Raw genomic sequence first — 72,089 nt, 5'->3', positions numbered from 1 at the left:
TAACATTCTAGAAAATAAAATAAATATTCATTTAATTTATATCTTATTTTATGAACATTTTTTAATATAATATATTTAGTGTTATTCAATAAACTAAAGTGTATTCTATTACTAGAATATGCTACTTGCCACTAGGAAGTAAGAATCATAAAATCAAAAATTACTTGAAAGAATAATTAATAATAAATAATATTTTATTTCAGTTTATTCGGCATCAAACATTAATCAAATGTTAAAAAATCAAAACACATTTCTAATTATCATATGGAGGGACATACTTTTAGCACTGACAAGAGCTTTCATTGTAAAACTGTGATTATTTAAGGTATTCTGGCAGTTGGTTCAATGAACAAATATTGAATAATATGGTTTAGAAATATTATTAATGATAAAAATATTAGTTAAAAATTATAACCAAGTTATACTATTTTCATCATGAAAACCATTTTTGTATAGGTTTTAGTGTTAAATTTATCAGAAAACAAATTTTAAAAAATGCTGCATAAATATATTTTAAAATATTTGGTTAATGTAATTTTAATTAATTTTTACTGTGCTAAATCACACTGCATTATATTTTGAAATGCTAATGAAATAAATCACAAATGTAGACATCTATAATTCTATTATAAGCTCAGATAAAATATATATCTTATACTTAAATGGATTAATCATACATAGCATCTAATATCTATATAATTTGAAATGTTTTAAAACCTTTTATCCCACAATATAAGCAAATAGTGTAGGCTAAAAAAAATAATGAAATTTGTCATAATATTATATTCAATACCTGAGATAAAATTTATATTTGCATTGAATAAAATATTTAAACACTAAATAATTAACATAGACATTTTCACAAAATTATTATGAATTATATTGAAAATAAATAAATTATGTACCGGTCTTATGTCATTAAACTGATTCAAAGGTTCATGAACTTCACCGCTATACTTCGACAAAAATTCTGGAATATTTTGATCTGCCTAAAATCATAAATATTATAATTATTGTAAGCTGTGTTATTACATAAGCTATGAAATAAAAATTAAGAGTTAAAATAAATTTAGTTTACCCGTTTAAGAGTGTTAACTAGGTATGGTGCCATGGCAGAATCGTTATCAGGATCATAAAATGAAACCGCACGTCCTGAATTTCCTAATCTACCAGTACGTCCAATTCTGTGCACATATTCTTCGATTGTTTTTGGTAAATCAAAATTTACTACCGTTGTAACACCCATTATATCTGTAAAAATAAAAACATGGTTTTATATAAATAAATGTTTAATTGCATATTGAGTGTTATTGTTATACATATCCATGATGTTCTAATAACTAAAATTATTTAAACAAGATATGTAAATATATTCTATTCTCCGAAAGTTGTTTCCAGATATTTAAAATCAATTAAACAAAAATAGCTATTCTATGAGCATTATTAAATTATTTGCACATATAAAATACAAATGAATGCCGTGTCATAAAAACTGAAACTAATATAGTATAATATTTTATATTTCATTAATGTAGGTATATCCGTCTTTGATTGTAATTTATAGTAAATCTAAACAATGTTTTGGAATATTACATAAAAATTGTAAATGTATAAATGTTCAGCATGTAATTGTTATTTATTTGTGCTTTTAAATAATTTCAATAACATTATTAAAAGCCTAAAGAGTCTAATTTAATACACATAAATATACCTAGTCCTCTAGCAGCTACAGCAGTGGCTACCAAGACCTTCATTTTTTTGGTCTTAAAATCTCTTAATGCTTTTTCTCGTTCTGGCTGTTCACGATCTCCGTGTATGCTTGTGGTGGGGTAGTTCAGTTCACTTAGAAAGGCTGCTATGAAATCAGCTTGTCTTTTTTGTTCAACAAATACAATTGTACCTTGGCAATCATCTGTAACAAATATAATGTATAATATTAATAAATTACTAATTTAAAGTTTAATGAAAAATATTAGGTATATTAAAAAAAAAAAAAACAATAGTTTTAAATATGCACTGATTAAAAAGTTTACTTACTTGTTTCATTTAGCAAAGCAACTAACTCATTTTTTTTACTAAACTTATTAACTTCTACAAATGTTTGTGTAACATCTTTACAGGCCCCTCCAACTTCTCCAACAGCTACTGATATATAATCTGGTTTTAAATAAGACTTTGCTATTTGTTGAACATCTATGGGCAAAGTTGCTGAAAACATGAGTGTTGATCTTTCTGCCTAAAATTGAATACAATTTGTTTATAAACATATCAACATATAAATGTGTGTAGATAAATAATAGTTTATAACAGTTATGTCAAAGTAAAAAAATAAGCAAGATTAAAATTCTTAAAACTTTGTAGTATATTGGAATACATACAATTTATTTAAAAGAAGTTAATATTAGAGCCGTTCTTACAATGTCCGGTTAAAGTTAACCGCCACTTAACCGGCCGAATTCTGCCGGTAATAAAATCTGTTATCAGTCGGTTAGCATTAACCGACACTTTACCGGACATTGTAAGAACAGCCTTAAGTCTAGTATCATTAGGTATACTCTAATAAAAATTAAAATTTTTACCGACGACACCATAGTATTATCACTAAATATGCATTGAATTGCAGGTGTGAAACCCATGTCCAACATTCGATCAGCCTCATCAAGTACAATGAATCGCAAAGATGAAAAAGTAATTAAACCTCGATTCACAAAATCAATTAAACGTCCCGGAGTAGCCACAATTATATGAACACCACTCTAAAAAAACAAACTATATAATTATATATTTCTTGATAAAATGGCTATCTATTTTACCAGAATTTTTTCTCTTTGGTGATAAACTGCTGTTCCACCATACAGAGCTCTACATCGAATTGAAGTACCATTGCTCAATTTAAATGCAAAACTAGATATCTGTGAAGCAAGTTCTCTGGTAGGAGATAGGATTAAACATTGTGGCTCGCAATGATTGTAATCAAAAACTAGTTCAGATGGTTCACTGATTAAACTGTTTAAAATTGGTAAAACAAAAGCTGCCTGAAAATCAAAAATAAATTAAAATTCTGTCTCCAATAATAAAAGCATTTGAATAACTTTTTTTGCTTACAGTTTTTCCGGAACCAGTTTGAGCACTAGCTATCATATCTTTTCCATTCATAATGATTGGTATAGCATATTTCTGTATTGGAGTTGGATTACCATAATTACATTCGGTCAAGTTGCTTAATAATACTTCACATAGCCCAGATTCTTTAAATGATGTTATGTTTTTGGGTACATCCATTCCACTTACTGTTACTTCAATTTTTTCGTATTCTTTAAAGTTTAATCCTGCTTTCATTGTTAAGTCATCATTTTCCTCAAACTCTGGAGGAATATAAGTTGATTTTTGCACGATGGGCTTTTCAAATTTACCATTGCCTTTATCATTATTACCATTTGTATTTGAATTTTTGGCAAACCGTGTACCTGGCTGGTAACCACTACCTCTTCTATTATATCCGTTACTTTGATAGTTATGGCTATTTTGCTCGATGCGATCATTGTATTCTGAATAATATCCAGTATCTGTACTATTGGTTACTTGCTCACTTGAAATTTGATTTCCCCAAGATTCAAGATCAGTTGTATCAGTTTGATAATCAGCTTCAGATTTTGTTTGATTCCAGTCGGCACAACCATCAATTTGAATAGTATCACAATGTTTATCGATTATTTTATCATCATCAGTATGACCATTGTCATTAGTTGGTTCCCAATTTGTATAATTTTTGCACGCATTAGATTTATCTGTGTCGCTCTTAGTTAAATCCCAATCGTCATGATCATCAGCATCCCAACGAGTATATGTATCTTTAACTATATGACCAGTTTCATTTCCACATGTTGTATTTACTCCAGGTATATTATTCCAATCTTCTTCCATATTGATGATTTCTAGAACAAAATAATTAACTGTATTTAAAATAATGCAAAATAATAATACAAGATGTCACAGATAAGTAAAAATGTTAAAGAAAATTATGTAATTAATAGGAAGTGGGTACTACCTATTTTTAATTTTACTTTTTAGAACTGAAATAAGTCATGTAAGTATATAAATTGTATATTTGTAAAATATAGTTTAAAATATATAATCAATATTTAATTACTTAATAGGTAGGTATAATAGGTATAATAGGCTTTAAATGAGTGATAGAATTTAGATGTATACGGAATTCCTATCCTCATAAAACATACATTTTTAGACCAAAATTGAGGAGATTAAATTAAAAAATTTATAAAAAATAAAGTAGATGTTTAAAGTAATAAATTAAAATTTCAGAAGTTTTGTACAATTAATCAATCTGTATGGTGGACAATAAATAGGTATATTATACTTTTATCAGAAAAATACATTCTCACATTCATCTCGACATGCGCTTGTAGAAGTTAGCTTTTTGCCTTTATATTATAATTTATAATTGATGTTCTCAATTAATATGCACACTGATTATAATTTACTATATGCACAACCACAACACAAGTACACTTTATATTGCCTATACTAAACTCCTTAAAAACAGACTTAATATTAAAAACCTTAATCCTCTTTGCAATCGAATTTAAAATAATAATACATTAATACACAACTATCCTACACCAAGGGAATGGATAATTGGGGGGGGGGGGGGTGGAATGGTTTGATACGTTATGGTAAGCAATAATATGATATAAAAATAAATATTTACAATCACATAATAATATTATATATTATATTAAGGGGATTGAAAGTGGTAGGTATTGAAATATATGCTGTGCATCATGTTTTATAATACATTTTGTTCACCACAACGCTGAAGACAAATGTCTACCACCAGATGTATTTTCCGTTAATTTTTCATAAGTACATCAAACAATACAAAAAATATTTATATGCCGATAAAGGCCAGCAAAAGATATTCCAAGAAAAAATCGGTTTTTATGAGATTACTAATCATTATAAGTGTCGGTTAGCGCTAACCGGCTAATAACAGATTTTATAACTGGCAGAATTCCGCCTGTAAAGTGTCCGTTAACTTTAACTGGCGGTGGTAAGAATAGCCCTTAAACGTTTATAATATTTGTGATCATAATACAGTCAACGGTAGGTATAGCGTAAAAATTTGATCAGATCGCAAGAGCGCCGACGATAAAAAAAAAATCAACAAGGTACCTTGCACATACTACCTGTTGCCTATATCTGCCTAACAATAATCACACGGAAGTAAAATTAATGTTAATAGTTGAAAATTAGTATTAATTAATAATTGGGTGATGAATAATTACACGTGTGTAAAATGAGGTGATCGAGAAAAATGTAGCATACTAGATTTGTACAGACGCATTATAATAATATACTATAATCAGTCGCTCACCTGAATCCCGTCCTCGTGACGTGGGTTTCTGTTATGATATGATTATTCTTGTTGTTGTCGTCGATAATAATAACAATTGTTGTAGTGTGTCGACAGGATGCAGAAAAGTCCGCAAAACTCCGGAACGAAATAGATAGGCTAGGAATTGGCGGAACAGTTGCAATATGTGTGCGACAGCGATGTGTGAACTGTGAATTGCCGTGTTACACTAGACGCCGGTCGTCATCGTGGTCTTGTCGCGCGCGGTTACACCGGTTGGAGTTTAAACAGTGAGGGAGAGAGAGAGAGAGAGAGAGAGAGAGAGAGAGAGGAGCGTGAGAGAGCGAGCAAGAGAGTCGGTGTTAGTGAGTGAGTGTGAGTGAGCGAGAGAACACACAATGGAGAAAACGGTCGTGTGGGACAAAGAGGGAGCGAAGCGGCGAACGATCGTGTGGGAGAGAGGCGTATACGGTATACGACGGCAGCGGCGCGCGACGGGAACACACCGAAGCGATAACAACACTGTACAGTGTACACCGAAGTGACGGGGTGGTGGCGAGGGAGAGAGATTTTTGGAAAGACGAAATAATATTATAAAAACTATTGTTCGAACGACCCTAGACGATTCCACGAACTGTATCCATTAACGGTAGGTCTGTTGTAGGTGACTCGGGAAAACGAGGGAGGATGATTCTTTACGTCTCACGCAGGGACATAAAATAAACGTAAAGAAAGAACGAAAAGAAAAAAACAAATAATATTTCGAAAAACACGTGTGTGGTTCAACACATCGCATATATTATGTATACACACACGAAAACCGGTTGAAGAACCCTGCATTCTGGCTTTGTAATAAATGTTGTTGTATTTTCTATAGTAGTAGGTACTTATATAGTATATTATCCACTATCCAGGCTTAGCATTTCCTTAGTTTTTCGGCGGTTCGGCGCCGGCTTGACGGTACCCACTATGATATTATAGTGCCCTATCGCACACGGTATTCTTACCAAATGTGCGTATGCATATGTGTGTATAGTGTGTGTGTGTGTGTGTATGTGTCAAAGCTACACGCATTCGCCTCTCTTCTTATTAGCCACTCCACAACCACAGTTACACCGCACTGCCACAATCTCGAAAAGTCGGATAATTTTCAATAGTTTATAATATATTATATTGATAATTTACCCAAAATATATACAATATTGTAAAGGTGGGCATTAACCAGTTAAAAAGTTAATTTTTTTTAACTTTTTTACATAACTAGTTAGTTTATTTTCTAATCAACTTATGAACTTAACTAGTTTAATTTACAGTTGAAATAACTTAGCTTTTCTCAGTTGATTTTAAAAAAATCCATCAAGTTAAAAACATTTTGAAATTTTTCGTTTATACGTAAATATTACTATAACAGTATAAAATAAAAATAATCCAATACAAAAACACAAACATTTCTATTTTATTTCTTTATAACATAATTTTGTGTACCTATATTAAATATTAATATATTTTATTAAGTTGTAAATTATATATTATGCGAGTTGCAATTAAAAATGTATTTAATAAAATTAATAATTTTAAATTACAAATTACCTAACAATTTTTATGTTTTAATGTTATATAACTTATAATATATTATATGAAGGTCATGTACTCATCTTCACCTATTATAACATTCAATTGCTATACGATAAAAAAAATATATTTGTTAAATTATTAATTTGAGATGAGTATAGTTTATATTATTAAATAATAGTGAAGTAAAAGTAAAATGGTATACGGTGTACATTATGATAAAAGTTCAATAAAATTATTTTTTAAAATTTATAAATTGGAAACTATAAAGACACAATCACTCTTTATGTGATTTACATACCAATTAAAAAAAAAATAGATTAGCTTTTTTTAAACTGAGTTAAGTTAATATTTTTTTCTATATTAACTTTTAACTTATCGAGTTAAATTTATAATTTGTTAACTGTTAACTTTTAATTTATTGATCTTGTGTCCCCTTAACTTAACTTAACTTGAGTTAATTATTTTCATTAACTTGCCCACCTTTGCTGAATATTGTAATAAATAGGTACCCAACAAATTCGTTATCGTCGTTGCCCTCCCGTGGTCCATTCAGTGATTTCAACAACAATAGTAATATTATCGAACATCGAGTTAATTAAAATATCATCCGTCTGTCGATTATTACTGATCACTGATCAGTCATCTGAGTTATCACTTATTACTTATTATTACTAATCATTATGGATTTATGCAAGCCATGACTCACGAGAGTGCACTCGCAGTAATTACCTACTCATTAGTAAATGAAAAATGAATGATAAAGTTGTCTTCGAACTCCGAGTACGAGACTTTTTCGTACAGCTGCAACGGTCGAAAAATGAATAATAATTATTATCATGGACAGGTCACGGGTAGTGTACGGCATATGCGTAACTAGGATTTAGTAGTTATTGGGACAAGGAGCATATATATAGTCCTAGAAAAACAAAGTTCAAAATAATCTATTTAATCTCGTTTTGTCGTTTAAAATTTTAATGTCAAAAAATCAAAATCGATAAATGACTTAAATGGAACATCGTTCTACCCACAAATATATCGTTGAGTTACCTTACAGTGCAATACGTTTTAATTAATTTACCAAATTATTCAAAGTGCGGATTTATATAATTTTAAATAGGTAACAAAAATAAATTTAATGATAATAGCAAGTGTGAGTGTGTGGAAAATTACTATAGTACATTATAGACTAGGTAGGTACAGATTAGTATAGTAAACTAGTATAGTTAAAAATACAAAAATAAATTCAAGTTCAAAAATAATGCAAAGTAACGTAAAACTTTCTAAGTAAAAAATACAATTTTTAATTAGCCTAGCGTGAAAGCGTTCAGAGCTAAGTGTTTATAGGCTTATAGTACATCTGAACTCAATGAATTATCGAAAAATATTTGTGTAAAAAATATCTGATTATAATTTTGAACAGAAAATATATCTGCTGAAAAAAAGATCCACGTATATGCGTATTGTAATGCATGTTACTTATAGTATATTTTATTCTTGCCATATCATTGAAACCTCAAAGTCTTTTTTAGTGATAGAATGAAACTTTAACTTTAGAATGAATTAACAATTAGTTAAAAAAATACTGCATGAATTATTTCAACAGTTCCGCAACAGGAAATTAAATATTATTAATGATAAAATGTTTAAAAGAATACAATATTATTGTTTAAAAAAAATAAATTTTAATAATATTCGTATATATTTGTATGTGTAATTTTTAAAAGAAATAAGTTGTTTTTAAAAAAAAATAGTTTTAATAATAATTGTCCTATTTACTTTTTGATTCTGAGCAGCAATAATTTGGACCTATACATTATATAGGTACATTTCAGTATACATATTTTGCTTGTTTAAAATCCAATAATATTGTGGTTTGGGAATTTGGGCAACTTCTTAAATCGGTTTGCTTGGAAAATAGATAAATTCCAGACAGGGTTATGGAAATATACAAATTACGTGAAATGACACTACTGCTAAGCAGAGCAATGTATGTATTGATTTTACAACAGTGTAAGTACCTATGTATTTTATTTTTGCGTCTGAGTCGACGTCACCTTTATATATAGGAATTTGGTCGATTTTTGCGCTATGATAATAGGTAGGTAATAATAATTTCAGTATATTCAAAAAGTATTTCTAAAATTACTGTATTATACAAGTTATATTCGAATTGTATTGAGTAATGGTATACGAGAAGTAAATGTTAATATTTGCTAATTTGTCATACCTATCTATACCTAATAGTATTCCTGATTATTTTTGCGCCACTTAACACGAGAACAGATGATGAGGTAGGCACCTACATAGTTTTGAGTTGTGAAAAGCAAGTAAAACTGATAAATATAAATAGGTATAATGGTATATTATATATTATAATTCTAACTAAGCCTGCATGACTATGTAATTAAAAATACAAAAACAATTTTCTAATGTTACATTTATTTTTAAATTTTACAAATAATGTAAACTGTAGGTTTCTCACGAGTCTAAGATGATAACAATTTACCTATATGATTGATTGCCTAAGCAACATTCAGAAAGAAAATTAAATTAATATATTAAAATTATATAATATTCTTAAAATAAAAAATAATTTCGTGTTTGCTCTGATGATTTTTTTTAACTGTAGAATATGAATAATATGTTATAAATTTCTAATTTAACAATTTTAACATCCCGAAGTGTCATACTCTACATTATAAGGTAAGGCTTATAAGTTAAAAATTACCGAATCTCTAAATAAAGTAATGATATGTTTAATTAATAATTATTAAATTATATTATTATTTAATTAACATTTTAATTAATAATTATCTACGAAGCCACTAAATTAATTTGGTATTTATCCAGTGATCACGCTGTATCTTGGACGTCGATTGCACCTTCATGATTGAGAATTAATACCTATGTATAAATGTATAATATAGGGTGTTTTTGAAAAAATAAAACAAAAGTGTGAAGGTGTTAAGTTGCTATATAATTTGTAACTTAAATCATAATAGTAGCAGTATCACAGAATTTCAGAAATAGCAAATTAAATAATTGTATAATTGAAATGGCCACAAAGGTCAATGGTCAACAATCACAAAATATAATGAATTAGCCTTAGTTGGCTGACTAGTGACCATATAGTATCTAATGCATTTTGAGTCTACAATGTCTTAATATTAATGCAACTATTGCCAATATAATAGTTGGCCATAGGTACAGTGACGCAATACTATATTAAACTATATTAGGGTGTACAATGTAGTATGTACCTACGGCCAATCTATAGATGCATACTAGGTTTTTACATAAATATATTTTATACGTACCCGTACCCGTATCATTAATTATAAATACAGTATTGATTACAAAATTATAATCAATGGTAGTTGCATTTATACGTATCTATAATCGGTCCGTCCCTACAATTTGCGAAACTCTTTTGAACCTATGACAAAAATGTGATAATTTACCAAGCCCGGATTAAGAATAAATAATAATAAAATTGACTTTATTTTTCAAATGGTAACCACTATATTTTTTGATGGATTCTGGTCCTCTAAAGTTTAGTTTAATATCCATTATGCATTAATACTTTTAACTGAAATGCCTAATTTACAAAGCTAAATATTATTTTCTTATAACTACCTTTTTGTATACTTAAATAGTTAAATCGGTAATCTATAAAATGCCCAAAAAACAAAAAACACAAATAAAATTGTTGGCAAACATTTTTAGGTAATTTTTTGTGGTATAAAACGGAGAACAATTTTATTTTATAATTATTAATAATAATATCTACCTACTATACCTACCTACTTAAATAATTATTTTTTTTTCAAAAACTGTATTGGACGCGTTAAAAAATATATTTTGGGGATAAAGATGGGCCCCCAAAATCAATGGGCCCCGGGATCTTGCCCTCCCCCATAATCCGAGCTTGTCATTTACGCTCAGAGGCAATTCCATTCCCGTAACCTCGTATGTATTTTTAATATTTTTCAACTGCTATTGTAGCAATATATCAGGAGCCTTGTATTAAATTAAAAAAAATTGTGAGCATGTATTACCAATATTTTTCAACTGTCACTGTAACAATATATTAGGAGCTTTGTATTAAATTTTCAAGCTTTTTGACTCAACGAATAACATTTTATTGGCATTTATAGAAAAAAAACTAAAAAAATTGGAAACCGAAAATGTCTGTAAACAGCCATTAACAAGCCAAAATAATTTTAAAATGCGTACACATTCCCGTTTATCCTTAATTTTTTTTTTCCCGGTGCTTTTGTAAACTACTGGGAATTATTTACTTTTGACTCCCCCCCTCAAGTATCAATTAGATTCACTTTCCTATCAGAAAATATTCTGTTGACGAAAATTTAAGCATTTTTACTGTCCTCAAAGATGATGACAGACACAAATAAAAAAAAACACACACCACCGTAAAACCAATATCGCTCCGCTCAGAATCTAAAACTGTGTCGTCCAAACGAGGAATCCAAGGCGGATCTAGGACAATATTGGTCCCGGCGAAAAAAACCACGTATGTGGATAATTAGCCCCCGTCATAATTGTATACACAATTGGTCCCCAGTTTAAAATACAAAATACAAAATATTTTCTTAGCGTAGTTATTATTGTAATGCGTGTAGTGTCATACTTTATAATCCATTAAAATTCGTATATCTATTGTGATATCTATTGCGACTATCATGATGAGTGATAACTATTCGTATACCTATTGAAAATTGAAAAGTGTAATTTAATTTAGGGTTGAAATATATTTCAACAATGATTAAACTAAAACTAATATACGTGTTTGTAAGTAATATTCAGTAAAATACTAAAATGTTACTAAAAATGATTAATTGTCTCAAGGAAAAATATTGGCCGGGGATAAAATTACGACGAGGACCGATTGTTCGCACACTGCATTTTTAAGCGGGGATCAATAGTCCGTATACCGTTCAAGGCATGGGGGTGTTGGCCCTACTAGCTCTGGCCTTTGGACGGTCCAGTCTATAATCTATAACTACGATCTATTTTATGCATAATGTTTGCTTTGAATTTATCTGTAGAAAGCTAAATAGAATTTCAATTGAAAATAAACAAGTACAATTTACGTTTTTATATGACGAATAGACCTAATAATTTCAAATATTTTCGCATAATAATCGTTAAATGCAGTAAAAGACCAGTCTTTTGGTCTTTTGTTTTGAAATGGTAGTATACAATATAGCTACAATAAGACTAAACAATAATGAAAATTAATAAACAAAATACAAACGTGTATAATAATTTATATTGTATTATTAATTGTATTGTGGTGTACCATATTCAATATTCATATAAGTTTAAATATCATATATACTATACGTTTAATACTTGAATATTTGTTTACTACAGGTATGAGCAGTAAAAATGCTTAAATTCTCAATAATTTCATATTTTCATGTCATAATTCACTGGACAGTTTTATCAACTTTTTAATGGGTTTTCCAGATATTTATTTTTAATGGTTGAATATGTTATGATTAAATTGTCATTTTACCTCACAAATATATTGTTTTAATTGTGTAATATTTATACCCCTATTGTTTTGGAAAAAATGTTTACCAAGACATGTAAATAACGGATAAGTAAATATAATATGACTAAAAAAAAAAAAAAATTTAAACTTTCAAATAATAGATAGTTATTATTAGTCAATAATAAAAATTATGAAAACGACATTAAATCAATAATCTACTTTGTGATTTGAGATTCCAAGAAGTGCAATGCATGTGAAGGTTTTATGATGATAATTTATTTTTATTTTTATAATTTTTATTTGTCCTTCATCAACTTTTACTATTGGAGCAGTAAAAATGCTTCGACAAATTTGAGGACCTACTTTTAGGAATGGTAGCAAATTTAATCTAGTTGGTACTTATTAGATCTTCAAAAGAAAAGATTCTCATTACTTTTTAAAATAATCTGGAAAAACAAAAATCAATGTCATTTAGGGAAAACAAGAATTTTACGCATAACTAGTTTTTTATAAAGTAAATTTTTTTTATAATTCAACAATAAATAATCATAGATACTTAAAATGTTCACCAAAGTATTCAAGGAATGGACAGAAAATGTACAAGTGCTGGTTTATCTGTGTTTTGAATTGAGAAACCTAAACCTGAGACGATAATACAAATTGAAATAATATGTTTTCATCTATATATATAAGAATCTAACTTGATTTTGGAGACGAAGGAAACCGGTTTGTTTGTTTATTTATTATTGTTATTATCATTATTAATTATTTATTTATTTGTTTGCACTTCCATTTTTCCATTTGAAATATATATTATTCATTGAACAAATAATTTATTGTTACATTTTTTTCTACCTTATCTCTATTCTATAATAAAAATAATAAAATTTACCACTCCAGTGGTTGAATTCAAAATGTAGAGTATATAATTTTCAGAAATTAGTAATAACAGTAACTACAATATGTAATTATATTATATTATTTGTATAGCCAAAAAATAGTCATATGTTTTTAAATTAAATTATAAAAAAATAATTTCTTTCGGAGGAAGGTCGGGCAGCTAGTATATAATAAACTTGCTCTGACATATAGAAAAGTATATTATTCTTATTTATCTCAGTGTACACATAATTCTGTAGCTCATTATCTACCCAAATCGTCGTCTCATGACTCATAGTTCAAGATCCCACATTCCATAGTCCATTATAGAGGCTTGATAACTCTCGTTGTGACAACCGATGACGCTTCGGCCTGCACAAAATGTATCACATTTATTTACAGGAATTTTCAATTTTGTTGTATATATATATATATATATATTTTTTTTTTTATTAGATTAAGGCTTCAATTACAAAGATTATTAGCCTAATGTTATTTATAAACTCAAAGTATTTATACAATATTAATAAAGAGAAAAAGAAACATGTTATATACAGTAGAGTTATAATTTATCGTCGAAACCAATTAATTTAAAAAAAGTTAAAAATATTGCCAGTGTTGACTTGGTTGAGGGCTTCTTCGAGTGATGAAGGATTTTTGAGGAGATGACGTGAAGATGCGAATTTTGGGTAGTTGATGATTATGTGTTCGATGGTGAGAGGGGTGTTGCATGAGTCGCACTTAGGTCTGGGTTCCTTAGTGATTAGGTAGGAGTGAGTGGCCTATATTGGAGTGGCCTATTCTAACCCTGTTGATTATTGTTTGTTCTCTCCAAGATGCATTTTCAGGGTATGCCCATTTTGAAACTGTTTTTTTGACGTTCCTTAGTTTGTTGCTGATTGGAATGTCATCCCAGTGGTTTTGCCATGATGAGAGGATGCGTTTTTGAGCTTCGTTTATCAGGTCTTTGGTGGTGTTTTTGGTTATGGATGAGGAAGATCCAGAAGTGACCAATTCATAAGCCATTGCGTTCGTTTTCTCGTTCCCAGGAATACCTATATGTCATGGGACCCATTAGCATTTTATATGACTGTATAATACACTATTCCTATGCAGTTGACCGAAAATTATCTGAATAAAAGAACGATCGGGGGTGCCGTTTTATGCGTTTGTATATTATAGTGGGGTAAACTTGAGTTTATTTTTAAAATGACCGAGGTCGGTGGGGTGTGCGTGCACCATGCACCATGGGTGGTGTACATCCCTATTCAAACTGCAAAGATCGTAATCCATGTAGTGGTCCTATTATTTTTTTTTTCATCCCCTGAATTATGTACCTTTTGAAATTCCTCGTACCTGTTCGATGACGACAAATAATACCTACCAGCATTCAGTTGTAGAATATAATATAAAATAAAATATCCTATGCATCGAGTTTTTATAATAGGTATGGTTGCTTATTCGGCGGCTCTCTGCCCACTGCAGGGTTAGCACCTTTCAGTGTCAAAAATACGAGAAACACATTTCTTTGTTGATATCATGAAGCTTACTTTATTAGCATTCTAATGAAATAAAATATAATATAAATATGGCTCTTTTTTTATTATGTATGCAAATAATTTTGGTGTACAAAATTAAGTATGCCTAAAAAAAAAATCGAACGGATTAACATATTAAGAATATAAACAAAGCCTCTTACTTTTAAAGTACCTATTATACCTTCGGTTTTTATTTATATATATTTATTACATTTATGTACCTTTAAACAAATTTGATATAAGATAATAATATAATTAATTCATTTTTGTGTATTATTCAAAGAAATACTCAAATATTGCGTCCTGTTGGTTATTAAGGCAGACGTGGTACAAATTTGTTGAAACGGGACTGTCTCGAGAAATACGGGACGGGTGGCAAGTAACGAAAGATAATAATATTATAGAGCTAAGAGAACATAATACGTTGTTTAAAATGGGAAAAAAATTGCGACTGTTGAAATCTACAACTAAGCCTAGTAGGCACTACAGACGCGTAATATATGTTTAGGTATTTCAAGATATTTTAATATATTTTAGATTCCAAATCTAAACGAAGTGATAAAATTATTGATTTTACAATGATAAGTGATTTTTTTCTTTTGTCTGTCTTTAAAAAAAATCATTTTTTTCAATAATTTTTAGAGTGATATTCCATTATATTTAATTAAAGTTGATCTGACCATTCTTTGCCTTAATTTAAACATATATTATGCGATATTGTATGAAAGAAAATTGTTAGGAATTCAAAATGTATGATAGTTATACTGTATCTATACTTATTGTCCGTAATATTTCTGATAGTTTTATATTTTTCTTTCTTTAGATATAAAAAAAGGTTCATTCTACCTACGACATTAAATTTTTGAAGATTTATTTTTTGTTGAAATTTGATGGCTTACATATTTTACTAAACAAAATCAATTATCAATAGAGTGAAAACCTTACAGTTTATTTATTAAATTATACCTTACTAAATAGGAATAATATATATATATGTATATATGGCATATGGGACAATTTTTTAAAACGGGAGTTTGCGGATTTTAAATTAGAGTTGTCAAGACAATGGGTAATGTTTAGTCTTTAGTATAGTTTAAAAAGGGAATATCACTATATTATAATAGTATAATACGCATAGCATGGCAAATATTTTCTTTACTGTAATTGTAATTTTTATGTTTTATGATATATAATTGATAATATGTAAAGCGCGCCCCCACAGGATATAATCCCACCCACGGAAAAATAAAATTACTTATCTACACCTAATATTATATTAGTTATAGTGATATTGATATAAAACTCAGACTAGTTAAAAAGTATTAGTTTTAGATAGTTCTAGGTTTTAATCAGTTAATAATTTCAAGTGGTGGAATGGCTCCTTTGGCCCCTCTCCACGAGCGCCCTTAAATGTGTTATACTTATACCATATCAGTATATATATAAAAGAAGAAGTCCTGACTGACTGATTCATAATCAACACACTTGGCACACAGCCTAAGCTATGATAGCTAGCGATTTGAATTAAGAAGGTATTTGAATATATTTGATATTAGGAGGTTGACATGGACAAAAATCAAAATGTTGCGTAGGATAATAATAAGCCATAATAACGTTATTTATTGTACTATTTATATTATTATGTGATAAGTAAAATATTTTATCACTTAGGTACACATTGCCTGAATGGCGTGATTTAGGTACTATGGTCTTTATATAATATATCGTGGTCACTATAGTCACTACTCATTATAGTAAACAAACTTAACAACGTCTACTTTACTTCTCAACAATAAACATACAAGTGATAAGTGTATATTTTATGAGGTAAACAGTGATTCTATACAAGGTCAAATATAAGATTTGGTTTACCTTTTTATTTTTGATTTCAATACCTAAACATAATTGATTGTATAAAGATCATATTAAGCGGTACTATAACTATATCTACAGTCGTTATTTAGTTGACTTCAACTTCGTTTCTAGTTGGAAATACTTTATTTTACACGAAAGTTTAAAGTGTACGATGTACACCCTGCACTAAGATAGGTATTTACCGGTGCGTCTGTTGGCGAAGAACTATACGAAACGTCGAGACGTTACCGTTACTGCGGATCTAACCTATAGTGCGTCATATTTATCCGGCTGCATGCACCAGTGGCGTAATTACGGGGGGGGATTTGGGAGTCGTATCCCCCCCCATGACCTTTTTTTTTAAGACTGGTTAACTACATTTACCCATGTACTTCTTTATCTAATAATATATTTTTTTTATTATTGATATCAAATGTCTCGGCTAGCTGGCAGTTGTCCGAAAAATGATAGAGTGATAAGAGTATTATTTTTTCGTGGATCGATGACGCTCGATGATTATCAGATTATTTTATCTAGATTAAAAACTATCGTCCTATTGAAGTATTGAACAAAAAATAACTTAATAATGATTTGTACACTTCATCGGAATTTTCGTAGTGACTTTCCTAGTTTCGTCGTTATTCGGTAATCGAACATCGGTTATAAGTTACAGTTACAATCAGCAATCGGCATTCGACTTTTATAGTTTTATAATTCATAATTTGATATTGTGATATAGGTACTGATATTAAATAATTTTTTTTTTTTTTGGGGGGGGGGGGCAAAATGTTAATCCCCCCACAAAAATGACCAAATTACGCCACTGGCATGCACCGATGACAAAACGCCTAAAACACCCCTTTGAACAATATGTACAAACACAAACCTGTACAACATGTTATATTGTAAATTACCATTGTTCACTGCAGTAGCTTTATATATTGCAGCGAGCATTTTAGTTTACAATAGAGGTACCTAGTATGCTGAATATTATAATATATTAGGTAGGTATGTGTCGTACCTATATAGGTACTGCACGTCGTGGTCCACGTGTGCGTGTGTTTGTTTTTGTGTTTGTACATTCATATTATGTATATTATTTTTATGTACCTATATATAATAAACGTGTGTGTATTGGCTATATGGTATAATATGCCGACATGCAGTACGTGCCATGTAATTGTGTATAGGTAAACGACGTGCACGTACCCATTATATATGTATAATATGTATAGCTGCGGCGCGTATAGCACGGGTCATAAGTTCCCAGTTTGTACTGTTTGTAGTCTATACCGTGTTCGGAGTCCGAACTTCTGTTATTTATACTTTTGAACTTTTTTTTAATAATATCACAAATCAAAAAGGTAAGTAGGTATAATAATGTAGGTAAGCGCAACTCGAAAACGTTTGCACGGGGTACATTTAGTAATTTATAGTATCTACAAGAATAATATTAGGCTATAATGTTACAAACAACGTTATAAGTATAAAATATAAATTAAGATAGCATAGTACGTATTTTAATAATGGCATCAATATACGAAACTATGAAAGTACATAATTAAAAGAAAAATAGTAATTAGGTTTTATATTTTATGAACCAATAATATACCTATATTACCAGTACAGACAAAAATAGTTGTCCGCGGTCGGTTTATTATATTATATCTTGTAAGTAATAAACATTTACATATTATTTATTTTACCAAAATAATGATGTACGCCGTGGTACATCCAGGCCCATTATTAGATATTTTCCGCCATTAAGCGATCACTTCAATGCCGTTATTCTTTACCGATATTTTTTAATTTTGCAGCCTTCAATTTCTTTAAAATTGTATGCCGCCTAAAGCAACACATGATATGCTTGTGTCCTAGCGACGGGCCTGCGTACATCTAAACGATGCAGACGTTGCATATTTTAGCCTTATATCGCGAACGACAAACCTATATGTTTACGAGATTTGTTTTCAACGTTGCATAAAATACGTATAGGTAACAAACTAATACCAATACTTAATAGTAAATTAGTAACACCAGTACTTACTATAGTCTACAATAGTACTATATTATGGCGGGTTGGTAATAAATAATAATATATAGTATAGAACCTGATTGTAAATTGTGCCCACAGTGAAAATGTAGCAGGTACTAATAAAGAGAATAGTAAATTGGACACAACTTTTTTTTGATTTCTATTATGAGTAGGTACATTAATAATTTGTGCCCATTTTAATATATACGGAAATACAAACTAGGTTTTTTTGGCAAAAAAAAATAATAAGTTTAGACGAGCTTTATACATTTCAGAATGCTAGGTATTTCTAAAAAATGTATCAATAATATGGACAAATCGTTGAGCAATATAAAAAAATGATATAGACTCTGTACAACATTTAAAAACTATGGCACACCGCTAAAGTGGGTAGACTTTAGTCTTTAAACAACCAAAATAAAATAAAAACATCACAATAAAAACTAAATATTTACATAGTTTATTAGACATTATAGTTCTAATAACAAAGTCAGATCAATAACTATATAGGTACTATCAATTTTATAACAAAAATAAAAAACTATTTGGTCTAATATTTTAGGTATATTGTATTTTAATTGTATACATTTTCTAATTTATAGTTTTTAGATATTTACATTTCATTTTTCATATATTAACCAAACAAAAAAACAAATTTTGGGGAATTGTGAAACGTGAAAGACGTCATACCGTGGTGTCCTCTGAATACTGCAATGTATGGTTATCAAAACAAAATTGCACACCAACCAATGTACGCAGGAAAATGTTTTGGGGGGTGTTTTTGAAAATCAGTTAATGAAAAGTAGAACGTTTTTTAATAAACATACGAAATTGTTTTATGAAAGTTAGCTATAGGTACCTACTTATAATACTTTTTTGAAATGTAAATATTAATACAACAAAAAAATGACAACACTTAATCTAATTTTCGTGAAGTTTTAGCCATTATATGTTATGAATATCTTCACAATAGTTAACTTCTATGTCTCTATGTACATTTAATAATGTTGTTATAATAATATAAACACTTATCTGCAGTTATTGTTATTTCGTCATGTATAGCTTAGCCGCTTATGTATCTAAAAGATATACCAAAGTATTTTTATATTTTTTATATTTTTGATGTATTAGATGTTTAAATGTAAATTGGGCGCAATATTCACAATTGTCTCGCTTCGTTGGGCTCAGCCTTTATACTCGTGTCCGTTCATAATATTTAGGGATGAAATGTGTGTGATGTATTGAATGTATGTTCTGCAGGTGTTCACGGTTCGCTTGCTACTTACGAATCTGCACAATTTAAAGACAATGGAAACATCACGTGTACCTACCTATACTACCCCTGCAGCGCTGAAACACATAACTTTGTCGTATAGTTATGTAACAACTATAATGTGCGACGTACGCAATTCGAATTCTACGAACAGGTCGGTATATTTATATAATAATATTGTAATACCTAATATCGTCTGTATTTTACGTGCTTTTATGCACATACACAATGTAAAAATAATTACTCGATAAGATATTATTTGTTTTGACGCACTCGGGCGCATGTAAAAGGCAAACCGAATAATTGATAAACACAGACCACTGACCGAGTAATAAGGAAAAATGATCACTTTGAGCGTAATGGTTCCCCGCTGGTTTTTATGTATCTATATACCTACATAATTAAATAAAACACAGTATTACAAAATAGAATTATCCTAATACCTATACATGAAAATTCAAAAAATGTTTTTTCCTAAAGCCCGTGTCCCGTCCCTTGGGGATATACCATAGACATAATAATAAATTGACTGCGCCTTCCATAATCCCGCCTATGTCACCGCCAGACCAACCTTAGAAAGAGATCAAATATATTATACATGTATATGAAAGAGATAGAGTATAGTTTAAAAGAATCATAACAGAAAAAAATTAAATATCATGGAATGATAAGCAAAATTTGGAAGTGGAAACATTTTTAAAAACAACGTTATAATGTATTACAATGTTTTTTACTCCATGATATGTGATTATTCTTTTATAACCGTCTTAAAATGTATGTTATCTTTTTCTAATATTGTTGGTATAAGAACCTCTCTATCTACGACCAGTCCATTTATTAATATGTCTATGGAATATACCCATTAGTGGTAGAGGGGAACTCGCCGCCCGGACAAAAACCGGTTTTTAGCCGTTTACTATAAACTAAAAAAAATATTAAAAACCATGAGATTTTCACAAAAATTAACTCTATAAAATGGCTATCTTCCATTGTTTCAAAAATAAAAAAATAATTTTTTTAACATTTTCACCAAAAAATTAAATGAAATTAAAATATAAAATAATATGTTTAGTCCTTGTCTCTATGAGTCTAATAAAAAAAACAGATTTATGATATATTTATTATCCCAGGAGATATAGCAATGGATAAATCCTCGCGGGACACCATGTACCTATATGTAATTACTAATTAACATCAACAGTAAAGTTAGGTAAAACTTTTAGGTAAGGTGATTATTATTATTATTATTATTATTATTATTATTACCTAGTTAAATATCGTGTGCATTATATACGAATATCAGCAGCTCAATAATATTGGAAACATCGGAAAATTATTTAACGAATTGACAGAAAATTCGAAGGCACATAATGCAAAAAAGGATAGTTTATCTGTGTTTTTTATGTTTAGAAAACCTAAACCTTACACGATAATACAAATCGAAATATAATGTTTTTATATAATAGACTTACATTGACATATAGTAGAGTCAATAGCATATATTCTTATTAATTATCTCAGTGTACACAATGTTATATTATAATATGTAGTCCATTATCTACCCAAATCTTAGTCTCATGAGTCATATAGGTCATAGTCCATAGTCCATAATTATTATAATACCGAGACTTGAAAAATTAATTCAAGATTTCTCATAAGTAGTTATTCATACTAAAACCAAAAATCTAAAATATGTTTAACACAATTTTTTTGTATAGATCTATTTGAAGTTTAAATTTGTTCAAAGTTCAATAGATAATGACAAAATAATATTAGAGTATTTGAATCTCAGCGTTCTGATGAATATATTTGTGTAAATAGTGATAAATATATTTTTTTATCGTCATAATTATCTTATTATATTGTAATAACCGTAATCTTTTATTGCTTTGTAAACATTAAATAGTAATATCATATCTTTAAATATACAAATGTCGTATTATACTTATATGCTATATTAACAAAAACTTACGAGGAACAATGTGTTGATAATAAATAAAAATTTATTTATTTATTTTATTTATTTATTTATTTTTGAAGCTTTTTGACTGAATTTAAAATAATTTTATCGACAATAATCAAAAAAAAAAAAAAACTAATAAAAATCGAAACTTTCTTGTCTATAATAAGGTTAAAAAAATTTAAAATATTTTGTAATTGTTAAGGGGTTTAGAGAATGCAAATATAAATATTTTGTGGAAATTTAAAATATTTAAACCTTCATCAAGAGTTAAATAAAAAAAATTGTACGTCTTTCATTACATTTTTCCTGGTAATTCCCGATACTTTTGAAAACCACTTAGAATTTTTACTTTTGACCCTCAAAACTACCAAATAGATTCTCTTTCCTACCAGAAAAATGCTGAAAAGAAAAACACACATCATTGTAGAATACATTCATTGCTCAGAATCTAAAAATACAATCATTTGTTAAAATTATTTTTATATTATTAATAAAATAGTTGATTGGTAACCAAGGTTACCAAAAAGTTGGACCATCTTTGTTTAGGGTTAGGGGTTTTCAACATTTCAAAAGTATACAGCATAATATTCTTAAAATGTATTCGGTCTCAAATAAAGACAAGGGTCATGGGTTGAAGACTCCTGGCTCAGATCGTCTATTATCATTCAATACTATAATATTACTAACTGATCCCATGCACTTCGTTACCCGTTAAATGTACAAACTGTATATGACTCAAACTTTGTTCAATTGTTATTTAATATTCGGTGTGTGATGTTCTAGATTTATCTTAACTTTTCTGTTGCCCAGGATAAAAATTCTGATTCACAGCAGTATATTATCAGGTAGGCAATCTACCTGCGGTAGATCGCAGACCCTGTTTGTACGTAAGTGTATGATTTAACTCTAAAGTATCAAAGTTATACCAAGTTTGTCGTTTTACCTTAATTACAATGCGATGGATTAATATAATCAATTATTACAAAATCCTAACCTCACCGTACTAAAATCCGATGAGTAAAAAAACCAAATTTAACCCTTTTTAAATTAGTCTATCTTCTTCCCAGTGGTCTAATCTACACACAAACATTCATTTAGAAAAATAATAATACAAACAACAAACATGCCCGATTAACCAATAGCAACCAATATATAATATACACTATTATTATTTTTATTTTTTTCTGGACAACCCTTATCACTTAGGGGTATGAAAAATAGATAGTAGTCGATTCTCAGACCTACTGAATATGCATATAAAATTTCATAAAAATTGGTCAAGCCGTTTCGTAGGAGTATCTTAACTAACATTGTGACACGAGAATTTTATATATTAGATAATCAATGATATTACTATTAGGTACAATACGAATCGTACAATACAATAATATTAAATCATATTGTAACTATTATCTATTAATTATTATTGTATTCTTTTAGCATAATAATTAATAAAAAAACTTACATTTTAGTATTTTACCAAATAGCAATAGTAATTAGTACTCATATAAATGAAAACGATACTCACATTGAAGGTGATAATGATTTTTAAAGCAAAAAAAAACCCGCGGGGGTTGAAAACCCAAAATCCCCTTTCTTTTATATACCATTTACCTTACACATTAATATTTGACACACATTTGTCATTCAGAGAACACACATGGATTTTCAAAGGGACATAAAGTGTGTCAGGCGACACATTATATTATAGTCCAGCATAATAGTATTATGGTTGTGAAGAGGGGGTGAAAAGGTGAGGGGGCATCTCATTACTATATTTAAAGTATAAAGCCATAAATGAGTCTTAAATAGGTAACTCGACAATTTGGTCTTGTTAAGTAAACAACTACAACTAACTATAAACTACAAATGGCGCCTTCACGGCCTCACGACAGTCTATTAAACATTAATTTGAATTTAAAATATTTTTACTAGGACTTACTTATACTTAATACTTACTTACTATTATTTGTAAAATATATGTATTCTAAGAAAAAAAAATGGTTAAATGTCATGACAATAGGAAATTAATTTGAAATGAAATAATTAATCAACGATAAAGAACAGACATAAAATTGTATAATAATAATACTGCAATATCCGCATTTCTTATCATTGTTTTGTACGATGAAATAAACATTACAAAAGAACTTGTAATAATATATAATATACCTTAGGTACCTACCTATTAATATTTAATAGGTAACGCAGTTTCGTTAGAATTTTATTGGAGTATGCCTACATACATGTTAATACTTACCCGTTATCTAATATTCAAATGTTGAAATTATAAACAGTGAAGCCTTGAATAATGTAGATATGTATACATTCGAGTACCTATATACGACCTACCTATAAAAATACGTATGCTTCGGCCAAAGATTTAATACGAAATATTAAAAATATAATAGGAACCTATTTAAAGGTCAAATTTATAATTCTTTAACAACACACATTACTTAGTAGCATAATCAATTATTTGTAGTTTCAAGCTTATCCACTTACTAATGTTATTTTAGAGAAATTAGAATTTAATTTTGCATCATCAGCTTTTATATCAATCGTTTGGTGTAAATATAGGTAGGTACTACTATTGTCTAATACTAATAATGTAAAATATAAGTACATATATTATAATAATCCTATATACATAATTGTTCCTATATCCTAATTGTTAATGATCTCAAGATTAATATTTGGAAAATAAACATTTCTTTTCTACATTTTTTTAATTTTTTAATAATCAAATATTATTGTGGTTTTTCACACCATAAATAAATAAATAAATACACAGAAGAGCCAATTTCGACGTAACCATGTGATATGGGGTGTGACTGTGTGAAATTACGCAATATAGGTACACATTATTTTACATATAGTATACTATTTCATATACACATGTGTGCACAAAGCCACAAACTCACCGATATTTTACGAAACAACACAATGCTTTGCTGGTGAATGGTGATACATATGTTACACCATACGTAATATATTTACGAGCTCGTAGAGATCCCTTAATACGTTTCGTTCAACCAATTCTCATTAAGAGTAGAAGGGACGACATTAAAATAATTATATATAAGAATCAAACAAAATCTACGCAGCAGCCCGTCTCTTAGGAAAAAAATCGAGAGACACCTCGTCAACATCAATATATCGCGGGCTGAGAATGAAAAGGTTTTATGTCTACTTTTTCAAAAATAGTTTTTTTGCATACATTTGTTAAATTATCAATTGTACATATTTTTATTCAAAAACGGTGTTTCTACATACAATACTCAGTGAGATACAGAAATAATGTCTTCGAAAAGGTTCTATGTCATGAAAAATTACTGAATCGTGATTATAGGTAGTTGTAGTTTGATAGAACTTTTTTATTCTGATAAGTTTACGTAAGTATGAAAAGGTTCTATCGTCGTGTTATTCAATGTTGGTTAGAATTAAAAGGTATTATCAATAATAGGTACATATCGAAGATGCAATAAACACAAAAATTAAATAATATCGTAAATGTAAATGTAATGTAAAAGTAGGCATAATATAATATAGACTTAATAATATTATCTTATTATTAAAAAATAAAAATTGAATTTAAAAACCATTTAGTATGTTATCAATTTCAATTGCCACCAATTTATATTTATAATTTTGTTTTAATGTTTTTTAAGACGTGTCAACGATGATGTGATAATGTGATATTACTTATTATAGTTATAGTATTAGCGGGGCTATGAATTATGATGTAGTCTCAATCTGCAATATAATTAAAATAATAAAATTAGGTATGTATATTAAGCAATTTAATTATTTATTCACTCAAATTTTTAATAATTGTTTTCGATTAAACACTAACATAATGTAAAAACAAATTTAATTATTAATATTGATATTGAATGTGCCAGTAACTCTGATAAAAAGTTATTGTATGGAATTACAAAAAAAGAAAAAAAGTTCTATGTGTATCATATCATTTAGTTGGAAGAATGAAAAGGTTCTATACACAGAACTTTTTTATTTTTATACACTATTTTTCCAGTTTTTTGGGTTTTATAAAATGTGTGGACGTCTAATACTTAATATTATTAATATATCTGACAATAATTGCATATTTTATTTATTCATTAAAATTATGGTAATATTCATAAGATAACCTGAAAAAAGGTGGGAAAGTGAATGTCACTCTGCTGTACAGTAGGTTACAAGCGTGTCACTGTATAATGGATGGTATTATATTTGAATTCAATGATATAATATCATTGTATAAGAAAAATGATTCTGAACAGAGACGGTATGTCAATCTATGTATAAGACATATTATATACTTATATCTATGGTATAAAAAAAAAATTTACCTATAATAAATTCCAAATTAATCATATCACAATATCCATTAGGTACTTATAACGCGTTATACATCAACAAAAAACCGTGATACTATCATAGATATATAATAGTATACTTTAGAAGTTTCAAGTACCCACGAATAATATTATACAATCACAACAAAATAACAAAAATAGTTTTTTTAGGTTTTTTAATATTATGTAATTTCGTCCAAATTTGAACTTAAAATGACTATAAAAGTAAACTGTGCTTATGTGTTTCTTAGATTTTTTGGTAACAGAATTAACTACTTACGTGGAATTTTGTTTTAAATTTTCAATCCTTAGACATAAAAGTTGAACATTTTATAAATTTTTAACTACAAAATAATTATTCAATTTTAAATTTGATACATTTTTACAAAATTCGATCTTTAAATGGTTATGAAAAAAAATGTTGCCTATGAATTTTTAATATTTTTCAACTGCTATTGTAACAGTATATCAGGAGCCTTGTATTACATTTTTACACTTTTTGGCCCAACAGATAAAACTTTATTGATATTCAAAGAAAAAAAATTAAAAATTGAAATATGAAATTGTCTGTTATTTTGACTTGTACCAGTCAAAATATTTTGAAAATTTTATCATGTATAACAAATGGAAATATAAATAACCAGTGAAAATTGTATGTATCTATGGTCGTTTGTTTTAAAGTTACACCAAAAACAATGTCATATGTTATAAGTCGATATGTTGCAGTGACTTTGAGCATAAATAACGGCCCTGTGGTGACACATCCATGAATATACCTACCAGCTTTATATAATATTGAATAACATCTACTACGAGCTAGCAAGGTGAGATAATTAAAATATACTCGCATCACGTTTATAATATATATACACATTAGATTCAAAATATAACGAATAGTAGTAGAATAGATTTAAAACATTACATATTATGCACCCTGCTATAGACTAATAAAATACTATAACATCTAAATAACCTTAAATGACACCAAGACGTGTAAAACAGTGGTGTATTTACCCCCCCCCCCCACACCCCCCCGTGTTCCGTACATGTTAAATGTTGTTTTATTACATGATTAAAAAAAACTAATTTTATCATACCATACGGAAGCTTCAGTTATCAACATTTTCAATTAATATTGTTATTTTTTTTATCAGTTTGGTACCGAAAATGGTTGAAAAATACCGAGTTCATTTGTTAATTTAAATATTTTGTAATTTTGTACATTGCCGGTATCTACAGCCACTCCAGAGAGATCTCCAGAGAGGTTGAAAAGTTATCTAAGATAAACTATGAATAAAGTAATGTATTTTAGGAAATATTTTTATAAAAATTATACTATAACATAACTATATATAGATCTATAAATCTAATATATTAGATTATGAGCGGAGCAATGAAGCTAGCGGTTTTACAATTGTATTTATTTTTTTTTTATCCTGTATCCAAATTTATACCAGAAGGAGTGCTTCGATTTCAATATATAGTACCTTATCTTTTAGCAAATTGGATCAAGATGGTACTTTAAGGAGGTCATTTCGATCACATAATTTTGATTTTCTCAATAGTTCTTTAATGCCACGGGAAAAACCACCGAAAAATTATGAAAAACCGCTAAAAATGGAATTTCAATTTATAACGCTTTGTTTATCACCATAGAAACGAATAAAAAATTATAATATTTCAATATTAATTCAATTTACAGACTATAATAATTAACTATAAATAATAACAATATGAAATATCCAGACTGACAAACCGTCTCCACTCAGAATCGTTTTTCTTATACAATGATAGGTATATTATAATATCATTTAATTCAAGTTTAATACAATATATTATACATTCATCCACTTGTAACCTACTGTACAGCAGAGCGACATCCACTTACCCGCTTTTTTAAAATTAGTTTTGTACATATTATTATTGAATAATTAAAAACTCAAAAATTTCAAATCGTCTTATACATATGGTATATTTATTTAATAAAGGGTATTTTGTTGGTTAGGGGGGCTTTGCCCCCCGCAGTTCTGTTTTCTAAAAATTATCTGGACCCTCCCCATGACAAATTCCTAAATACGCCACTGGTATAAACACCTATGCACATTGCACACCCATGTCCATCATATCATATTATTACGTATAAACTAGTGCTGTACAGCCAGAAAATTTGTATTATTTATTTGTCTCTAGTTTTTGCTATACGTATAGGCTATAGGTATACTTATAAGTTAATTGTTATCACCCATTATTTCATGACACATTTGTTCATAAAGTGTTTACCACACAATATAATATTATGCTTTTTTTTACGACTACAGCAGGTATATTAAGTCTGTAACTATAGTATACATTTAACATAACAGTGTATAGTAGCAATACTGTAAATCATACGCGGAAATCAATTAAAATTTCAGGGGGGCTAACATTATTAACATCAATGTGAGCGGGAGGTATTTTGATCCTAGAAAGCTAAAAAATGCTGTAAATAGTGTAAACCAGTGATTAATATACTACATTAACCATATTTGGCAGGATCATCGACCTTCTGGCATACTCCGTGTTTCACCTTAGGTATCCCTTTACTTTATTCCTTATAAATCATCTCTGAACGTAAGCCCCCTTATTTCTCTCCATATTTGTATTCTATTAGGTACGGGAAGAAAGAATCAAATATTTTAAAATTCCTGAGCAAATCGAGTGGTTTTGTGTAGGCTGTTGCATATTTGTGTAATACTGCAATTTGCATGTGTGGCTTTTTAAAAACTACACCTATACCAAAAAAATGCATATCCTGCACGTCTGATCTTCCATGCCAATTCAGTAATTAATAATTATAAAATTAAACAATTATGTATTGCATATAACATAAAAAATGTGGCAAAATGTGGCATTAAAAATTAAATAGGTAGTCGGAATGGTATATGTAGAAACCATTCCAGGGCTTAAAAAAAAAATCCGTTTTACTTTATTTACAATTAAAACGTCACTCAATTTTTTGCGTTTATCGTTATTCAGAATTAAAACGTAATACAATTTGTGTGTTTATCGTTATTCAGAATTAAAACGTTATCCAAGTTTTGCGTTTATCGTTATTTAGAATAAAAACGTTATTTTACACAACATTTTCCAACAATCCAGTAAGTAAGTGACTACTTAATTTTTTTCAACATCGTTACCAGAAAATTATAATCTATTATTTTATTAATATTTAATGTTGGTATAAATGGTATTCTATATACCTAACACCTAGGTATTTTATATAATTACGTTGGAATAAGTTAATAGGCTAAAAAAAAAAAAATAACTTTTTAACTTAACTTTAATTTTCTAATAAGTTAATGCCCACCTTTGCATTTACAGTACTGGGTTAGAAATTGTTCTACCCATGATTGCGTTATTTGTTTTAATATGTACTTAGCTAATATAAATAAAACGGATGTTTTAACAAGTATATACTTAAACCCTCACAAGAGGACCGCAGTAGTACAGACTATAGAGTAGACAAAGTACAGAGTGAATACAAAATAAGTCTATACTCTATACTTACTTCTACAGCGCAATCATCGGGGCATCATTAATCATTATTAATAATAATAATAATTATAATACTAGGTATTTGCTATTGGCAATTCAATTTTAAAGTTATGAATAACTTCAAAAAAATTGCGGGTAGGTAATGTCCCGGATACGGAATATAATATAATCAATTCTTAGATTTTTTTCTAAGACAAAAATAAATAGCATGATGTAAAATATATTTCTACGAAACCAATAAGCTTTACTTTTAAATAAATAGATTTTAAATTTTCAAATAATTTTGTTTTGCGTTATTTTTCATTTAATGATATTCTATAAATTACGTTTTGCGATATTTTTTGTTTAATGATATATTATATATTTTGATATTCGTTATGCTTTGTTTTGCGGTATTTAATTATTTTTGATTATCACTTTCCGTTATAATTACGTTAACAAATTATCAATCGTTATTTATCAAATATAACGTTTGCAAGCCCTGATAGATACTGTAAAATTATGAGTTTATTAAACTTATAACTGGAGTCGGGATAATGCTCAGAAATTCTATGAACATAAAAAATATGCATTTTTTGATCTAAAAACCATAAAAGATGGCCTTAAAAAATTAATTAGACATTTTATTTTCAGTTTTATTGGTTGGTATCTGTTTGGCAGTTTTTTAAAACATTGATACTAACCCCGTAAAAATTACAAAAAACTTTTCAAAGCACTAAATAATTTATATCATATTCGATTTTGTTTTGATGTAACTGATCAGTTTGAAAGTACTTTGAATCTAACTGATTAAGTGTATGGCATTTCTCTATAAACGACCATTTCGCTGTCAAAATCGAGTAAAAGTTATCGAAATTACAATAAAAAAAATATTTAGTTTTGTATATAATAATATATTGCAACACTTTTTTAACTAAAGAAAATCATTGTCCCAAAAATATATGCAAAAGTCATTAACGACCAAGCATTATTTAATACATATAATTAAACAATTAATGTAAAACAAACAACGATGTGTCTATAATCTTTACCTACTATATGTAAAGTATGTGTAAATAAAAAATATTTATCAACCAAAATAATATATGATATTATTATGTGTAAATATGTTAAATTAATTAATTTATACATTTTTATAAATATATTTATAATTTTATACCTAATATTTAAATATTTAAATAAATTATTTAGTTTAATTAAATTTGAACTTACATAAAAATAAAAACAATAAAATTAAAATTCCTAAAGTTTTGTAGGATGACAAAACAGAAATTTTATTTGAATAAAGCATATTTCCCTCCAATTAAAAATCCAACGTCATCGGACGCCGATGATCGAAAAAACATCACAGATGGACAAACGTTTTCTGATATGTTCTATGTTACTGGCCATTTTAATTTTACAACTATCATTTTTTGTTTACGCCTTAAACATTTATTGCAGAGCATAATTCGCTATTAAACATTTTCATTTAACACATCGTTTACAAATTCAAATACAATTAAAAATGTATTGATTATTAAACTATCAATAATCAATCATGCGTGAAATTTGTCACTTACAAGCAGGTCAATGCGGAAATCAAATTGGTGCAAAAGTAATAGTCTTTTATATTAATATAATATCTGACTATTAATGAGTATATTCATATTTCATAAATCATGATCTGAATAGTGTTAATTACAGGAACATAAATTATATTATAATAGGTAAGTATCTATTACACTACAACGACGTATTTTATATTATTTTAGTTCTGGGAAGTCATATCCGATGAGCACGGTATCGATCCAACAGGGTCATATCACGGAGATTCTGATTTACAATTAGAACGCATCAATGTCTATTACACCGAAGCACTTGGTAAAATGCATTATAAATCACATAATTATTACATATACAATTAACATAATATTATTTTGACTAAATTATCATAGCATTTAAATAAATCAATTTCTGTGATGAGAAGATTGAGAGCAATCACATACGTTTTTACTGTATAATTAATGGTTATAAAAATATCTAACACAGGGGTCTGGAAGTAGAAAATTACCTATCTTACACGTGTTTTAGAATGTCTGTAATCTGATGATGATACAATCAATTATAACATGTAGTTTATAATTTTTTGGGGAGATTTTTACATTTCATATGAAGTACAATATTATCATTTTCTATAAGTCACGATATTTTTTACACACGATAATTGGCTCTTTCGATGGACGAATTCATAGAATAAACTCGGAGAGGTGTAAATTAATGAAATAAATATAACATTTAGGTACATACAAGATATTTTACTATTTTATTTTATTTAACCAACATTTACTTTATATCTTTATTCGGATTAAATCAATGGACATTGGCTGATGCATCAGTCAATTAAGCCATAGCTTAATTTAGTTAATACCATTTGGCATTTACCAATTGTAGTTTATTAAACACATTTATAGTTGTTGTATTTCAGTTTAATGTTAATTCCATTCAAATATGTATTTAATGTAATTTAATTAAGGTATTTTTTTTTTGAAAGTTATTATAATATATTTTTAAAAGGTTATTTTTTTTAGATTATTTTGGAATTGATATCTTGATTTAATTATTATTATTGTATAAAATGTTAAGCACAAACGGATTAAAGATTGATTTAACATTATATCAATTAAGTTAGAAAGTTCTAGAATTTTATAGGTAGGTAAAATGTATAAGCTAGGTACATTTTACCTATACATAGTTGACTAGGAACTAGGTAGGATGACAGTAGTTAGGTACGTACCTATAATAGCATATTAATCAACAATAATTATTTAATTATTTAAATACTAGTTTTGAAGTTGAAGTTCCTACAGTTGTACTGGTAGCATTCTTGATTTTGTATTTTTTTCTTCATAGGCATAATAATATAACGTTCACTTATTATTCATTATATTATAATATTGTAACAGATTTTGAAATAGTAAATTAAGTTCAAAATAATATATATTATATTAGTTTCAATTATTTTTAGGACAAACATCAATAAAGAATGATATTTTTAATCTATACACAAAAAAATAAATATTTTAAAAAACCCAAAACATAATATTGTACAAAATATAATAAATAATAGTTAGTGCTAAGTACTTGGATGAATAATATAGTATTAACATAAATAAAAGTATCAACAATAATATAGTATTGAGATTTTTATATTGTTGTAATTCTAACTTCTAAGTATTACATTACAATATTGTTAAAATTACTGTTAGTAGAGGTACCTATATGTAATATTTAATGTTATTTTGTTGATCATTGACCTACCTAAATGCAATTTATTTCAAGTTAGGATTTAATAATTATGGAAGCGTTTTATCAACGGTGTGCCGTGATATCTGAGTCTTCACGCATGTGTTTCCTGGTGCTAACTGCTAAGCCTAAAGTATTTATTTATTTTTGCCAAATAGACAATATTATTCATAAGTATGCTGCCGACATATCAATATTATATAATAATTAATAACTTATAAGTAATAATAATGTGCTACGATGGAAAAAAAAGTTTGGGAACTACTGGACTGAATTACTATTCTTTCAAACTTCAAACAATTATACATTTTTTTTTTGATTAAGGTAGACAAACTTATAAGTTAAAAGGAATCTTGTATTACATATTAAAATCTTAGGTTAAAATAAAAAAATTTTTTAGGAATTTCTAACTCAAAATAATATGCAAATTTTCGTGATTTTTATGTATTTTGTCAATTGTCAAAATCGGAACTTTAAATGGTTATAAAAAATAATTTTGACTGTATTTTTAATATTTTTCAACTGCCATTGTTACAATATATTAAAAGTTATGTATTCAACTTTCAAGCTTTTTGATCCAGTGAATAAAATTTTATTTACATCTATAGAAAAAAACCTAAAAACATTGGAAACTGAAAATGTTCAAAACAGTTCAAAACAAGTCAAAATATTTTAAATATTTTATAGCGTATAGAAAATTCTAATAGAAATATTCAGTGAATGTTGCATGTATCTACGGTAATTTCTTTTAGAGTTACGCTTAAAAGTTAAAACCAAATTAGATTTTTTCGAAAACCAATTTTGCGTACAAATTCCCGTGTTTCCTTAATTTGTATGTTGTTTTTCCCGTCGCTTTTGAAAACTGATGGTAATTTTGACCTCCCCAATGCACCAACTAGATTCAGTTTCCCATCGAACAAAGATACTTAAGTTTTAAACATTGTTTCGACTAATTATCGTGTACACAGAAACAAATAAAAAAAAAAAATATGTATCATTCTAATATCAATACATTCTCATTGCTCTTCCAGTGCCTATCTAAAACTTAACTATATAGTTTACATTATATTATAATATAATATATAGTAAAAATAATAATAGGTATAAATTTATATTTTTATAATATGTTATTTTGTATAAATCTAAATTATATTGGCTTTGATAATAAATTGTTATGTTTTCTATAAAAGTACTGAAAAATTAAAAAAAAAAACAATTTTATAACAATTTGTTGTATTAACATATACTATAGGCGGTAAGTATGTTCCTCGAGCAGTTCTTGTGGATTTGGAACCCGGCACCATGGACTCCGTCAGGTCAGGTCCATTCGGTCAATTATTTCGACCGGATAATTTTGTTTTTGGACAATCCGGTGCTGGCAATAATTGGGCCAAAGGACATTACACAGAAGGCGCTGAGCTAGTGGATTCAGTACTCGACGTAGTTAGGTAAAGCTATGTTGAAAAACACGTCGTACTTATCACTTAATTAATGCCCAATTAAATCTTAATTAATATTTAAAAATTAATAATATATTTTGTAAAAAATGAATTAATTGATTTTTATTGAAAAAAAATTATAATTTAGGAAAGAAGCAGAGAGTTGCGACTGTCTACAAGGATTCCAACTGACCCATTCGTTGGGTGGCGGAACTGGTTCCGGTATGGGCACACTTTTGATATCAAAAATTCGTGAAGAATATCCAGACCGTATCATGACCACATACAGTATCGTTCCCTCACCAAAGGTAACTTAGCTTACGATCATAATCTTATACCCATTTGTATACTGTATGATGCGTATTACGGTAAACAAAAACACTGAAATGTTTACCTATTTTATATAGTATTCACCATTATCACCAATGTGTGTAGCATATACTGTTACATATGTGAGTGACGGTGTAGTTGTTATAAATTATGTTTTATTTAATTATAATTATTATTGTATATAGGCAAAACTTTTCTTATACCTACCTAGTTTTTATTTTGTAGACATACGCCTACCTACTGTTCAAACTTGATAGCCATAATGTGTATTACAAAAATAACTATTGGATTGCAGTATTGTTAGTTTAATGTCTTATGATTGATTTCATCAGTATTCAAATTATAAAGTAGAACTATTGAAGAAACAAATTATATTAAGGGTGTTGGTGCCGGTTTTTCCAATTTCCCGCAATACTATAAGATTTGAAAATTATATTTTATATTTTATTTGCTACCTTGGTTATATTTTTCCATTACTCAATACCTACTTAAGGTGGGTTGATACGGTGTATTATATCAACAAAAATAATTTCACAGGAAAAACTCTCACGCCTTCTTGATATGAGAACTTTTTTCTGATCAGATTAAAGCTTGAATTTTAATTTTACTTCAAATAGTGCTAGAAAATACGTTTGAAAAATAACAATATTGTTCGTTATTCAAATAATATTTAAAGAGTTAAAACATTAAAAAGCATATTAATATACCTAGGCATTATGTTGTGGTATGTTGAGAATTGCATTAAAAAAAAATATATATCACTGTTGTTTCTATGGGTATAATACGAGTGTTTTATTATTGAATACTCTGTGTTTTTAATGGATTATTAAGTTTACCCGACATGAACAGTTATGCTACAAAATGAGAATCTCTAATAGTTTTTATGCGTTGATTAGAGATAACGGACTTCTCGAAAATATCCTCTAAAGAGTGCTGTACTAAAGTTCTCTGCTATCCCCCCCCCCCAAAAAAAACACAAAAAAATCGAGTCATATCGCCCGTCACTGATCGGCTGTGCCGTATTTTTTTTTTTGCGCACAGGTGTCCGACACGGTTGTAGAGCCTTATAATTCTACGCTGTCGGTGCACCAGCTAGTGGAGAACACCGATGAGACTTTTTGCATCGACAACGAGGCACTGTACGATATCTGCTTCCGGACACTGAAGCTCACTACACCCACGTATGGCGATCTCAATCACCTGGTGTCGGCGGCTATGTGCGGCGTGACCACGTGCTTCCGGTTTCCCGGACAGCTCAACTCGGATCTCCGGAAGCTGGCCGTCAACATGGTGCCGTTCCCGCGACTGCACTTCTTCATCACCGGCTTCGCGCCGTTGACGTCCCGTGGCAGCCAACAATACCGCGCGCTCACCGTGCCCGAACTGGTCCAGCAGATGTTCGACGCTAAGAACATGATGGCCGCGTGTGACCCCCGACACGGCCGGTACCTGACCGCCGCCAGCATATTCCGCGGCCGCATGTCCATGAAGGAGGTGGACGAGCAGATGCTCAACGTGCAGACGAAGAACTCCAGCTACTTCGTCGAGTGGATACCAAACAACACCAAGACGGCCGTTTGCGACATACCACCCAGGGGCCTAAAGATGTCGGCCACGTTCATCGGCAACACGACCGCCATCCAGGAAATGTTCAAGCGCGTGTCCGAACAGTTCACGTCCATGTTCCGGCGAAAGGCGTTCTTGCATTGGTACACCGGCGAGGGCATGGACGAGATGGAGTTCACCGAGGCTGAGTCCAACATGAATGACCTGGTGTCCGAGTATCAACAGTACCAGGAGGCGACCATCGACGAGACCGGTGAAGAGGACGAGGACGAAGATGCCGACGCGTAGTCCGGTACCCTTCCATGAGACACATTAAACACAATAATTCTCACAGGTCTGATGTATTTTTTTATTACCAAATATAAATTATAACCGATTTAATAAAATAAAAAATTATTCAATCATTCATTCCGATCGATACCTATATTATTTTAATAGTAATAGGTACAAAATATACCTTATTAATATACCACTTGACTAACCTTACAATTTAAGTAAAACCATCGTAAATTTGGAAGGTCAAAATGTAAAATTCCCTCAATCTACTGACCTATAGCAGAGCGACACCCACTTACCCGATTTTTTTCTATTGAAGTCACCAAAAATACTTCACTATTTACATTTGAGAGTGGTTTCTTATATGAAATTGGTTCTAGTTGGTACTTTGGATGTAAAAATAAAAAACTCTTAGTACTTTCTAATTATAAAATTGAATGCCCATGAAGATTTTAAATTTTTACCAACTCATTTTATTAGCATTTTCTAGTTATAATAAAATTTTAAAAATATTTTGACACTTTTTGAGATATTTTTATACATTTGAAATTGTAGACTTTTTTTTTATTTTTTAGTTCATTTATGCATAGCATTTTTGTTTTTGAGTAAAAAATAGTTCAAATTTTTTATTCGATTAACAATCGTCTGTACAAATAGGTAATGATAGATAATGATATGAGGCTTAATATTAATTGAGAATAATAATTTATTTTATTACAGTTTAAAATATGTATAAATAAACAAGTTTAAAAATAAAGAAAAATGAAGTCTGGAACTATGGAAGTCGTAAATATAAAATCGTAAAATCAAGCGAGAAGCTACTCACTAATGTTCATGTTTCATTGACAAAATAGTAAATACATAATATGTCATATTATTACAATTAATAGTGCTCTGGCGCGGGCTTCTTTATATACCTACCTAGTTATATAGGTACCTATATTATTATTTTGTATCTCTCTACTCTCATAATATTATTAAGTTACTATAATCATAGTAAAAATAATATATTTACTAGCTACTGAGAGTTGAGACCATTGGCAACATCTGTAATTTAAATCTGACAACTCTTTTTAATTGATAGCTTAAAAATACTTACATACGCAGAATAAAATATCAAATAACAGAAATAAATTTAAAAAATCATTAAAAGAAAAATGTGTTTATATTCTGGATTTTAACTTTATAATTAAACAGCGAAATAATATGTAAATAGGTAAGTAATAGTAATTTAGATTTTAAATAAAATATTAAACGCGACTGTAATATTATGGTGCAATAGCTGAAATATTATTTATTTATTTTAAAGTAAACATCCAAAGAGATCAAGTACAATAAAGGATGTATTAATAATAAAATTATACAATAATAAATTATTATTAATAATATATAAACATGATACAATAAAAAATGGCACAGTGAAGAACAGTAATAGATACATCTATATATAGTATATTGATTAGCTATACAGAATTACAAATTTAAGTAAAATATAATCAGTTCATAACATTAGCTGAGATGAGTGTTCGGAGGTAGAAGAACAACCAATGGAGGAATACAAAAGTTTTATATCAAACATATCAAAATTACTTAACGTATTATATTCGTCATTCACGAGAGATTCGATAAATGTGATTGTTGTAGCCATACAAAGTAGAAACGATTGATTTTAATTGTGAATGTAGGATTAGAGCGCGATTGGTGTAGAGGGACTGTCCTCATAGGGTCCAGGGGGAGATTTAACCCCCCCCCCGCCAGAAAATAAAAGTTTATGTGTATCTATAGAGTTATTATTATAAATTATATTGTCGGAAATTTAGACATTTATCTGAGTGACCTACATGCAACCTTGTGTTATGTGTAGTAGTGTGTAAAATAGATCGACCAAAAGACGTGGCTGGAACGCCGCGTAAAATTGGTGAGCTATGCGATGAAGAAATGTGTTCAGTGTGTATATAAGTATGTGTAATTATGTAAATGTGTGTATTAATGTATTATGACTGAAAATATAGGAACAATGGGTAATATGGTAATAATTGAATAAATAAATAAATATGAACAGATAATTCGTAATAACCGTATTAAGGTATTTACAATTTATTGCTCTCCTCTCTCAACAATATATAAATATATATTAATTACGAAATAAAGCCTTTGTGGCTCAAGTTGAGTCTCAACAGAAATAATTATTACGGTAGGTATGCCGTAGGGTATGCCTTTACGATCAAACTTATGAAATATCAAAAATAATAATTTGTTATAAGTGAAACAATTGAATCATAACAACCCAAATACTAATGTTTCTAGTTCCTAGTTGGAATAAACTATTTTCAAGAAGGTATCTATTAGCTAGATCAGAGTTTCCCAAACTTTTTACGGTACCTACGACCCATTTTGGAAAATGTTGGTGACCCCCAACATATTGATAGCCGTTTTTTATTGTTGTTTCATTGATGATGGCTAACTTTTAGATATAAATATATATTTCAAAACTTTCTACGATCCACTAAACATACTATTTCGACCAAAGTTTTGGAAATCTCTGGGCTTATTTAAGCTTGTATATAAATTCCTAATAAGTAATAACTCAAAACTATTATTAACTACTAAGAAATAATATAGTAGGTATAACAATAATAATATTACGAAGACTATTAGAGCCAACTAAAAATGCACAACACAACGTATACCACGGCTATAGTGATTAGAACTGGCAACAAATATAATCAATTAACATTATCTGACCTATAGAATAATCTGGTTATAATAAAATAATAATAATGAATAGTTTGGATATTTTTCAATATTGGGGACAATAGCCAAATTGGAAAATGTATATTTAAGTCACTTATAAATCGTGACTCGGGTTCCAATCTATAATCAATTTGTAGACATTGGACATTGTAATAAATAACAACTGAAGTCTTATATACTAAACAGATTTTACATAGGATTCAAATAAAGGCATGTTCTTATACTTCCATATATATGGGCACAATTAGTTGAGTGCAAACGAGCATTTTCAAAACTTAAAATTTAAAAACCCAACTATAAAAGATTAGATCTTCAATAATCTAACAATATCTGGATCCTTTAAAAATTAAATTGAATTAAACATAATTTAATTTATAAACAAAGATCAAACTATTGATATGATCTTTCAGGAATTAACTAAGAAAAACTACTATTTTAAAAATAATTTGCAATCTATCAACAATATTTTTTTTATAATAAGAAATTTTCCATATTGTGTGCAATTGTAAAAAAATTATTTTTTTTTTTTAAATTATTATAATAACAAATAATTTTAAAGTAATTAATTATTTTATTGTAATTGATGTTTTAAAATTTTCAAAAGGCTGTTATTCCTAAGAAATGTACTCGGAAAACGTTTTTATGGGGTGCTGAGGCTTATTGAAAATTAATAGGTCAGTGATCCAATCATGAGCCAGACCGACACAGGTGTAACTCAATATAATATATATTTATAATAATTAATTTAAGTAGCTATTAGCGAACACTCAAAAAAATATAACAACTAATTAGAGTGGTTATAGAGTAGTATAGAAATGTGAACACGACGCGCGTTTTTCTTACGTACGTATAAGGTATAACAACATACAAACGAAGAACAACAACAAAAATCGGTTAACACAATAACCTTACAATTATTCATGAATATATTATATTGTTATAATTCACAATGATAATTTAAATAATAATAACAATTCAATGTGTACCTAAGTGTGTGTGAGAGTGTGTGTTGGCCGGTCGGTGACAAATATAATATAGGCTATTGACCCATACCTGCTCCGCTTTGGTTACGGTGTGGTGCAGTGGAAATACAGCGACATAGTACCTACATAATATGCGGAGTTTGTAAAGGTAGGTAAAGGTAATCTACACATGTTTTGTAATATTTTGTAATATATTTGCAACAGGCACCCATCATAATATTTTTAATAGGTACCATCTGATTGTTGTTCGGACCATGGGTTTTATGAAATTTATAAGTAGTAAGAATAACAATATTTACCTACCAATAAGTTAATTAATAGTTATAAATGTATAACTAACAAGTATCAAGTAATGACATATGAAATATATTATGTAGATGTGTATTGTGTATGGTGTATCTATATTATAATACAATAAAAATCCATTTTTGTTCATATGTTTCGTACAAAAGGTGTGAACAAAAGCGCAATCGAAACAAAGTACCTTTATACTACGGTAAATATATTTTATTTTAAGTACCTGTTTGCAATTTACACTGCTAGTAGGTATAATATCGCGGTTCAACAAAATAATATGCGATTAACAATAAAACAATTACTCGAATGAGCTTCGAGATTTCGAAAGTCATTCAATCGTTTGATTGCCACCTTATTATTCTGCTTGGTGCTTGTTATGTGATTAAAATCATAATATAAAATATAATAGCCGTGTTTAAAAAATCAAATAATAGGTATTTATACATTTATATAAAAATCTATGTACCTATCTATCAAATATAAGATGTTATTGACCGGATATAATATTATTAATTAATTATTAATATTACAATATTGCAGATAAGCTGGTCCGAAGATGTAACGCGAACGGGCAACACCGCCAATAACAGTCGGTAAACACAAACGTTTTATTTTATTGATAAAAGGCAAAAACAACTGGCCATCCCGTGCTGGCACACGAAATGTTGTGTTCGTCTGTATAAACGCAACGAACACCATTCTCTTCTAACATTTAAGTGACCTTAAAAAATGTTTGATAATTATAATTTTAACTTTTAACTGCGGTCGGTCATTATAACCAAGTGTATAGGCTATACTACCTACCTATTTTATTATAATAATCGTTACATTTGCAACTTCTTATTTGAATACGATTGAGTAAAATAAAATAAAATGTTTGTCTTGCACGGTCTTAATGTTTTTAATACTAATTAAGTTATACACTATTGTAAATGTTGAATTCAATGTAAATAGGTACTAAAAAGATAAAAAATAATATTGCCTGCGAGAACCTTTATAATATTTATCAGTATACATATTATACATCATGTTATTTATAATAAACAAATAATTGTTTGTACTTTGTTGAGTAAACATTCGCATGCTTTGCAGTTATTAAAAAAATATTTAATTCGGGAATGATTCGATATCATGAACATAATAATATTATTAGCATTATATTATCATTATACCTAGTATATATGTCGATATTTTAAAAAATATAGTCAATAGCATTGATTTAAAATACTAGTACTTATAAATTATAATCAATGGTAATAGCTTTATGTTTATTATACTAGGAGCTTGTACACATCAGTATAATACACTGCAGAGTTCTGTCTATAGCATTTTTGTTAAAATCTATTTCATAATCCAGTTATTTTGTCAGTACCTGAATAAATAAATTATAATAATATACTCCCACTAAAATAGTACGTAATATAGTAGGTAGGTAATTAATTAATTTTTTCAGTATTAGTAGAGTATTTTCCGTGCAATATAGTTCGAATATAAATATATTATAAGTTATAATACTAGCTGATCTCGTACGGCGTTGACCGTGAACAATTAAATTCTCGTGGATTTACCCCGTCTTAAACTCTGTTAATAAATGTATTTGAACTACACAGATTTTTAACACAGCAATTCGAATGGTTTTGTTCAAACATAATATATACTGCAGGTCTAAAATGGTAGGTAGCCAAAGTTGGGAACTATTTTATGTTCCGTAACAAGTGGCAACACTATAATATAAACAAATAAATATAAGTTTTTCGTGAGCTAACAAATCCCTGCGTGAACAATTATTTTTTAAATGCCAATTTTGGAAAGTTTCTTCTCGGTGCAGTAATACATCCACGTAGGTACGAAGGTATCATGCAAATTTCATGTCTCTATATAGCTGTCATAGTACCTACTATAGTAGTTTTGGCCGTTCGTTGATTATGAATCAGTCAGTTGGAAGTAGTACTTTTTTTACACATACCGATTTATAGTGAATACAATATGTAAGTATAATTTAATATATTATAAATATATTTGTATTAACATTTTCTGAATTTAGTTTTTGGTCGTCATTACAAGTTTACTGTGCTACATTTTGAAATTAAATTCAAGTTTATTTTATTTTTTATATTTCAACAATGCAATCGTATATTATACAGTATACACGCTTATTATTATTTTACGAAGCAGCACATCGCGATTTATTTGTTGTGAGCGGCCGAGCAGTAATGTCGTATATTATGGTACCCTATCATGGACGTGTCCAGACAAGAGGGACACAGGGATATAAATGTATAACACTTTTAATACCTTTATTCGGATTAATTTGTGCTTAATTAATTTAATAACATTTACCAATTGTAATTTATTAAACACATTTATAGTAGTTGTTGCATATCAGTTTAATGATAATTTCATACAAATAATTTTTTCGTGAAGTTAATTTAATTTGATGTTAATTTTTTTTAAAACCATTAATGCATTATTTATAAAAGGATATTTTCATTTAGGTTAGCTTAGAATCGTCATCTGAATTTAACGAACACGTTAATTATATCATTAAATGTTATAAACAAATAGATTAAATATAAATTTAATAGGAATTCAATAAAGTTAGAATGTGTTAGAATATGATTAGGAAAGTACAATTCATAAACTACACACATAGCTAGAAATATAGGTAAGATATGACCGAAGACAATAAAAACCATAGGCGTAAATTGACTAAATTTTTTGGGGGACTCCAGCCCCCTTCCCCATAGGCCATGTTGTTTAGTACCACAGAATATAAAAATTAGTACTTATTACTAGATTTTGAACTGGGGGGGGGGACTTGATCGATTTTTTTTCAAGTCCCCATTTGGTGACAATTTCAATATTAGTTATTTTTGGTTATTAGTTTTTGAATTATAACAAAATATCAAAAATTGATATATAAAAATTCATTAGTTTACCAATGAAAATACAATATTGTAAAAATGTTAAATTCAATCACTCATAAAAATGAATGTTACTTTCTTGTAAAGATAGGCTAACGTTTGTGGGAAACCTATCAAAATTTCTAATGCTTAATTACATATCACAATATATAACTATAGTTATAGCTGAAATTAATATTTAAACAAGAGGTTAAAAAATTAAAATTAAATAATAGCAAATCATAATTAATATCACGTTTTATTATTTTATTGATAAAAAAAAAAATTAAAATTAAAATTAATCAATAAACAATAATAAATTAACAAAACAAACACATCAACACTGAAGTATAAGACTACATTAGAAAATATTTCAATTATAATTTTAGTTTTGTTCATTATATTATATACACTAAAAGTTTAACAATACAATACGCACTCAAATATTAAATAGAAAAGCTGCAATATAATATACATATATATTTTGCAAATTACATTTGTTAAAAATACGTATAGGTAGAATAGTATTATCATATTATATAATATGTATAAGGTATTTAACATACAAATAATGAAAATAAAAAAAACAAATTATCATTATTATAACTAATTATAAGGTATGTGTTCATAATATTAAGGAAATAGCCAATACAATATAGGTAGGTAGTAAAAGAAAAGCTAAGGTAACATACATTATTATAATCAAGACAAACAAATTGGTTATTGCCCATTATTGGTAATATTATATCTATAAAAATTAAAATATGGGGTAGTAGGTAGTAGCTGTACTACTACTGTAGTTGTGTAGGATACACTCAACTAAATTAATGATTTGTATTATAATACACATAAATAATAATATACAAAAAATAGCTATAGCGTTATGATATGAATGCGAGTTACAGAGGAAAAAGACTGACAGAAGAATATCTTTTTGAATTTACACAAGACAAAAAAAAGGTATAATATTAATTATTTTTGTCAAGGGCGTTACCAAATAACATTTTCGAGGAGGTTTTACAATTTTTATCTGATATAGATGTTATAGTTAATAGAATAATAAAAAAATCACTTCATTGTAATACTTACAAAAAATATCAATACTTTTGTCTGTCTGTATAATATCGTACTTTTATTGACTTTCTTTATTAATGAAGATATTAATATTTATAAGGAAACACTCGAAGACTTCCAAATACACCCTTGACTTACAAAATATACGTCTAAATTATATTATATATATACTATTATTATAAATATCGGGAATGGTTACAATTTTATTATTATAATCATACAGGTCTACAAAAATATATTAGAATATGCGGGAGTAAATACATTTGATCACATGTACGGTTTTGTAATATATATAATTATTGTTTGCACTTCGCACTATGTGGTTATAATATTATTATGATTTATAATGTAAGCCGCCAGAATATACGAAGATAAGAGAAAGATTATGTTGATTATACATTTACACATGAATAAAACGGATTAATGCCGTATATTTTGGTCAATTCGATTATCACAATTGTTTATAATAATGAGGTATATTATAATATATATTTTGCTAAGTAGGTAAGTAGGCATTATTTTGTTTGATTTGTGTGAAATTATGAATCTACTTCACAACATTAATGAAGCTTATTAGCTCATAGTTATATAAATTTGATTATTTAAGTTCGTTCTTCCTAGGTTTTGAATTTGTGATGGACCAATGATGATAATAATAAATAATGAATCCAGAAAAAAATAATGTATCGCATATTTGCATGATTCTATTGTTGTTTTTATTTTGTACGCTACAGTCACTACATGCCAATACAAATATATTAGTAATAATTGATGTAATAAAGCGTTTATAGGTACTATTTTTTGTTTGTTTTAAATCATAAATCACATCAAATAATTATTATCAATGCGATATAGTCGAAAAATAGACTTTTGATTAAAAAAGGAACAAAAAACTAAATATTATAGCGAACAAGGATAGTCAAAATGATAACAATAATTGAAAATCACTCAATTTAGAATTTAACACATTAAAACGTTGACATAATTTGCAATGATAATTTTTCTATCGAACTAAAATGAAAAATTTTTATTTCTCCATAAAAAAAAGTTGCATACATAATTGTAGGTACATAATTTCACAGTTGGTATTTTATAAATTGAGCCAATGTTACATGGTAGGTATAATGAAACACTGTATTATCTGAGATTCTAATCTATGGTAAGTATATCAAACAAATTCTAAGAACCTATATACGACCTTTTTAGTTATTATAAACAGTACGTTTGGTACAACCTGGTATTATAAATCTTGAATCGCATTTTTAAATTTTAAAAGTTAAAACTAATTTGAACTTATTAATTTGTAATTTTTTTTTTTAAATAAATAAGCATTAAGTATAATTAAATTATCTTTATATATTTCACAACCAAATAGTAAAAAATTGCAAATTGGACATATAGTGCTTCAAATATTCGAATTTTTCCTTAATTGTATATTATGAATTCTCAAAGAATAATAAACTATCACATTAAAATATTTGGTGATATTCATAATTTAATAAAATTAAGTTGAATGTTTTTATTCGGGATTCGATACAGACCGTTTTTAAGGAGTTCTATATAGGAAATTTCTTAAGTACGTGTGTGTTGTATAAATGTGTGTGTACTAAGCAGGCGCAGGATTTTTGTTTAGGGGGGGGGGGGGAGCTTAAAAATGTTCTTACTTTCCTACATAAGTAAGCAATTTTTTCACATATGTATACGCACATCCTTATAACATACTAATTGAACTATTTATTTGTAGGTATCTAACGTCTCCTATATTTGTGACAATACGCTATAAGATATAATTGAATGTATAAAAATTTTTTTTGGGGGAAAGCTTCAGCCTAAAAGCCCCCCTCCAGCTGGTGCGCCATTAGTAGTAAGTGATCATTAGTATGTAAAGTGCAACTATAGTATTACAAAAAATAGTGGAGCGTTTCCATATGTTGATAAGGTGACAGAAGAATGTAAATATTAATTTTTTTTTTTTTAACAATATCAATATTTTGCAAATTGTAGTTCAATCTATTTATCCAATTAAGTTTCAAGAATCATATTAGAATTCCTCATGACATTTACTTGAACAACATTCTTGCATATTTATTAAAAAATAAAAATTCAAATTTGAAGTGTTCAATTTCAAAAAGTAGGAAAGTAAACTTTGAAATTTTCAGAACTTGAGAAGTCTTAACTGATCATTAGGATTGTTGGTACAATTAGCATAAAATACGGGTCAATTTTTGTAGAAAACACATCCTGGATCGAATCCCTTTAAACGAAAAAATTTGTAAACTATGATGTGGAGAGTGGACCCTGTTAAATATTAACTAATTTTTAATTGATTTTTTAAACTGAAATTTTCTTAAGATGTTGGAACATTGCAGTTATAAAAAATGTACAAATGTAATGTGATGTTTTCGAAGGTATTCATTTTTGTAAGTAATTTCACACAAAATAGTGGATTATGGACAAAAAATTATTGCCTAAAATTGATTTGTCTAACATTTTATCGATTTTTTTGATTTGTGATTTCTTTTAATTATACTGATTTATTTACAATAACATTAAATAATTATAAGTGTATATGAATCATAATGAAGAGATCAACAAATATAGTGTAATATGATATCATAATAATCATAATAGTAATAATATAAAAAGCAATCAGAAATCATTCAGTTCATTTATCATGGAAATTGGAAAGACTTAGTAAATAAATGATACAATAACTAAACATTATACAAATAATAAATATAATAGGATAAAAACAGAATTAGAGAGTAAATGGAGGGTTGATAACAGCTACCAAAAAGTTCAAGTAAATTATTACTAAATATCAATTGACAAAATTATACTTATAAATAAATTAGTGGAATATTTAAATATTAGGTTTCATTATCCACGTATGTCTACTAAAATATGGTACATTCTATTTATTGCATGTTTTGGCGAGTTATAATGCACGGGCGCTAAAATTAAATGCGTTTGGTCTCGAGTGAATTTCCGATCGGTATATATGCATGGGCCGCGTACTCATTGTATCAGACTCGGCAGTGATTTTTGATTGTAGTCTCACCAATTATTGCGAGTCGAAAATACTGATTTAAACGCCATGTTAACGGATTATGTTACAACACATTAATATTATTATTTTTATTGCTAACAATACAATGGTTATTATGACCACAATATTTTATAATATACCTTACAAACGATATTTATACGATTTACGGAGAGAACAGTTAACCACAATCACTGGGGCGCGTTCCTCCTTTGTCTAGGACCAGCAGCGTTGTTGTGATGGTGGTGGTGGTGATGGTGGTGGTGTCGGTGTGCGTTGGAAGAGTAACCACCTCTTGGGTTAAGCATGTTTAACACCAACGTGGAGCCGAGCGCCAGCCTTGTGCCTGCTGACTGTTGGCCACGGTCTGGTAGCTTTATCAGTAGCGTAGTGACCGCCGCGTTTGCATCGCTGGTTGGTTCGATCGCCAACGGCCTGATGTCACCAAACTTGGTCACCTGGCTGTTGTTAGTCTCCGGCTGCTGCTGGGGCGTGCTGCAGTTCAGTATGATGGCCACAAACGCGAACGGTCTCTTGGCCATGTGCAACATCTCCACGACCTGCTGGCGACGCGCTCGGCGCATGTCAGCTGCCTGAAAGGCGAGAAAAAAAGTACATTTTAAGAAAAATTTCCATTATATTATTACGCAATATATTATACATTATAATATAATCATATTGTTATACCGTAATCACAAAATTATATGGAAAATTCATAAAAATCACGTTGATGCAGAACAGTTGTATACTCATACTTATGAATAGTGCAAATTGAAGCTAATACACTTATTATAATATGATTTATAATGAATAAAATTTTGGAGAAAATTATAATTTATCCGTTAAGAATATATCAAGTGATTATTTTATAATTTAAGGTACCTACCTACACATAAAATGCTGTTTTAGAACTGCTGAAATTTTTTTGATATGTAATTATCTAACTATATATATAAGAACCTAACTTATGGGTATATAACTTATAATATAATTATGGTAATATTTTACATATTATCAACAAGTAGGTAAGCTGGAACAGACGTCTAAAACCTTTGCCCCATTCAAAGGATAGATATGTTCACTGAATCGAAAGAAATACATATATGAATAGGTTCTCTATTATAGAATCTGAGCTTCATGACTGAACGCCTGGATTACTAGCGGAAGAAGAAACATAGATTGTCATAATATTAATTGTTCTCTCTCTCCGGTGTAATTTGCTTTTTTGCCCTTTACTATTTTACTTTTGTAGTACTGATTTATATTCAATTAATCTAATGACTTTAATACCCACAATTATTAATAATAGTAATATAAATTAATTAATAAATTAGAAATAAATATTGTCATCGTAATTTGTATGAGTATTTTTCTGTAGGATTCCTGACAAAATACAAAATAAATCCATTTCCAGTTCTCAAAACTAATGACACCTCTACGAACTATACATATAGTAAAGATGTGGTATTATTTACTTGTTTTGCTTTCCATCCAACAACGCATACAGCAAGAAACAAAAAGAAACACGAGAAAAATACAGAGAAAAACACAAAGAGATCAATATGAAGTTGGTCTTGTCTAAAAAACACTGTTCCGTAAGTTGGGACAGGTACTAAATGAGTGGCTTGAGCAGGTAACGATGAAATCGCTAACAACGCCATGTAATATCTTGTTGCTGATAGGTCATGTTTGTCATGTGGAAGTGTAATGATTAATCTGAAAAACAAATAATATAATAATAGTGTAATATATAGGTACTGTATAGTATTTTGACCATTAACATACCTATTGTTGACATTTTTCACCATTAGCAGGGACATACTCTTTTTCAATGTCACGTATGTAGACAAACCTTTGGTTTTGTGCTCTTGATATGTAAATAAATGTCTACCTTTTGAAGAATTTGAGCTACTACTCACACGTTCAATCGTTTCCATTTCACTAAACCACTCAAACCTGAAAAAATGTGCCAAGCTTAAACTATTTAATTATGGGTCAAATTATCTACCATCTAACTTTATCAATGAATTATATTACCTTGGATCAAAATCAAAAACATTTCTATTAAGTGACTTATTTTTAGTAACTATGAAAATATCCTCATGTGATGTTAAGAAGAAATCGACAGCGCCTTGTGTTATGTCAACAGTGATTCTGATATCTACATTCATAAAACGTGGTTGAACAACAAAAAACGACTAAAACAAAAAAGAACACTATTAAAAAAGCATTACAATGGAACATAATACTTTATTTTCAAGATAATTTAGATAGTTAATATTTAAAAAAAAATTATATTTTAATATTGTTATTTGAAATAATAACATAATATATTAAGGACTAGTAGTTGTCACAAGTGTTATGTGTTAGATAGTATTGATCTATTGTAGCTTTATCAATAACAAAAATAATAAAAGTAAACAAGATTTGAATTTATTGCAACATTAAAAAATATTAAGTCAGTACTAAAATTTTTTAGGAAAATTGAAATACCTTAGTAAATTATTGTAAAATGATTAACCGCTGTTTATTTTTACATAAGGGCGTCAGAGCTGGTACGTTTTTAGTACAAAAATATATCTTATAAGAAAAACGCTAGCCCTGTAGAATAGTCACATTTTGTTAATTTTTTTTTTATTTAAAAGAAGAGAACATTTTGCAGGTCAGATCAATGCCTGATTTGATGGAAGATTTGACGGATTTGTATTTTTGATGGAAGCAAGGAATCATACATAGAAACAATTTATATAAAAATAATTTTTGCATGATGTAAAAAAAAAAATATCAGAAAGTGAAGTTATAGTTGAGCACCACTAAGAATTATCGTTTGACTGATTTGATTTATCACTATTAATTGGATTAATAGGTTAAATTTGAAGTTGTATACTACAAGTATATATTAATGTAATAAAAGTAAACAAAGTAAGGTCTGATTAATTTTTTATTCTTATTATTATTATATTCTTTTTATCTTATTTCTATGACAAATAATTATTTAAGATTTCAAGTGAAATTTGCGATGTTTACAAAAGTAACATAATGGATATTATTAGTAAAATGTTTTTATAAACATTGTAAATATGTTTCTTCTTATTATAAAGTACATATTTTGATGAAATATAATACTTATTATTTTAGTGCATACCGTTTGTCCTGGGTAAAGTGGATTAGGTTTTGTTTTACACTCATCAAGCAGTTTGCATCCAGGCAAAACCTTAAGTCTACACTCATTTGTTTGTAACACTGATGGCCATCAGTTGGTGTGCCCATATATGATTCTCTGCACTTTGAACACTGTTGCATCCAACACAGCTGAACGGTATTTTTTAATGTTCGATGATGAGGTACGCCCCCTGACTGACAGTTTGTGTCACTTTCAGTATTGTTTTGACAATCACATTTTTCTCCAGTAATTGGATCACATGTACTCCCATGACCATGACATTCACATGGTCTACAAATAAAGATTAATAGTACATATTAAATTTAGTTGATGATATAATTTATTGAAAATAATATAAATCCATGTTTAAAATATGGCACTTGCCTACAAGGATCTCGATTATCACTCGAACCTCGAAAATGACCAGATAAACAACCCGAACATGTAGGACCGGTTGTGTTGTCCATACAATTAATGCAATATGCATCAGAAAGAGGTCCATCATTTTGCATAAGATTAGTATTAGGATCATTTAAAATACTTAGAGCATCAAATGGTTCAGTATCGTATTTTTCAACACATACTTGAGCATGCCCATTACAATAATCTGAGCATGGTATACATTGGCCATGATCCACTGGGTTACCAACATAAAATAGTTTACACCGTTGACATTGAGACCCCTGAGTGTTGTTTTTGCAACTCAAACATTCTGTTAAGCGATCAGGACCAGCACAATCAGAGTGTCCATTACATTCACATTGTATTGTACAATTGGAACCAACATAACCAAAACCACAGCGACAGACATCTGGTTTTATGCATTCACCTCTAACGCAGCCTGAAAACCAATACAATTCAAGGTTATTTTTATTATTTTCACTTAAATTTTGTTTTGTAATATGGGTTATCTTCCAATAGTGGTCTACCATAATGATAATTTAATTATAGTATGCGGTCTACAATATATAATATGTTATTAATTATTATATTTAGTGATTTTACATGAAACAAATAATTGTAGAAATGAAATAACCAAAATAAAAATATTAACTTGTTTGCCGTTTGCTGCAGATCATATTAAATACTTGTCATGACACTGATAAAATTGAAGATTATAGTAAAGTATACAGTAATTATAGTATACAAGACGCCAATTGACGTCATTCGGCATATCATGCAAACAATGTTAAATTACGCCATTTGCTGTGAGTTAAATAGTATTATCATTTAAAAATTATATAAATATTATTAAAAAACTATAACTGTGTAATTTAACTATGATTTCTTCAGTTACAAATGTACTTTAAACTTCATTATAGTTGATTATAATCAACTATACCTACTAGTCGGCATAACCCGCAATAATACACCACAAACAATACAACACCAACTAAACTGTTGTCATTTATAACAGCATTGATTTAAAAAACACTAGGAGATACAAATATAAAATATGTATCACTAGAAGATATAAAGAGAAAATATATTAAGTGATTTAAAATAATAAATAATAAAATAATCATAATGATGTGCTATAGTATAACACAAGACAGTGGTAAGACATGTTGGCCGTATATATGTTAATGTATATTTAAAATTATTAAAATATTTTTAGTAGTATATTTTAATTAATCACCTTGTGTACAAATTGGAATACATTGAGAATTATCATCAGGTTGATAACCATTGCCACATACACAATGAAAACCATCAGCAAGATCAACACATTCTTCACTTTCTGAATTGCAACTATGATGACCATTTACACATTCATTTTCGGGTGGACAAGTTATGTAATACCATGCCACAGAATCATTCAAGGTTAATTCTTTATTTAATAAAGCTACATCCGTTGATGGCGAAAGTGCATCATCTATTCCATAAATAAAATCATGAGATTCTAAGTTTTGATAAGCTGCCATTTTAGGTCCAGTATTTAAGTGTTGAAGTAATTCCTGACATGAATGGTTAGGGCCAGAAGCTGGACTAGACATATAACCTTCCGTACATATTCCCTAAAAATAAAAATAAAAATATAATTCTCTATTTTTTTAACTAAAATATTTTTTTTTAAATGTTTATACCTGTCCAGTTTTGTTCAATACATCTAAAGCACACCAGCCACAATGGGTATGGCGGAGACATGTGGAACATTGAATATAGCTAGAACAAGGTTGAGGGCAACGATCTATATTACCACCACTAAGAACAAGTCCACAAACACCCCCAGCACAGTACAGTGGTTGATAACTAGGTGATATGCACTCGTTTAATGTAATTGACCAGCGACATTCATGCCATCCTCCTTCTCCACCCTATAAGTTAAAATAAATTTAATACAATTATAATTTATCCACATTAAGAATATTTTACTTGAGATGATAAACATGTTTCACAAGATTTGTGCGCAGAACAACGTTCTGGACAAATGGAAGTGTTTTTTATTTTAATATTTGATCGTTGACTGAGATCTAGACTAGAACAACTCCAATCATACAATGACCCACTATTTGAAAGAGTTCCAAACTCAGATGCATGCATTTGCCTGTTTATGAAAAATAATAAATTATGACTGAAATAAGTAGTTAAAATTTTAGTAAATGCATACCTAGTCCATAAACAATTTCCTTGCTGATGACATTTTTCACAATTAGTTGCCATACATTGAATATTTGGACACATTTCTACTTTTGTCACTGTTTTACATTGATTATCACAGCTTGAAGCATCTTTAACACATTGTCCTTTAGTACCACAATTTGCACACCATGAACAAACCTAAAAATAATAAATTTATATATATTATATATTTTAAATATAAACTTGTTATAATTTAAAAAAAATTTAATTTAAAATGTATTGCTTACATTTGAGTTTTCATAATGATTATTAGGCCATGTAGCTAAACAATCAGTACATGTTGTGTACTGTTCACAAGATCGACTAGATATCCAATTTGAATTGCAAGACACTCCATTATTTGTTCGTGATGTACCATTAGTCGAAACACAGGGGTTAAAGCCTGGACCAAGATGAGTAAAACAGTAACTGACATTTGTTCCTATCACTTGACAAAATGAACATCCAACCAGAGATCTAATTAAAACGAAGCAAACAATACATATTATATAGTTAAAATATTTAAAAAACTAAATTTACATTTTAACATTTACCCTCTTTATAATAATCAGTATATAATATAAGAATTCGAAATATAACTGGGTTGTTAATAATTTAAATCCGTACATATTTAGGTAATAGAAACATACATAAAATTTATAAACATTTCCACAATGTGATTAAATCAATTAAAAAATTTAAGCATTATCTAGAAATTGTATTAAGTTTAAACAATTTCTGACCTGCATTTATCTCGTTTACCAGACCACAGATTACAAAGGTCTTGTGGTAATTGAATCCGAGTTACACGAGATTGTATATCACCAGCAAAACCACCAAGAATGTACATAGACTTTGTTTCTATGTCTAATGTCATTGCATGAGCATGAGTAGGTGGTGGCGGCAAACCAATAATAAATATATCTGGAAAATAAAAATGTATTATTTTCATTTTAATTTGAACTGCACTTTTTATACTGAGTTAATTTTACCTGGAGTTAATAAACGTATCCACTGGTTACATGCATATGAGTAAGCAATAAGAGTATCATTTGTACTAGGTGGATCAGTCCTTCCACCAAAAACAAACATATATTCATCTGTTGTGATAGCTGAATGTAAAAATCGCCCCCTTGGCTGAAAAATTGAATAAATACTTTTTAGATGGCAATATTAATGACAGGCGTTATGAAAAATGTATACTCTATTAAACTTAAGAAACATAGTCAGCGTGCCACTTTTACGCAGGGGATGGCTTCATTACAAGCATGGACCTCAAACACGAATACTAATTTTAGTTATTCTACAATGAATGTTATTAATAGTTATTTTTTGAAATTCAACAGAAAATCGCGCAGCTGCAAAACGTTGTATGTTGCCCATTGTCGTGTGTCGGTAGTGCACGTAAACAGTGGGGTGGGGGGGGGACAATAGGCGGTAATTGACCACCGCCGATTACGTTTCTTAAGTTGAATAGAGTATAAACACGTTAATAATTGAAAATAAATTTGTGAATTCTAATATAGTGTATTCTCGGTAACTCAAAATTATCAATATCTCAAACAACTACAATTCCCTTCAAATATCAATAACACTTTAAGATTTCGATAACTTAAAATTTCTTCTCTGTGAGCTTCAAGTTACTGAGAGTACACTGTACAAGGAATAAAATTATTTAGAAATATACTATTGCTATAATTAGTATGTATGAATCTAATATAACTTGATTTGAATATTACTTTTGGTCGATCATAATATATAATTAATAATAACAACAATATGGTATATAACGGGTGATATATTTCTAGCAGCAAAGATTGTTTAATATCCATTTTTATATTATAATTTATACAATTGAAATACATGTTTACAAAATTTAAACTAATTACTTACTAAGCTATTTTTTGGTGGATTATAGTCTTTGAAAATAGGTAGAATAGTCCATATTTGTAATTCATAGTTAAGTGCGAATAATTTATCTGTCATTATTGTTTGATTAACAGAGTAAATATATCCACCAAATACATACAAACTATCGGTTGGACCATGGTATACTGTACTATGTCCATAAATACCTAATAATCAAAATGGTAAAATAGATACGCTATACACATAGATAACAACAAAATAAACACATACATTTGTTTTTGGAAAAAAATTTATATATGTTACAGTTGAAGTGTTGAATCAGTTAGTTAATGAAATAAATAGGTAATTTATAAAATAACTAAGACATGTAGGTAATGTATATAATTTATACTTTAACTAGTTATTTTACACATTCCCTGGCATCACTTCGTTAATGTGGCAAATTGTACAAAATAACATGTACAATATCGTTATTTTACTGTCTAGCATATTAATAAATCAGATAAAACTAACGTCCTTGTTGTCAGTGACTGCAATGTTCATGTACGTTTATCATGTTAGAAAAGATTATTGTTGTACATGTATTATCTATTATTGTTTAAATCTTAGTAATTAACTGAGTTGGTGAAATCGGACCTAAAACCAAATAGCGCAATTTTAACAAAAGAAAAATATGTAAGTTTGATAATAAAAATGAAAAAAAATGAAAATAAAAGAAGGAATCTTCTCGTGACTAATGGTTAGAAAAACATTACAATATTGTAAAAATAAACGGCATTGAGAAATTAATACTATACGTAAGTAATCAAAATTAAAATGTTAAATTATATGTCATGATTGAAGAAATGTTTGATTATTTGAATGAAATTTACATTTCTATTGGACACGGAGGTAGAGATCACATGTTATATGAAATAAATAAACGTTATAAAAATATTATTCAATTTGATGTAAAGCAAAACTTGGATTTCTGTATACCTAACCAGCAAAAAAAAAAAGGTGAAATAAAGGTATTGTTGTAAGACCAGTGGTGTTTGAAGATTTTAACAACCATAACCAAATTGATTTACTTGATTTTCAATCTCAGTCGTAGGGTATAAATTTATTTTGGTTTATTAGGACAATCTGACAAAATTTTGTATTTTAAGGCCGTTGAAAGAGCTGAATTTGGATATTTTTTGTTTATTTGGGGCTCCCTCAGTACTGCCAATCAGGTAATTGCTGAGAATTTTGCAATGAAATTGTAAGTTCTTTAAAAGAGATGTGGCCTAAATTGACTATTGTCCATGGTAAACCACAACATAGTCAATCTCAGGGCAGTTGTGCAACTCGAAATTCCACAATAGCCTTGTGTGTACAAATAAATAATTAATTTAATTTAAAATAAATAAAATATTATTATATATTTTTAATTTTAATGTATATTATACTTTAATATATATCAAACTAAAATTGTATAGAATAAATAGATATTCTATGAAATAACTAGATAAAGTATAATTTTAAAGTGTAATTTCATACTTAAACTAACATTCGTAGGTAATTCATAAATACTTAATTGTTTCATAAAATTATGGAATTCAACACTTTAACTGTAACATATATACTTAACTATACATTAATTTCTAGTTCATTTTATGGTTGTTTTGTGATGCACTTACCAGCTGGTCCATAGCCACTTGTTTTAAACTTTTTCCAAACTTCTGTTTGCATATCAAACTCCCATACATCTTCAAGGAAACCCATATCTGGACTAAAACCTCCAATTAATATAAGACTTTCTTTTTCACCAACAGATCGTAATGTAAGAGTATGGCCGGCCAATGGCGGAGGATCTAATTCTGTCTGAAAAATTTAAATAATGAATAATACAATAATTGAGTATAATTAAAAATCAAAAAAATTGAGTACACATATTAATTAAAAATTGAATATATTGAAAAAAAAGAATAATAGAAAACAAGGTATAGAGTTGAAAGTTCCAATTATTGTCAATTCTATTGAAATGTTATTGCCAAATTGAGTTCAATTTTTTATGTTGTAAATAGTATGAAAATTTATATAATTAAGTACTATTTATTTGTGAGTATTTGAGTATTAATACTCTTATATTTTTAAATATCTGTTACCCTTTATTTATCTTTACTTCAGATACATGTTTATACACATGTTATTTTTATTAATCATATAAATTTATAAAAGTTAAAGACAAATTCTAATACAGTCTTAATATACCTATAAACATATTAAACAAATTAATATGGTCTTTTTTTAACACAGGAGAAGTATTGTTAATAAGTGTGACAAAACACATTTTTATTATTTATATGAGCCAAAATTAACACGTTGACTGCCACGAGCCCGCCGGCGACCCAACACTGATGCGTTAATGTGGAGCCATTTGGGTCGCCGGCAACCCAAACCGAATTATTCTGCAGGGGCCGCTTGGATCGCCGGCAATTCAAACCTCTTATTGTATTCAATACACTTTATTTTTTGATGGCGTGGAGATAAAGATTTTATAATGACACCATGGCGTCCAGGGAAAAAAAACGAATAATTTAAAAAAAAAAAATCTATTATATCTAACTAATATAATAATAATAATTATAGATGTATTTCGAGTAATATTGACTGCTGGCGACCCAAATATTTTTATTTTAAATTTGCATTATTCAGGTCTTTCCGATTATAAAGCTATATTCAAAATTACGATTGGACTCTCCTATCTATAAATACACTTGAGTGCATTACAGTAATGCTCTGTTATTTATACCATAGCTCCACAATTACACATCTGTGTTGGGTCGCCGGCGGACTCGTGGCAGTCAACGTGTTAAATGGTGTATTACTTAACAATTGGTAATTCCCCATGCCTTCCATACACATATTATATAGTGACAGTTTTAAGTAATATTAGATAAATAATATAAAATTTTTTCTTTATGAATTGGTGGTAAGGGAGGTTGGACTTTAGTGATGACTGTACTCTAACAATGTATATAATATATATATCCAAATAAGTAAGTCAACAAAAATATAAAAAAAAACATCTGATGAATTAGTCAAAATGATCAATTTACGAGTAATCTCTCATGAAATTGTTCAACACATCACCTCTCCCTGGCTAAGAAAATAAAGTATTTCCATTTTTAAATTTTTAAATATAAAATGAAATATTCCCTATTTGAACATAAAATAAAATTAAAATAAAATAGAAAAAAAAAATTAGTAGCAAACATCAAAATATTAAACAAGTATAAGCACTTCATATTTTAAATTTTTATTCAAATTAAAATAAAATTTTTAATGACAAATATTTTCCTGTCAATTTATCAATTCAAATAGTGATAAGCAGCGCTAGGATTTTATAACATTTGCTAATTATTATAGGATACAGATAAAAATATCTGAGTGAACTATAGATATATTTGATTTATTCATTAGAGTCCAATTATGAAATTTTATATTGCTATTTTTTGCTTATTTGAAGTATTATAATTTTAGATTCTTAACAGAGCGATTTTACAATGTTTTTTTAAAATTTTATTTGTGTCTGTGTATACGAGAATTAGTACACATAATGTTTTGATTTTAAACTTCAGTATCTTGTTTGACAGGAAAGTGAATGTAGTTGGTGCATTTGGGAGGTTAAAACGTAAAATGCTCAGAAGTTTTCAAAAGCACTGGAAAAAACCACAAATAAATTAAGGACATTGGGAATGTTTACGCAAATTTGGTTTTTGACAATATCGATTTTGGTTTTTGGTGTAACTCTAAAACAAATGACATGAAAATTTCAAAGAATGTTTATATTAGCATTTTCTATACACCATCAAATTTTCCAAATATTTTGACTTATTTTGAGCTGTTTACGGACATTTTTAGTTTCCATTTTTAAAATTTTTTTTTCTATGAATATCAATAAAATTTTATTTATTGGTTAAAAAAGATTCAAAATTTAAAAAAGGCTCCTAATATATTGCCACTATGGCAGTTGAAAAATATTAAAAATACATAGGTAGTTAAAATTTTCATTTTATAAGCATTTAAAGTTTAAAGACAAAATACGAAAAATCACAAAAATGTGCAGTTTCTACCGGAAAGACAAATTAAATTTTTATGGGCGTTTGAAGTTCAAATATTTACAAAATTAGTGCCTATATGCATAGTCAATATATGTGTCACATAAATTATTGTTGTTTTTTGTAAACATTTTTTGAAAATATTTTTTTTTACATTGTTTTAAGTCATTAGAAAATGACGTTTTTAATTATATATATATTTTAAAATATTTTTATTCTTATAATTTTTTAAGTTTTACTTATTTGTATGACAACATACAGTTTTATTTTCATCTTCCAAAGAATAATATTTTTCCGAGTATTTTGATACATAAAAATGGAATTTATGAGGAGCAGCATATGAGTTATAAGTAAGTAAAATAAACTTTAGATGAGAGGAATAGTGGACCAACATTTTGGGGGGTTATCGTGTACCACTCCATCGGCTCATCTAAAATTCAAATACTTATAATTCATAAACTACTCATTCTAAAATCTAAATTCTAGTTTTATGTATTGAAATACTTAGAAAAATGTTCTGCTTTGGAATATGAAATTGAAAATGTAAGTTGTTATTAAAAACATAAAAACTTAAAAAATGATGAGGAGAAACCTTGTATGGGTAATTAAAATATTACAATTTCTAAATTCAAAATTCTTGTAGCTTGCTTAAAAATTAAAATATTATAATAAAACTCAAGAATTAGTAAAGTTATTAATAAAGCTTCCTACACAAATTTGGATCTGCTGAATACAAATTTGTTATGTTGTGTGTTCGGAGACAACACATGCAAGTATGTGCAAGTCTTCTTAATAGTTTAACACTAATTATATCCATATTAGTTACTTGTATGCCTATCCATCTTTGATCTTTTAAACTGAATTTCCAAAAGTCTGATAAAATCTTCATTGAATATTTTGTAGAACGACCGTAAGGCGTTTGAATTTGTGTTAGACCACCATAGACATATATTTCCCTTCGAGAATGTACTATTTCAGCTGCATGGAAATACCTCCCATTTGGCATATGAGCGTCATTTGTACCATCTACTGTAACCTTTTATTAACAATTATTATATTACAAATAACTCAAAAAGTATTTACAAAGTTTTGTTTATTTCAAACTTGAAACAATGTAGCTTACTTGCATCCAAGAATTGTTTTTAGAGTCAAACAAACGAATATCATTTAAAGGACCATGTGATAATGAATAACCACCGAATAACCACAACTGACCGCGCCTTGTAGCAACCACTGAATGTCCAAATCGAGGTAATGTTTGACGCAAGTGATCTAAATTTTCTGATACATGAGCTGAGTTAAATAGATCCGTAAATATAAGTGGTTGCCGCAAATGACTAGATATAGGAACTGAAATTGAACAATCTTCTCCTTCATAAATACTATCACAAATACAGCGACCATATTCCTAATAAATAAATAATACAATTATCAGTTATTTAAATCTCTAGAATTTGATAAAAATCTACTAACATGATCACATTTTCCATGGCCTTTAGCATGATTACAATCATTTGGACATATTAAATCTTGACAAAGTACTCCAGTACTTCCTTTTTGACATACACAACGGTTATGATGACATACTCGGGTTGGGGGGCAGAAGTCTGGACAGCTAAACACTACGTATGTAGCATTAAACCCTTCAGTAGGTTCAGATTGTTTGTAATAAACAGTCATCACACCTACATTTTTAATCAACTGTTTAATACAACATTTTAACTTGTAAGATAGAAACATCTTATGTAATATGTAAGCTTACCAGTAACCCCTTCTATGGTTAAAGGATACTGAGAATCTCTAGTACAAAATACACCAAGAGAATGAGCTGGGTGTGTTCTAGACATAGACACAAAATTTGGTAGTCCATCATAAACATAAACACTGTTCATACCACATGGGACATTTATATCACTATCGATTGTTAACTGTATCACATAAGATCCACTGAAAACACCAGGGAAATGAAATACTTAGAATATTAATATAATTTTAGAAACTATTATTTATATGTTTTTATTTTTACAACTAGAAATGGATAATGAACTTACATTGCAGTTGAATTATTTCGCATGTTTTCAGGATCAATTATCCAGAGACATTCTTTTGACGGTGGACCTTCTAAACGTGTTTCCCAAGCACTAATCTCCACAGATTTTGATCCAAAACCTTGAGGGCCCATACCAGATAAAATACCTCTGGCCATACATTGATGATAACAAACATTTCCATTTCTATAAAATCAAAAAAATGTAGAAAATATCTTTTACATTTTAAATCTATACTTAAAAATTAATTTAAAAATATTTTGAATCATATCATTATTGTCAAATAATTGGTTTATATATTTAAATAGATTTAATAACAATAATTACTTTGGATCTCCAAAAAATCCTTTTTTGCAAAATTGACAATTATCTCCTTCAGTATAATGTTTACAATAACATTTACCCGAATTAGAATCACAAATACCAAGTTGTTCATCGCCATGACCATTGCAATCACATTTATGGCATCCTTCTATCGATGTTGCATTACCATAACTTCCAGCTCTTTGAAATAATTATTGGATTATAAATGTGAGTATAATATTTTTTAAAAGATTATTTCATTGGACTTACTTGCAATATTCGCAAAACTGCCCAGTGGTCCAATCTTGACACTGATCACATGTACCAGGTCGTTCGTTGCAGGTTGAATGATTATTACACCCACAGTTAATTGCACAATCAGCTCCAGTCCATCCGAGATCACATTTACATGTATAGTCAGGGGCTCCAATACAATATCCATTTAGACATTTATGATAACATCTATAGATTGAGTTATATTTAAGTAAAATGTTGAACATAAAAATTATGCTGTTTTATTTTCCTCTAAATGAAATATAATACTAGTATTATATTAGTTCGACATCAGTCGATACATTTTACTTGATATAATTTCCATCGATAAAATAAAATAAAAGGAAAGTATTTATTATTTGACGGATGAAGAACCAGTATAATACCGGCATAAGAGACTTACGTTCTTGTACATGAGTGTTTTCCATCGCCTATAAAACCTCGTTTACACTGACAGCTATATGAACCTTGAGTATTGGTACATTTGGCTTCTTTATGGCAATCATGTAGTCCCAGACCACATTCATCAACATCTGGACATTGTGCATATGCCCAACTTGAGTCTTCTTCATAAGTATTGTTGTTCATTATATAGGAACAAGTTCCTAGGAGATAATAAACATAGTTAAAATATAACATCCTTAGGCCATAGCATATAAAACTGAAATATTCTTAATACGCTTATTATGATAATATTTGGATCATTAAACAATGCACATACCTATAAATGGTTTACTAAAATCACCTCCTGTACAAATCCCTTGAATTGGGTTACCACTGTCATAACACCATCCACAACCAAGAGTTTTTAGACAACTAGAACAATTCATACTTTTTTCGCATGAGGTACATGCTAAGTTAGGTTTATCTATTTGCATCTGTCCTGATCCATAATAATGAACGCTTCTGTCAATCCATTCTCGACATCGTCCAAATTGATATTCTGATGTATATTCGGAAAAATGGAAACATTCCTAAAAATTATGATAGGTAATAAAAATTGAGCTAGAGATAAATAAAAATACTTTACATTTGTTGCTCGGCACCAAACACATCGACCACTGTCCAAGCAATCAGAACATGAGTGTCTATTTGAACATGGTACAGGGCATGAATCAATAGATACCACTCCGTCAGGTAATCTAAATAAAAATGGATAGTGATATATATATAATCAAAACATCAAAATAGTCAGTATAAATTACTTGTTAATAATGACATAATATATTTCATTTATACTTAACCAGTTTCGATAAAATAAAAAAAAGATTTTTTTCAACAAACCTTCCACGTCGTTCACATTTGGCTTCTTGACTCCACCATTCACAATATCCACTTTGAATACAGTCAACACAATCTACATGATTAGAACAGTTTGGACATAGCTGGGGTGATATAACAAGATATTTCCATTCATTAATATTATTATTATTATGGCAAAAAACTGAATCTGTTTGATTTCTTGTGGTGCAAATTGATTTTAATTCACACCATGCACAATTAGCATCACTAACACATATGAGACAACTTTGATAGCCAGAACATATTGAGCTGTCTCTGCTATGATATGGTTCAAGATACTCCATTGTAAAAGGCTATTTATATTTAAAATACATTATTGCATAAATAATAATAAACATTTAGTATTTAATAATAATTGTAAATACCTTTGAATTATTATGACCTTTATTGTGTTGTAATTCTACAATAGAGGTACCAGTGTTTTGAGAATATGTAATATTTTTATGAGTAGTTAAATCTAATAAGTATCGTTCAGGAGCATGAAATGGTTGATCTTCAGTAGACCACGATGAAAGTTGTAAACATTGCCAACCATCAGCTTTCAATGTTATATTGATTTCCTAATAATTGGTTTTAGTTGATAAGAAAATATAATTAATGAGAATAAGGAGAATTTGTGAATTTACTTACTGGTTGGTACATATATGGAGATGTCATTATAAGTCGTGTATTTGTATATCGAGAGCATAATTGCAGTTGGTCCTTATGATTGTCCCACATCTGAGGAAATCGCAAAAATCCAGAAAGCCTTACAACCATTGTACCACCAATTGATAGATCAGCTCTTGACATTGGTAAATGGGTTGAAACATCAATGATACTTGTATTAACTACTGATACCTATAACATTTATAAATTATTTTAAAGCAATAAGTAATAATCAACATAAATAATATGCAGAAAAGTTGAATTTACTAGATCTGGCTGTGAAAAATTTGCAGGATGTAAATATTTGAAAAAAGTCAACCCTGATCTTCTATCTAACGCTCTGCAATTCTCTGGATAAGCAACTTCTATTCCTCCGCCATTAAAATTATTGTTATGTAGACCACACACCTCATAATTATCTTTAAAAATAAAAACATTTTAATCCAGTTATAATATTTTTTTATACATTAATAAATATCAAATATAGATATTTATTTACCATTTTTATGATGACATCGACCATCTTGTATGCACCAAACACATCGACCTAATTGCATTATATGGGCAACTGAAGTGGTTGATTGATTATTGCTAAAAGGAGTACTTTCCCCATGAATTAAACACGAATGACAATCAGTTAAAGCAGAACAGATACCCGGGCATCTGGTTGTTTGTAAATTGGTTGTACAATTTATACCCCCGTTGCGTCCATAACCAGTATCATCAGAAGAACACCAACCACATTCAGGATTGCTGTACACTCTGAAGACCTTTGTGTCTAAATATAATTTTATTGTTAATATTATTTAGTAGTAAATATTTATATGTTTTTATAATATTTATTACCTTAAGCACATAAGTTCTAAATGATAGGAATCGTTTCCTGTAGGAACTAATGTTGGTGGTAAAACAAACGCTAACAAATCTGAGTTTATGTTTCCTCGATATCCACCAACAATAATTAATGTGTTTCTGTTACGGACATCAGACCCGTGTCCAAATACACCAAACATTTTCTTATGAGTGAACTCTATAACACATTTATTGACAATTATAAAATATGTAGAAAAATTTATAAAATCAAATAAAAATATTTTATTCAATTACCTTTGTTAGATAACCCAAGGACATCTCGACTAAGCCATGTATTACAACCAAGATGATACAGATATATTTCATTGTCATAACAAATTTCTTCCTTAGCATGTCTATGTGTATATCCTCCAAAAACAACAATGTAATTTCCTAAAAACAAAAGATTTCATAAAATCAGTTATATTATATAAATTTATTTATTAAGGTTAAGTAGCCCACACAAAAACTTAAAAATATAAAAAATACAGTCAATAACAAAATTCATATACATTTAAATAGTAAGCTTTAAATAATATTATACTCATTGATATTAACGAATATGGTAGTGACCAGGTGTAAGACCATCCGATTTACTTCGATCACTATAGGGCAGAATAGTATTGAATTACTTATTATTTAAAACTTTCTAACCGTAGCTTAGTTTACTTCAATTAATTAAAGACTGTATAAACATTTATTAACTGTAGTTACGATTGTACGACAGTAACAAATTTTAATATCTAAAGCTACAAATTAAATGATCTAAAAAAAATTACCTTGTCAAATAATTTTAAATGTTCATTATAATTAATTGATAAATATTGACTTCAGATTTCTGAGATTTTTATAAAATAATATAGTCATTATGACATGGCCCTAGCGTCTGCGTTCTCTCTTCGACTATACACACTGCCACTCTGGCCCAAGAGGGAGAAATCGAGGTTAATATGATAAGATTGTGGTGGATCACTGATACACAGTCCGGCCTGTGAGTAGCGGGTTAAAATCCCCTACCGTGCATATTTTTTCATTTAATTCTCTATATCTTTTTCAAGACCAACCATAGAACTTGTGGTGGCGTCAAGTATAAGGTATATGGGTAGTGTTTGAAGTATGAGAAATATTTCAATGTTTTGTGAAATATTGGATTTTTATTAATTATTTCATTTTTATTTTTTAAATATTATTTAGTTTTATATTTTTATTATATATAAATTATAATATAAATTATAATTATAATTTATATTATTTCATGTGAATTGTTAGCAAGAAAACTATGATCTTTATAATATATACCTAAGTACTGGTTTCCTTTTACTGTTTCTTTTTAATATTTATTATGTTTTTTGTTTTATATAATTATTACATTATATGATAAACGTTATACCCAAGCGTTTTTTTTTTTAAATTTATATTCCATTTTTATATTTTTATTTTTATTATGATTTTTTTATATACAATTATACAAATACATGTCATAAGGATTCTCGATCAAGAAAACTCTGATCTGGTTTTTAAATAACTATATAAGTTACCACGTACATGGTACATATACAATATACCTATTTATTCCTTATTTATTTTACATTTTTACATCAAATAATAGGTACAGCAAAAAAAAACAATATTATATTATTATACATTAAAACTAAGAAAAAAATGTGTGTCAATGACTAATGAGGTATTTAATTTATTTAGATTAATTATTTAATATTTTACAAGACAAAACTACAAAAATAATGATAATTGAAATATTTCACACATTTTGAAATATTTCATTTTTTTAAATTTCATGAAATTTTCAAACACTATCATATGTCAGAGAACACAAAATAATCAAACAATAATTACAATTATTATTTATTCTAAAACTTTATGTTCTATATTCATTTAAAATTTCAATAGGAATGTGTAAAAAGTAAAAAGTAAAGAGTGAGTTAGGATTGGTATAAAAATTCAGTAGATATATGGGAGAGGCCAAAGATTGGAAAACTGCGTTTTTAAAGAGACAAGTGTGTATGTGTTACTATCAAATGTACTACATAGTTAACAAAAGTTAACAAAAGTTTGCTTCATGTGGAATTCTTAATATGAGTCAATATACAAACCCATTATATTAGCAGAGTGAAAAGCTCGTTCGGTGGGAACATTTGATGGTGGATATTTTATTTCAGACCAATGCTGTGTCGGTATATTAAAAATAAACATACGATCACTAAGTTTTGAAAACCATGATGCACTTGTGACTATTCCACCATAAATAATGAGAGATTGAGAACGAATATCATACACTGTTGAATGAGCTGCAACCCGAAAATTTAATTCTTTGCCGCCTCTTGGTTTAATTTCTTTCCATTGTTCGTTCTCATCATCTAAATGCAAAAACATTTAATTTTATAACAACATATAAAAAGTTTTGTAATACATATTATAGGTAGGTATATAATACTTGATACTTGTTTATTCTACTACTAAAACTAGATTTATTTCTTTTGATTATTCACATTGATTATTCACATACGTAATTCCAGTATTTGAAAAAAATAATATTAATAAGTATTATGAGGAATTCATTTTTTTAATTTTTTAAAATCTCAAGTATCTAGGTAATTCCTTATGAAATTACAATAAAATAAAAAAATCACTTTTGTAAAATATCGGTTTGAGTAAAAATCCAAGTTTTTTCCTATTTTGTTTTTGCTTATTATTAAGAAAAGTACTGGGAATTATTACTTTTGACTAAATTTACTTTCCTACTAGAATCGAGAAAAAATTTTGATGTTTGAAAATAAAGGATTTTTCTACTATAAAGTGTCTTTAGATATAAAAGATATTAAAAAACACGTTATAAATCAATATAAAATTATTGAATCAGAATCGCTCAGAATCTAAAATGTATTTCTTACAATATATATTGCTTATAAAATTAGATATAAAAACTAATAATTAAATTTAAAAATTGAACCTTTATTTTTTTTGGAAACCGAGAAAATATTTAAATTGATAACTAAATTATTTTGTTGATAATAGTTTTTTTTATTAATATTATAATATATTTTATTTTAAAATCAAAAATCGTACAAAATTACCTGTATTAATTTGAATAGAAAATATCTGAGAAGAAAAATATCCTTTGCTATTACTACCACCTACTAAATAAATAGTATTTGTATGTTCCACATATGTTAGAGTATGTCTTGTAAGAGCAGGTGGTATTACTGTAGAATGTTGGGCACGTAAAAACCATTTTTTCGTATATATGTTATAAAACCATAGTTCTCCTGACAAACCCTTTTTCAGTCTACCACCATACATGAGAAATCCTCCATTGTATCTGAAAACCATTTTAATATAATTATTGTTTACATATTTTTATAAAATATGTAATCCACTTTGTTGCTGCATGACCAAAGCGCGGAGCTGGTAATCGTTTTTGTTTAATTTCATTCAATATATGTTCATTATTTTCATCATTAGGAAACTCAAATGGCGAATGACGTGTATTCTGAATTGCGAAAACAAACATAATTAGTAATCAATAATTATAAACATTATAATACTATACAACTTAATTCATAAAAATTTAAAGCACAATAAGTCAAACATATTTGAAGTAATGGAAATTTTAAGTAAATTAATTTTTCTTTTATTTATTAAGATTGTGATGTATACAATACAACTATATATTATTATGTAAATAAAACAAAATTACATCATTTTGATGTTCTAGGAATGTTGAATCGTCAGCTAGTGATACAAAAATATCATGTAATACAGCTGACCACGTTTTGTTTCGTCTATGTTCATTTACACGACTAGTATTATCAAAAGAAGAATATTTAGATCGATTTGTTCCAATTGTTGTGTCTCCTAACTTTGCAGTCATCAGAGCATTTATTGTGGCTGATCCAATGGAATTGACGGTTGTGTGTAAAGGATCTATAAGTGTAAAACAAACGAAAATAAATATTAAGATATACTTACAAATAAATATTTATTTATTAAATTAAAATTATGTTACCTATGACATTATCATTTCGATCGTACCACATAGAAGTGTTAAACCGAAAGACAACGAGATCACCAAGAATATTGTTTAAATCATATCCACCAAAAATGTATAAAGAATCAGCCTCAGATAATATACACAGCTGAATGGGCAGCTCTCGGATGTATACCTCCCTGATACAAATCATGCCATCTAAAATTCAACAAATGATGGAAATTATATTTTATGTTATAAATTATAAGATAACACTTAAATAAAGATTAAAAAATATCAAACCTATTCCCTGTAGAATCAGAACTATTCAATGTGCAACCCATTCCTGAATAGTTTTGTAAGCAATGGCATCGACCTTGTTTGCACACACCCCTGTTAGGTTCACCACATTTATCGGGACATAATTCAGTTGCGCAGTCAGGTCCACCCCATTCGTTATCACATACACAAAAATTTCGAAGGCAAAATCCATGACTCGAACAATTTCTTGGGCAATCAGATACATAATATGAAGCTTCAAAACCTTCTAATGCATAATTTGTGTCACTGAATAACAATATTAACATCTAAACATACAAAACAAAATAAACTAAAATAAACTAAAAAGTAATCAAAATAATAAAAATAGTCATGAACATATTTAAATATGTATGATAAAGAAAGTTTATGTTTGATAATAATGAATTACGATTGAATCATGTATTAGGTAACTGTTTTTAAAATGTATCGCATAAAGATTACAATTGGCGTTTAAAGTGATCTAGAATTATAATAATTATAATAGAGATCCAATTTTTCACTAAATACTAATTATTGAATTTTCATAAATAGTCTAATAAATAAAAAATGTATTATTTATCATATTTTAAAGTAAGACGATTTAATAATAGAACAGAGTTAAGAGAAAATAAATGAAACAGTGATCTTTTATTACTTTTTTCTACAAAACTTTCAGCTATTATAGTTCAATTTTTATCACTAAATGTATAACAATTTAATTTATATTCATAGATAAGTTTACGAAAATTATTTCTATTAAGGTTCAACAGTAAAAAAGGTGGGCAAGTCGCTCTGTTCTACATTAGGTTAAAGTGGGTCACTGTATAATGGATGGTATTAAATTAGAATTCATTGTTCAATGATCTAATATAATTGTACACGAAAACGATTCTGAGTGGAGGCGGTTTGTCAGGTGGATATTTTATATAATGTTTATTGTGGTTAATTATTATTAACATAGGAGCCGGCAAGTTGAATTAATATTATAAAATTACAAAAAAAAACTAAAATCGTTATTCAATATACTTGGTTATTTAATATGTAATTTCGTCCAAATTGGAACAAAAAATAACTATGTTTATATAATATATAAAAAATATTATTTTTGAAATTTTTTGGTTACAAAATAACCTTCTTACATAGAACCTTGTTTTAAATTTTAAATTCTTAGCAATAAAAGTTGAACATTTTATACATTTGTATTTTTGATAAAAGTATACATAAACTTATGAGGAATCTTGTATTACATTTTAATATCTTTGATTTAAAAAGAAAATTTTTTATGAATTTCTAACTCAAAATAATTTGCAAATTTTCGTCATTTTTACGTACTTTGTAAATATTTGAAATTTAAATGCTTATAAAAAAAAATTGTGACTGGATTTTTAATATTTACAGAAAAAAAAAACTAAAATAAATGGGTCACTGTATAATGGATGTTATTAAATTTGAACTCAATGATATAAAATCATTGTATAAGAAAAATGATTCTGAGCGGAGATGGTATGTCAGTCTAGGTATAAGACATATTATAAACTTATCTATGGTATTAAAAAAAAAAATTGACCTATAATAGGTACCTATAATAAATTCCAAAATTAATCATATCACAATATTCATTAGGTACTTATAACACGTTATACATCAAAAACAAACCGTGATACTCTCATAGATATATAATAGTATACTTTAGAAGTTTCAAGTACCCACGAACAATATTATACAATCACAACAAAATAACTAAAATAGTTATTCTAGGTTTTTTAATATGTAATTTCGTCCAAATTTTAACTTAAAATGACTATAAAAATAAACAGTGCTTATGTATTTTTAGATTTTTTGGTAACAGAATTAATTACTTACGTGGAATCTTGTTTTAAATTTTCAATTCTTAGATACTAAAGTTGAACATTTTATAAATTTTTAACTACAAAATAATTATTCAATTTTAAATTTGATACATTTTGTCAAAATTCGATCTTTAAATGCTTATAAAAAAAAATTGTGCCTATGTATTTTAAATATTTTTAAACTGCTATTGTAACAATATATCAGGAGCCTTTTATTAAAGTTTTACACTTTTGGCCCAACAGATAAAACTTGATTGATATTTATAGAAAAAAAAAAACTAAAAAAATTGAAAACTGACAATGTCCGTAAACAGATCAAAAAGTCAAATTATTTTCAAAATTTTATTGTGTATAGAAAATGCTAATATAAACATTCAATGGAATTTTCAAGTTTCTACAGTCACTCGTTTTTTAATTACAACAAAATAAGATAGTCGTTACATAATCGAGTGAATATCAAATGTTGTAAAAATATGAATTTCAAATGCTCATAAAAATTTAATTTGAGTTTCTTATAGACATTTTTTTTTGATAAAGATAGATTATCCTATAAAGAATCTTGTATTACATTTTAAAATCTTAGTTCTAAAAAGAAAAATTTTTACGAGATAATTTTCATGATTTTTACATATTTTGTCAATTTTTGAACTTTAAATGCTAATTAAAATTATCTAAATTTTTAAATTTTAAAAATATCTACAGTCATTCATTTTTTAATTACAACAAAATAAGAAAATCGTAACATGATAAATCCAGTGAATATCAAGTGTTGTAAAAATAGGAATATCAAATGCTCATAAAAATGTAATTTGACTTGTAGACATTTTTTAAAAAAGATAGACAAACATATATGAGGAATCTTGTATTACATTTTCAAATCTTAGATTTAAAAAGAAAATTTTTTACAAATTCTTAACTCAAAATAATTG

At 28.2% G+C, this 72,089-nt stretch overlaps 3 protein-coding genes across 3 annotated transcripts in view; 1 reads left to right on the top strand and 2 right to left on the bottom strand.

Annotated features, from left to right (window-relative positions):
- LOC100165779 (ATP-dependent RNA helicase vasa) overlaps positions 1-5,648 on the bottom strand; it is a 5,710-nt gene extending 62 nt beyond the window's left edge. The window contains exons 1-9 of the mRNA XM_008184833.3: positions 5,396-5,648; positions 3,106-3,935; positions 2,814-3,035; positions 2,580-2,756; positions 2,038-2,236; positions 1,712-1,912; positions 1,079-1,251; positions 906-989; positions 1-7 (exon numbers count right to left, since the gene is read on the bottom strand). The exon at positions 1-7 is cut by the window's left edge and continues 62 nt beyond it. Coding sequence (XP_008183055.1) covers positions 1-7; positions 906-989; positions 1,079-1,251; positions 1,712-1,912; positions 2,038-2,236; positions 2,580-2,756; positions 2,814-3,035; positions 3,106-3,924 — 1,882 coding nt within the window. The 5' untranslated portion in view covers positions 3,925-3,935; positions 5,396-5,648. The remainder of the gene's footprint in view (positions 8-905; positions 990-1,078; positions 1,252-1,711; positions 1,913-2,037; positions 2,237-2,579; positions 2,757-2,813; positions 3,036-3,105; positions 3,936-5,395) is intronic.
- Positions 5,649-31,313: 25,665 nt separating this feature from the next.
- LOC100158910 (tubulin beta chain) lies at positions 31,314-37,690 on the top strand. The gene is made up of 6 exons (XM_001945998.5): positions 31,314-31,504; positions 31,662-31,770; positions 34,445-34,640; positions 34,780-34,939; positions 36,003-36,861; positions 37,524-37,690. The coding sequence occupies exons 1-5, from the start codon at positions 31,448-31,450 to the stop codon at positions 36,813-36,815; spliced, it is 1,335 nt and encodes a 444-aa protein (XP_001946033.1). The 5' UTR covers positions 31,314-31,447; the 3' UTR covers positions 36,816-36,861; positions 37,524-37,690.
- Positions 37,691-46,243: 8,553 nt separating this feature from the next.
- Positions 46,244-69,455, bottom strand: LOC100160967 (multiple epidermal growth factor-like domains protein 8). Its single transcript, XM_029485940.1, is given in 40 exon segments — positions 46,244-48,453; positions 49,336-49,576; positions 49,646-49,816; positions 49,898-50,058; positions 51,006-51,055; positions 51,058-51,314; positions 51,408-51,864; positions 52,663-53,041; positions 53,111-53,341; positions 53,400-53,571; positions 53,635-53,804; positions 53,894-54,122; positions 54,389-54,569; positions 54,638-54,782; positions 55,539-55,720; positions 57,176-57,359; positions 60,426-60,635; positions 60,723-61,007; positions 61,073-61,284; positions 61,362-61,546; positions 61,651-61,833; positions 61,975-62,151; positions 62,221-62,412; positions 62,627-62,828; positions 62,945-63,197; positions 63,254-63,365; positions 63,508-63,818; positions 63,891-64,085; positions 64,156-64,365; positions 64,441-64,592; positions 64,673-64,929; positions 64,931-64,951; positions 65,020-65,203; positions 65,281-65,418; positions 67,137-67,400; positions 68,118-68,362; positions 68,421-68,533; positions 68,741-68,967; positions 69,050-69,229; positions 69,314-69,455. Coding segments are annotated over 39 exon segments (8,115 nt in total). The 5' UTR covers positions 69,225-69,229; positions 69,314-69,455; the 3' UTR covers positions 46,244-48,051.
- Between the last annotated feature and the right edge of the window lie 2,634 nt (positions 69,456-72,089).

This window comes from Acyrthosiphon pisum, chromosome X (assembly GCF_005508785.2).
Source record: "Acyrthosiphon pisum isolate AL4f chromosome X, pea_aphid_22Mar2018_4r6ur, whole genome shotgun sequence".
In the NCBI taxonomy this organism is placed as follows: Eukaryota; Metazoa; Arthropoda; class Insecta; order Hemiptera; family Aphididae; genus Acyrthosiphon; species Acyrthosiphon pisum.
Note: the sequence above shows the minus strand (reverse complement) of the source record. Positions and strands in the feature narration are given on the sequence as shown.

Bases quoted from the DNA above. Each gene is read 5' to 3' on its own strand.
- LOC100158910 (XM_001945998.5), top strand. From the start codon at position 31,448: ATGCGTGAAATTTGTCACTTACAAGCAGGTCAATGCGGAAATCAAATT. The intron at 31,505-31,661 runs GTAATAGTCTTT...ATATTATTTTAG, and splicing joins GAAATCAAATTGGTGCAAAA to TTCTGGGAAGTCATATCCGA. The intron at 31,771-34,444 runs GTAAAATGCATT...CATATACTATAG, and splicing joins CTATTACACCGAAGCACTTG to GCGGTAAGTATGTTCCTCGA.